This window comes from Pinus tabuliformis, chromosome 6, assembly GCF_031772625.1.
Source record: "Pinus tabuliformis cultivar Carrire ecotype Pingquan chromosome 6, CPIR1, whole genome shotgun sequence".
Classification (NCBI taxonomy): domain Eukaryota; kingdom Viridiplantae; phylum Streptophyta; class Pinopsida; order Pinales; family Pinaceae; genus Pinus; species Pinus tabuliformis.
Genome location: NC_142292.1, coordinates 1,749,180,085 through 1,749,252,173, shown reverse-complemented (window position 1 = coordinate 1,749,252,173; position 72,089 = coordinate 1,749,180,085). Strand labels below are relative to the sequence as shown.

The 72,089-nt window shown below is 39.2% G+C and overlaps 2 pseudogenes; both read left to right on the top strand.

Moving 5' to 3' along the window:
- The first annotated feature begins 41,716 nt into the window (after positions 1-41,716).
- LOC149265910 (C2 and GRAM domain-containing protein At1g03370-like) lies at positions 41,717-43,339 on the top strand (annotated as a pseudogene).
- Positions 43,340-44,636: 1,297 nt separating this feature from the next.
- LOC149265909 (magnesium-chelatase subunit ChlH, chloroplastic-like) lies at positions 44,637-54,620 on the top strand (annotated as a pseudogene).
- The last annotated feature ends 17,469 nt before the right edge of the window (positions 54,621-72,089 follow it).

The following is a 72,089-nucleotide window of genomic DNA, read 5'->3' as shown; positions in this document are numbered from 1 at the left end:
AATTTGGATGGGAAAGTCATATATCCACAATGAAAAATAAGATTCTAATTTTTTTGGATGAACCAAACCCTACTTTGTTGATGTATTATATGGATTGTTCTTGATTATCAAGACATGGCTTTCTCTGGAGAAGAAAGAAAAATAGTTGAGCAACATTGCATCTCTTCAGTGGTCAAAAGCCTAAATGAATATGAATTATGTTCATTTCATCTGAAAAAATGTTTTAGCTCCTCTTATCAAGTGTTAATTCATGATTTTTTGATTCTTTAGTTGAGTTAGAACTTACAGGGTTCAAAATAAACAATTCTTGTATGGATCTAAAGCATTAGTCTCTATCTGGCTTTTGTTATTGCAAGACATGTTTTAACAAACAAAATAGCTATGACCTAGACAAGATATATGCTACTTTTAGTATATGTGTTTACCTTTCCTAGTTATCGTATTAATGCAACCTACTTTTTTGTTATAGACATTTTTGTGCCTTACAGCATTGAGCATGAAATGTCAATAATCCAAGGGATCCAAAGTCCCTAAATAAGTTGTTCCTACCCCTAAAGGAACAAGGTCAACCAATGACAGCTTCTCCCAGAAGTTCTCCACCAAAAACCACACAGAAATGGTCAAATCAGGATCAATTCAGGAGCTCCACTAGCTGTGTGCGCTGAAATGCAAAGTCTGCACTGGCTACCTGCACTGCAACGCAGGTAGAAGCACTACCAGGGTGCGCTGAGTGGGAATTGACAAATGGAAAGTTCATTCAACGAGGTGGAAAGAGCCTGGAAGCTTCCAGAATCTTCCTCAATGACACTTGCCTCAATGAATTCGACTAATGATGAGTAAGAGGTTCTCAACCTCCAAGTGGAAGCAAGAACTAACAGTGAGAAGCCACAAGTCAAAACATGAGCTGACTCATCCTCTCTGCTCACATCTATATATGGATCTCTCACCCAGAGGTTCAAGAGGCTGGAATTTTGTATTTGCAGAGAATTGTTGTTGGTTTGAGATTGAGATTAGTACATTGGGTGATTTATGCTTTGTTGGAGGAGAGGAAGGGATTCTTTTGCTGGGAGGTAGATGCTGGATCGGGACTCACTTGGTTGTATCTCCTCTTGAACCTTGTTTATCATATCAATAAAGCTACTTGAGTTTCTCCTATATGCTTGTATTTCAATGATGTGTTGTTGTATTTGCATATTTAGTTTATATCTGATCCTAAACTAGCTATGAATGTGAATCTATATCTTTCGTGTAGTCTTCTGCTCTTGTGATCTTGCAGGAACCGTGTGAAGCTGGACCAGTGAAAGAGCAGGCAGCGGGAAGCGAACGAAAGAGAGAGATATTGGATCGACAAACTAGCGGAAGGCACTGGTTGGTTACATCCTTCTTTCTCTATTTGCATCTCATAAAGAAGAATACTCAGATAGCTTTCCTTGTTTGTTGCTAAGGCACTATCACCTCTTAGAGTGGGATAGGGGCATTCCGTATTGGATACTTTTCCCAACAACAAATTGGCGACTCCGCTGGGGACAGTATCTTGTTGGTTTACTTGTGTTTCTATTGCTATTCATTCCATAAACTCAAGAGTGCCGAATCGAACTACATTTGCTATTTACGAATGCAAAGTAGAGATCAGCTACTCTAGCCCTCTCACTGGGCCTGTTTATGATCTGAGAAGCTGATCCACAAGTGCTCTAACAGCCCTTCGTGATAGATCTTAGTCCTCCTATAAATCATCCTCCTAATTGTACCTAATTGATAGCTTTTATCTGGCCAAAAACTGAAGATTTAATTGCAAACCGTAACCCAAAACCCAGAAACAACTCTCGTTTCTGCTTCAGCGCAGACTCTGTGAAGAGGTCCTGCATTTCAATGCAGGTCCCATGAAGGCTACCTACGCTGAATGTCAAAACCTCTGTGTTGGGAGTGCGCTGATCAGTCTTTGCCTTGTGCAGCTGTGGTTCCCTGCTTCCTTTTGCTCAGTTTTATCTCTGTTTTTTGCAGCCTGTTATCAGTCAGTGTACCTATCTGAAACCCCTTTTCTTTGCCTCAATTCCGCCTCAGTTGTATAAAGAAACTGTATTTGTTCTTTGTGTATTTGTTACATCATTTGCAGTTTCCCATTACAAAAGTAAACTAGTCATACTGTCGCCCTTAGATCTAGACCTGTCGTAAGTGTCATTTTGATCTTAGGAGTGAGTTTGTTTGCTGTTCACAGTTGATTTAGCTTTTACTTTTGTCTTTTGGTTTGAATTTATGCATTTCTAGTGTCGAAACAAGTAAATCATAAAGTGTCGTAATCGTCTTTTTGATTTTGAAAAAGGAACTTGTTTATGTTTTCACTTGAAATCGAATTCAAATTTGTACAACAGCTTTCTTTTTAGGCATCAATATTAAGAAAGCGAAAAGAAATACATGCATTTGTGCATTTTCATTTTGATAGTTTGCATGTTGATTTAGGAAAAGTGCATTACAGTGTGCTATATGCTCTTTGAGAAAAGATGGTACCTTTCTTTTCCCCTTGTAGCTAGGATTTTCATTGTTGAAAAGATATAAAAGCTTGCTTATCATCTTTAGACTACATTTAGGAATTGTATCATACATCTCGTGGTGATCCAAAAAGGCAAACTTCTAAGAAAGATCAACCTAAAATAAATTGAATGAACTTAACAACGCTTTGTAACTTAACGCACAACATAGAGGTCTAGGCTAGAGACGTGTTCCGGCGTCGTAAAGCCTGGTGACTGTCGATCTCGCTGATGGTGGGTGATTCCTCCTGAGGGACGATAGCGCCAGTACGGATTGTGCTCCCACGTACCGTCGAGTATATATTGGGAGACCCCTATAGGCATAAAACCTTTATCCTTAGGAAGCCGTGTCGGCCGCCCTACTAATCGCAATGCACTGAACACAGCATTCAGGAAGATTGATCGCCCGTACCCTAAAAAGTATTCTGCGGTTTTGCGAAAAGTTTGGCACACCCTCTACCTAGAACTCCAGAGCGGTTCCTTTTGGCCTTTTTCAGACTCTATAATGGAAAAAGTCCATCTGAGCATTTGTCACTTCGGGCTCGTTAAAACATCGAAGGAGACTAGAGTCATCTTTAGCTTTTTCTCGACTCTTTAAAAGTGAAAAAGCAAGTTGTGTCTAAAGCGTCTAAAATTCATTTAATTCGGAAACACATTTTCCCCCTTTTGTATTTTGGTTGATCGAGTAATCCGCAATCGTGGAAGAAAGTCAATTGAAACCCCGTCGTTCGCGGAGGCTTACGAGTCAACCGTCTTTGTCTCCGGAATCGAAAACAGTATGGACAAAGCGAACTCGTTTAACCGGTTCGAAATCTCCTATCAAAGTTAGAACAAGTGTTCCAACGACATCTGAGATTCTGGTTACTCCAAACATTTCTGGAAACCCTGCTTCTACAGAAGAAGTTCAACAGCCACAGAGGGACAGTGATACTGATCCTAGTCTGAGAACAAACACTTGTGTTACTGAACCAGTTCCATCTGTAACCGGTTCAGAGAGTCTTGTTCCTCAAACATCTGTCGCTGTTGATTCAACACCTTCTTCGGCACCAGAAATATTTTACGGACCTGACGGTCTTCCCCTTCCACCTGGTTTGATTACGATAGAGGAAATTGTAGAAGATCCGCAAGCAATTACTCCAACACATTTTGGAGTCGGGGTCACTCTATTTCCTTCGACATCAGAAGTTAGTCTACCACCAGTGGAAGTTCCTGTAGAATCGCTAGGCAATTTATTGGATAGACTCAAAATGTCTGAACAACCGTCAACATCTAGGACTGTGTCAAATGACACAGCGACAGCAGAACTCCCTGCCGTCACTCCGACAATGTTTTCCGGCATACCATTTGTCCCGACTAGCTCACAACCGCTAGAAGGAGTCCATCCAGGGACTATTTCGACAGTGTGGTCCGTTCCTGTTTGTTCTTCCGGAGTAATATCCGGCAACTCTTATGTTGAGACTCGACAAATTGATCCATTTGGAGGTCAATTTGGGCCATCCAGTCCCCAAGGGCAAACAATCCCCTTGAGTTCCGGGTTACCACCGTATGGGGGGCAGTATACCCTTTCATTATCCCCTCTAGGAGGATATCCATACGGGAGTTCTCAACAGTATTCAGGTTATACTGGAGTTACGACAAGTGGTTGGGTACCTATGCTAGCCCAACAACCAAGAGTTGTGTATTCTATGCAACAATGTGTACCTATGTCGAACATCCCGATAACACCAGCTATTGTAACAGTGTCACAAGTTCAAACGATGCCTGTTGTATGTCAACCTCAGATTTCTCAGGTTGTAATGCAACAGCCCCTTGACCCTGTGACTCAACCACAATCGCCAACTGGTGGGGCGACACAGGTCCAAACGGGCACAATTACCCCACATCTTGGTCCAATGGTTAGTATAGCACAACAGAACATGGCTTCACAACCGTGGCTGGTGCAATACCAACAACCACAATTCCAACAAGTGTACCAAGGTTCTGAGTAGCAGATCTTTGTGAACAGTGGAAAACCGTACATTCAAAACGGTCAAAATCAACCACTTTACAGTGGTCAAGTCCACCAACCGTATCAGTGATACCAGCATCAATTACATTATGCTGGTATGCAAAGGCCAACTGCTCAGGCAATTCCATCGTACCCCGGGTATGCTTCACCTAACCTGAATCAACAGTTACCATTCATGGCAACTTTAGAGTTACCCGATTTACACCGGTTAACAAACGATCCAATTGCTTACGCCCCTTGGTGGCCAGCGATTCCTCACAAACTTCCATCGGACATTCCTAAATTTAATGGAAATCCAGGTGAAGACCCATCGAATCACATGATGACATTTCATCTATGGTGTTCATCAAACACCCTAAACGATGATTCGATAAGGCTTCGCCTTTTTCAGAGGACGTTAACGGGTCCAGCGGCAAAATGGTATATTGAATTACCTAGAGCTTCGTTCGACAATTTCAGCACCTTAGCCACGACTTTCTTAACCCATTTTCAATTACCGATAAGGTATGAAACGGGAATGGAAATCTTAACCAACTTCAAACAGACAACGGCCACTCACATATCTGATCATATACATGAGTGTCGACGTCGTCGTAGGATGGTAAAAATGTACGTTCCCGATCAGCTATTAGCTGAATGGTTTATTAAGTCGTTACTTCCTGCCATAACGGAAGATGTGGCAAAAGGTGGAGTTGTAACGGAAGAGCAAGTTATCGCTCGTGCGCAATATCTAGACTTGGTCTATACTCAGTCCGGCATGCTCTACGACAAAATACCTGACGCCCCTAGACCGGAATTCTCAATTCCTCCTCCTCCTAAATCAAATAATGACTCTCATGCCGGCGATGGCGTGATTGGCACGACAAACGCGAAATCGACAAAGGCTTCGTCAAAAGAAGCCCGTAAGACTTCAGATCAAAATGCAAAAGACGAAATTCTTGCTTCGGAAGTAAATGCCGTATCAACAGATAAGGGCAAAGAAACCAAACAACCAGGAAGCAAGAAAAAGCAAAACAAAGGGAAGAAGAAGAAACAGGGTGAGTCGTCTCCTGGAAAGCCTTCTTCAAAACCTCCTGGAAATAGGAAACCACCCCCCTTAGGGTGTCAGATATGTGATGAGAATCACTGGACGAACGAATGTCCATACAAAGCTGAGCTTAAAAGATTCTTTAAGAGTTCGCAAACCTCAGCTGTGTTAACTGATCCGTTTCCAAATCCAGGCGCAAATCTGGTTGACAGTGGAAATGCTTCCCCGTCGCAAGTGCTAATGTTGTCGATTTCCAAGCAACAAAATGATGCTTTGATTTCGACAAGGAACAAAGATTACGGGAATCCGCAGCTGTCGAACGACAAAGGTAAAGATCAACCAAGTAGTTCGACAACAACTTCGACAGAAGTTGTACCACCCATCATTCCTGAATTAACAATAAAACCACCAAAGGGAGTAGTACACAAGTCGACATTTAATCCTCGCGCCAGAGCAGTGCAGCATTATAACATAGTGGAAGATTTGGCACAATCGCCATCCGCTATGTCGACTCTTGAAGTACTACAAAATTGTCCATCCCAAAGGTAGGCTTTGTTATCGGCCATTGGTGGGGTTGATCCTAAGGATTCCAATCTTGTATCCTTCGACCACAAAGGATATGATCCTCAGTTACCAGCTCAACTAGCTTTCCTTATTCAAGTGAAAGCCCTCAACAAAACTGTTCACCGAACGATTATTGATGAGGGGGCATCTACATGTATTATGTCGATGAGTTGCTGGAAAACTTTAGGATCTCCAACCTTGTCGCGATCTTCGACGACATTAAAAGCATTCGACGGAAGGACATATACCCCATATGGTATCCTTAATAACTTGAAGGTTGAACTAGGGGGAAAAACAGTAGAAATATATGTTGAAGTCATCGATGGGAATCTTGATTACAACATCCTACTAGGAAGACCATGGATATATGCCATGGTGGCTGTTGTGTCAACCTATTTTAGAAAGATTTCATTCCCCTTTCAAGGGGGGATTATGATCGTCGACCAACAAAACTTCCTCCCTAATGGTTCACAAGTTACAGGAAGCATTCCCATGATCCATGGAAGCCCCCATTCGCTTCAGAATATCGGAGTAGGCCTACTGAAAGATCCTATATTAATGGGAACTTTCGCTCTTCCACCTCCAATTGATTTGGCGGAAGTAGCATCGATAGGTACCTGCAATATGATATCTTCCATGAAGATCTCAGAAGACGATATCAACATGGATCATGCAATGGTTTTGCCCCCAAGCCCAATAGAAATATTGTAGCAATCAATGTTTCTAGCATGGGAGGCGAACCCAAGACAATGCTCATCGAGCGTTTGGGTAGATAGGTCTAGAGAATATGGTACCCCTTTAGATCCTTGGTCGAGAGTGCATGGAACCGACGAAGGGATTCTACAATCAATATTGATTGAGGAGGCACCATGGAATGATAACCACCATCGCTCCCTTCTTCCGGATTATGAAGAAGATACTCAAGATGACCTTTATCATCCTTCAGTTTTTGAATTCATTTCAAATACTGTAAATACGGTGGATTCCGAGCGAAACTTATCCAATATTGAAGAGACTATAGCCATAAATATCTCGACTAAAACAAATGTTGTAGAGAATATTTATGTCGGCAAAGGTTGTTCTCCTTCAGAACTGGAAATATATAATGCTCTTTTTCACGAGTTCAGATATGTCTTTGCTTGGTCATATGATGAAATGCCAGGCATTGACTCGAGTATCGTTGAACACGAAATTAAGATGTATCCAGATGTCAAACCGGTATGACAACGGCTTAGGCAGGTGCACCCCAAGAAAGCTGCTGCCATTAAAGCAGAAGTTGAAAAACTTCTCCATGCTGGTTTCATCTACCCGGTTCCTCTAACCGATTGGGTATCGAATATTGTCCCTGTTATGAAAAAACAAGGGACAATTAGAGTGTGTGTCGATTATAGGGATGTAAACCAAGCTTGTCCAAAAGACAACTACCCTACACCCTTCATCGACCAGATAATTGATGAATGCGCCGGATGTGAAATCTTTTCATTCATGGATGGATTTTCCGGGTATAATCAAATAAATATCCGCCCACAGGACCAGTCAAAGACTGCATTCATTTGTCCGTGGGGCACATTCGCATATCGAAAATTACCCTTTGGTTTAAAGAACGCAGGGGCGACGTTTCAGAGGGCAATGAATTACGCCTTCCATGACATCAAGAACATCATTCAAACATACCTCGACGACCTTCTGGCTCATTCGCGAAAGCGGACTGATCATCCGCAGCATTTAAGAGCGATATTTCTACGTTGCCGACACTACAAGATAAGACTCAATCCGCACAAATGTGTGTTTTGCGTCAGTTCTGGTCGTTTACTTGGCTTTGTAGTCTCCAAGGATGGGATTCGTCTCGACCCTTGCAAGGTCCAGGCAATCATCAATTTGCCTCCGCCTTCAAATTTGCTTCAGATTCAGAAACTCCAAGGAAAAGCAAACTTTCTGAGGAGGTTCATTCCGAATTACGCAGAACTTGCTAAAGGTTATACACGTCTTTTGAAAAAGGAGGTACCCTTCATTTGGGATCAGGTTGCGCAAGCTTCCTTTGATGCTTTAAAGGATTCCTTAATAAAAGCATCATTAATGTACGCCCCCGATTATCAAAGAGATTTTAACCTGTATCTTGCTGCAGCGGATACAACCATCGCAATTGTTTTAGTTCAAGAGGTCGACGGAATTGAACACCCTATATATTATTTAAGTAGAAACTTAAATGATACAGAAAGCAAATATTCTTATGTTGAAAAACTAGCGCTTGTAGCTGTTCAAGCGATTCAAAGGTTTCGACATTATGTCCTCTTTCGAAAAACTACCATTCTGTCAGATTGCAACCCCATGACTTATATATTGTCGTGACAGTTGCTGGGGGGCAAATATTCAAAATGGATAGCAATCCTTCAAGAGTTTGATCTGGAATTTGTAAAATCCAAATCAAAGAAAGCCCTAGTTTTCGCAGAATTATTGTGCGATCTCCCATCGTCGTCCAACGATGAAACATCCAAAGAATCAATCGTGGACGAGAATTTGTTTCTGATATCTACAAGCAACGAGTGGTATGGAGATATAATAATTTATCTCCAAACCCAAAAGTTCAGGCCTAACACCTCTCACTCTGAACAGAAACGTATACGATACCAAGAAAAAGACTACATGATCATCGGTGATACGCTTTATCGTCGTGGTATCGATACAGTTCTGAGGAGGTGCCTCACCCATGAGGAGGCCAAAAAAGCCCTGAATGAGTGTCATTCAGGAGCGTGTGGGGGGCATCAACCTGGATATGCAACAGCACAAAAAATCTTACGAGCAGGATACTTCTGGCCAACCATGTTCAAAGATTGCATAACCGCAGTCAGAAGTTGCCATGCTTGTCAAATTTTTAATAGCAAAACCAGAAGACCACCCGCACCTTTACAGCCGATAGTTGCTGTTGGGCCTTTCACCAAATGGGGCATCGATTTCATGACATGTAACCCCACCTCGACCGGGGGGCATGGGTATATTATAGTCGCCGTTGACTATTTTACCAAATGGGCCGAGGCGATGCCTACATTAGATAACACTGGTGAAACAGCTGCCCTTTTCTTTTTCAATCATGTAGTCGCCAGATTCGGCGTACCACAGGCTATAGTTACGGATCATGGATCGCATTTTTGCAATCACATGATGGTTGAATTAGCTGCCAAGCTAGGGCTATCCCACGATAGCTCTACCCCGTATTATCCGCAAGCCAAAGGACAAGTTGAAGCAATCAACAAGGTCCTGAAGCGTATGTTGCAAAGGATGATCGGAGTTCACAAAAGAAGGTGGCACCTAATCCTGTACTCAGCTTTGTGGGCTTACCGAACATCGGTAAGGAATGCGACTGGGTTCACACCCTTCCAACTGGTGTATGGCCTGGAAGTAGTCTTACCAATCCAATGTGAAATCTCGTCTCTTAAACTCGCAATCGATCTCCTCCCCGGAACTTCTGAAGAAGAGGCCCGTTTCTTGGAATTAATCCAATTGGATGAAACCCGTCGTGATGCCGCTTTGGCTAACGAAGCCCATAAGAAACGAGTCAAGGCGCAGTTCGACAAAAATGTCAAACCCCGTGTCTTCTCAAAAGGTGACTTGGTCTTGCTTTACGACCAAGAATCCGATAAATTGGGAGCAGGTAAATTTAATTCTTTATGGATGGGCCCCTATATTGTTAAACGAGTGTTAGCAAAAAGAGCCTACAAGTTAATGGATTATGACGGAATTCCACTGGCGCAACCTCGCAATGGGTTGTACCTTAAGTGTTACTATGCTTAAATAGTAACCAATGTGTTTTTGTTGTATTTTGTTTTCTCTAAAGTGGTCATTCTGGTCGAGTAATCCACCCTTTTTACATTTATTGCAGATGTCGAACCTTTTGGAGACATGTGTGGGATACACCGACGGAGCAAGTCGTAGTTCACAGAACCTGTCCTCCACGGCCTGGGCCATTTTTGATCCAAGCGGCGAGTTAGTAAGTTTCAAAGGTGTATGTATTGGTCAATCAACGAATAACATCGCTGAATATAGCGCGTTGATAGAACTGCTCTCTGATGCCATCACCCATGGTATACGCCGACTAATCGTCAGGCTAGACTCATAACTCATAATACTACAACTCAATGGTATATATACCGTCCGCAACCCAGCTATTTATCGCATGTTCCTAAGGGTTAAGATTTTGGAAAGACAATTTGATTTAATTCAATACCAACATATTTCCATAAACTTAAACACATTAACCGACTCATTAGCAAACTATGTGTTAGATAGACATTTGCGACATTTATAAAAAGAAATACATCATCAATGTTGTACATATGGATCATATAACTCAACCAGAATAGAACCCCGAAAATCAAAATATATATATATAAGCTGTTTATGGTTTACATATAATGTTCTGTAACCAAGACAAAATCTGTCGGATGACCCAAAAACTCAAAAATGCTAGGGGGCACCCTAGTCTAGTGATGCTCATGATAGCATGTCACGGCCTGTGCAATCATGCGTAAGAGACGAGTCCATCGTCTAGGCACACCAGTAGTATGCCGCTGCAACTGTAAAGGTAACTCGTCGATCCTCACATCAGGAATGCCGAGAGTAAGGCTCTCAACCTGCTCCTGCACGACTGTGAGGGTCTCGACCACATCAAGGTCACGAAGAATAACCCTCCCGACAGTCTCCCCTGCTGGAGCAGCGGCTGACGCTCTCGGGCGAACTGCTGGACGAACAGGACCAACATCTGCATGCACACATGAGTTTGATTAAAGTCTTGATAGAATAAAGCACAAGGACATTATGAATAAAAACAGTAAACAGTGATATGGTCGAAGATTTTACCAATAGCACCCCACTGCTCGCCGTCCGACAGTACCAAATCCAGATCACCCCGGAAGTCCATGCCAACATATGGATACTCGGAATAGACCATCTCCTGACGCTCGAACCACCTGAAGAAGGTATCAGAGAAAGAAATCTGAGATTGACCGGCATGCATAGACATGTGATCGACCCATCTCTGCATGCGTGGTTCAGTAGGAGAAGGCAAGTCGAGTGCAATGTACTGTGGCTGCATCAGTGGTATCTTCTCCAAAGCAAAGGCGGTCAAAATAGAACCAAACCCAAAGTTCTTCAACTTCCCGTCCTTTACCTTGGTCAAACTGCCTTCATACAGCTTGACATTCAGCGCAGGTTTCGAGTGAACCAGGTGCGCTGATGGCAGAGCGACCCAATCAAACCCCAGTGGCTCAGAAAGATAGGAAAACAAGCACAGAATGCAGAAAGGGAACCATGAAATGAAAGAGCTCAAGTTTAGCTCCTACCTGGTCCAAACGGCGCCGAGAATCGTCCACAGAATCTCCCGGAATCAGCTGATGAAAATCAAGGGGGAAGAGGCACCTCCAAAGCTCCAACAAACCAAGTTCAAATGGAATGGTAAAATGGGAGGTAAAAACACTTTTAAATTGCTTTTTACGTAGTTCAAAGCGAAATATTAGGGTTTTAGTCTCATTTTCAAGCAAATGTTATCCATTTCTAACTAGTTTTATGCAGCAATTGAGGATACAGTACTATTTTTGAAAAGGGCAAAGCTAGTTATGGTAAAAAATCAAAAGTAGACCATGTTATCGAGCAGTTTTAGCACATAGTTCATGCTCGTTAAAAGACCATGTTATCGAGCAGTTTTAGCACATAGTTCATGCTCGTTAAAAAAAAAACATAAGATCGAGCAAGTGTTTCAATTTGCATTTAAGCTCGTTAAAAAATGAACTACCCGGTAAATAACCACTGCGAAAGTAAATTATCAGCCGTTAAAGCCTTGGTCGTGTTTGCACCATCACCTCCACTTTTCATTGGCCGAGCATTCACCTCCATTTGATTGTTTACCCATTTTGAGGAACAGCTGCGAAGAGTGATTTCACCTAGCCATCCTTGTGACACTGCCGTGATTGGAAAATTCCAAAGCTTACCTAGAATCAGCTGCTAACCCGTTTCATCACTCGTTCCTCAAAAGACGAGTCTTCTTTAAGCTCTTTTCATCTAACTCGTAAAATATGAAAAGATTGCCGATTTTTGGCCTTCCAGCTCGTTAAAACAACCGGAAGTGCTATCCCTCCTCTAGATTTTAATCTTTTTGGACCTGAGGGATTATTGCACAAAAAGATCGAGCGCTTGCTTTGTTCGGCTCGTTAAAACTATCGAAAATCCATCCCTTCTGTATTGTTTTATACTTTTTCAGACTTAAGGGATTAGATGACGAAAAAGGAACTTTGGAGTTATCTTTACGTACCTTTTCAGACTCTCTAAAATTGAAAAGGACCGAGTTATCTTTGTCGTTAGACTCGTTAAAAAGCATTAATAGCGACAAACTTGTCTTTAGACGAGAACGAGTTTCACTATCGCTAGGCTCGTTAAAACATAGCGATGGGTTTGCCCGAAGGGCAAATTATAGAACAAGCATATGTTATCCTCCTCAAGCTTGACAAAAATAAAGAGGTACTGGTCAGAAATGACTGGGGAAAAATTGGGAGAAACTCAAAGAACTGTTATTGGTAGCAGGTCGCTCTTGAACATGACACTTCCACTCCGTTCCTGAGTCGGGTTGGGTTGTTTCATTCACCGGTCACATCGCCATGGTCTCGCCATACCATCCATCATTGGGGTAAATGCTACCAATCCATCACACAAGTGTCACCGATATGTTCAAGAGAAGTCATCCAGAGAAGTCAACCGTGTCCCATCCACTACCATACATTATCCTTCATCCTTTCATGACCGCCACCCTGAACCATATATCATCAGATCGTTTTCACCTCCATCAAAATCATTTGCTCCGTTCCGTGTCACTGATGAGGGATACATTAAGGCCCTCCTTTGACGGATCGCTTCTTGTCGACATCAACTCATTATCCAAGAAGTTGATCAAGGAACACCCCCTTCAGTACTTTGAAGCTTGCATGCCTCAATGGCAAGTTTCTCACTTCCGGCGATAGGTATACATCAATGACCTTCGACCGAAAGATTTTGCGTGGTGTTCGACGCCAAGTCCTTTATTCACACCACGTGAATTGTACTGCAGTACCTTGAGGGTCATTATCATTATCAGTGATTCCTCTCGCGCTTGTTAATAGTTCACATCATTGACTGGTAATCAAGCGATGTCTGTTCATGTTCGACTTCAGAACATTTCTCACATGGATCAACTTGTACTTAGAGTGAAGATCGAACGAGATTGAAGACCCCGAATCTAGTTTCATCCATCCGGGCTGCGATATATATTCAGGAAAGATAAAGACATTGACATGTACATCATTGCAACAGATAATCATCCTACCAAAAAGGATGATGATTTGATCAAAATCATCAGTCTACCATCAAACGATTGTCTGTTCTATGTACAGAAAAATGAATTTATAAAGCTGAGCATGGGAATGCCCGCCTCAGCTAGATTATGAAAGCAGTATGAAAAATAATGTATTGTATTGTATCTTGTTACAGGTCTCCTCCCAGCATTAGAAGAACTTCGGATCCTCCTAATAAAGCATTTCACCCGATAAACGGCCTCATACTTTAGGGGGCAACTGTTATAGACATTTTTGTGCCTTACAGGATTGAGCATGAAATGTCAATAATCCAAGGGATCCAAAGTCCCTAAATAAGTTGTTCCTACCCCTAAAGGAACAAGGTCAACCAATGACAGCTTCTCCCAGAAGTTCTCCACCAAAAACCACTCAGAAATGGTCAAATCAGGATCAATTCAGGAGCTCCACTAGCTGTCTGCGCTAAAATGCAAAGTTTGCACTGGCTACCTGCACTGCAACGCAGGTAGAAGCACTACCAGGGTGCGCTGAGCGGGAATTGACAAATGGCAAGTTCATTCAATGAGGTGGAAAGAGCCTAGAAGCTTCCAGAATCTTCCTCAATGACACTTGCCTCAATGAATTCGACTAATGATGAGTAAGAGGTTCTCAACCTCCAAGTGGAAGCAAGAACTGACAGTGAGAAGCCACAATTCAAAACATGAGCTGACTCATCCTCTCTGCTCACATCTATATATGGATCTCTCACCCAGAGGTTCAAGAGGCTGGAATTTTGTATTTGCAGAGAATTGCTGTTGGTTTGAGATTGAGATTAGTACATTGGGTGATTTATTCTTTGTTGGAGGAGAGGAAGGGATTCTTTTGCTAGGAGGTAGATGCTGGATCGGGACTCACTTGGTTGTATCTCCTCTTGAACCTTGTTTATCATATCAATAAAGCTACTTGAGTTTCTCCTATATGCTTGTATTTCAATGATGTGTTGTTGTATTTGCATATTTAGTTTATATCTGATCCTAAACTAGCTATGAATGTGAATCTATATCTTTCGTGTAGTCTTCTACTCTTGTGATCTTGCAGGAACTGTGTGAAGCTGGACCAGTAAAAGAGCAGGCAGCGGGAAGCGAACGAAAGAGAGAGAGATTGGATCGACAAACTAGCGGAAGGCACTGGTTGGTTACATCCTTCTTTCTCTATTTGCATCTCATAAAGAAGAATACTTAGATAGCTTTCCTTGTTTGTTGCTAAGGCACTATCACCTCTTAGAGTGGGATAGGGGCATTCCGTATTGGATACTTTTCCCAACAACATTGTTAGCATTTTTCCAGAGTTATTTGTCCTCTGTTACTGTTTTTTCATATGAATTATTAGTTTGTTGAGGATGGATGAAGGCAATCTTTTTCAGCTTACTTTTTCTTTATTTGGGTAGTATGTTTTTTGGATATTGGATGCTATCTGATCAAGTGACATGGGCTGCAGGAAATATCCATATTTCCAATGCCATCTTCAGAGCATGTAGGCGAGGGCCATATCATGATACTTTAAAAAGGACCTTCCAAATTTTATCTGCCGTCTTGGCGAGAAATTTATGGGCTTTTGGGGATGACAAGATCTTGTAAATATTTTAAAATCATACTCATGTAGAGGATAAATGTTCAGTTGAATTTAATAAAAATCAAATTCGCATTTATGTATATGGTAGGTGGGGCTTCACCCAGAAAATCAAACTCTGAACACATTTAGAGAAACTAAGAGAATATCTCGATCATTATAATTCCCAGATCATGACTTTGTTGCTCAAAATCGATGTGATTCAGGTATTTCTTTTGACTTTCTTTGCCTTTAATAATGGGGCATGAAACCTTAATTATTACATGATATTTACCATTATGTTTAACTAAATAATATATGCTCTTCTTTCTGTGTAGGGTGTGAAGTCATTTGTGGGGGAGTCAAGGAAGGTTGTATACCATCTAGTGTTTTAGCTGCAAGAGACATTCGATGCCATAATTGTAGAAAAATATATGTCTATGGAGGGGGCAGGTCAGAGTCATCATGAGAATATCCCTGAAAGGAATACTCACTCCCACACTAAGCCAAAGAGTGGTACTCGTGAATTATCAAAAATGGAATCTCATAAAGAAGAGGATATGAAAAATTCAGAGTGGGAAGATAAGCGCATGATCAGTGCTGCAGATTTCGAAGAACAACAACAACATATAGGGGGTGAAAACATAGCATGAGAGCATATGGAAGGGATGGGCAGCAGTCGACAAAATGGACAATTAGACACTTGAGGTCAAGGTGGTGTTGGCAGATCTCTACAGGAAAGTTGAATCAAATGATAAATTAATCAACGATTTAAGCTTATCATTCCCTGACACTTCTCGATTATTATACTTCCCTAGTCTCATAATAAAAATTGCATAATAGAGGAAGGTTGACAGATGAATAAGAACATGGTGAGGGATGAAGAGGTCTCATAGTCTTGAACATAAAATCAGAATATCAGTACAAATGTTTTACCAAAACAACAATAGACCTAAAACATCTAGATCTGATATTCAAAACCCTGATTAACTCAAATAAAACAAAATTTTGATGTGAACGAATATTGTACTCATGATATAAACAATTGCAAAAGAAGAAACCCAGCCACCGCAAAAGAGACCTTGACATTCCTCACTCTATGTTTGTCCAGGGCCAAGTCTAGCAAAATTATCCCCACATCACCAAGCAAGAACATAAACCCTGATGATAATATATTTCTTGTTCACTTTTCCAGAGAGAAACACCACCAATTTTACATTCCCTGTGACAGGATCCTGTTCACTCCCAATGCCTAGTAGCTCGACGATGATATCATAAATGAAGCTGGAGACCAATAAGAAATAGGTGGGCAAGATGAGGAGGAGACAGTTGTGGCTGAGGGCAGGGAAAAGGATGGCATGTTCAGGGGCATGTGGGGTACTCTGAGAGCACTGTAAGGAAGCTTAAGATGAAAATCAAGAGATCGTTGAAGATGACGATGCTAAGTCTTCACTTGATGATGCCAAGCTTGGGAGGAACCTTTGTTGCCATTTTTCTAGGGACAGGATTTTGCTCAGAGATGAACTTTAGAATTACTGAATTAAGAATGAGGGTTTAGGTTTTTGGCTGAGGAAATTATCTTTTCCCTTGGTCACTTGGGTTTGCATGTGTCCTTTTAGGTTGGGTTAGCTGAAATCATGTTGCCTAAATAATGAATCCGCTATTAAAACCTACAAAGACAAAATTCATCCAATAATGTATAACTGAATTTAATTAAGTTTAATTAAAAAATATGGAAGAAGATGATGCATTTAATTAGTTTTAAATAAAAAATATGGAAGAAGATGATGCATTTTATTAACTTCATATCCAAAATAAATATTAATTCATACAAATTGAAAAAGTTTATCCTTTTCAAAGTATAACATACTTTTCATTTACTTAGTATATGACATATTTTTCATTTACTTAGTATGGTTTAAGGTTAATTTTTTATTTAATTAAGAGACTCAAAACCTCATTGAAATTTTGGTGAAAATCTTATTGGAATTTTGATAATAGCTAAACTATATCCAATGTTATGACTTCCACTAGAATTTTGAAGAAATCAATTGACACCAAGACTTTCACTTAATCTTGAGTAAACCAATATCATTTGATTTCCACTAAAATCTTTTACAAACCAATCATTGGCCATTCTTATTTTCAAATAAATGTTATTATGTACCTAAATTAGCATCTAAGTGTTTGGCTTCCATAGTCGTAGTTTAAGCTTGTATACATGTTAGCTAACCCTAATAATATTATCTTGAACAAGTTCATAAATTGATTCAATTGATCTCATTTTTATGTTAATAATTCAATCACCTAAATATTGGTGGTGAGATTGAAAATGGTTTGTTTTATAATGTTCATGAAACATCAACCTCATATGTGTTTCATGTGGCTTAATTTTAACCTTATCCTTAAGGGTTATTTGAACAAACTATTATGTCCAAAGAAAAAACCTAGGTCTCCCTTTGGTGAACCCTATGAAAGTCGATGGTAAGGCCATAGAGAGTCCTTTTTGTATGATCGTTAATGATGGGGATATACTTGTAAATAGAATATTAATATACTTGAGAGTTTGGAACTCATGGTGTTGCCATTGTAGATGAGTTAAAACCCTAAAACATGTGTTCTAGTTTTATCCCTTGGCCAAATCTACATGGGCTTGGGCAAAGTCTTTGTGTTTCAAGTTACCCTTGCCGATATTAGATGGAATGCAATCTTTTTAGAAAAACATCTTCCTTAGGCCACAGAGTTTCGTTCTTCCTAGATTTTTGTTCATGTTAAAGTGTTTTTCTTTTTGTGAAAAAAATGCAATGAAATCTTATTTTATGATAAAGAGCCTTCATAAACTTTCTCATGGTATGATAGCACATTGATTTGTATGAACCTACTCTTGCAGATTATAATGCAAGTGCAAAGGATTTAGATAAAAGGGGGGTACTTATGGAAGCTACTATAATTATAGCTTGTTTCCCCTTGCAACACGAGTAAGGAGCCCCTTGTCCCTTTCACCACCTAGACAAACTTTTCTCAATGTGGTGATAATAGGTCATGTGACATGGTTAGTGGAAATATTTGTTAAAGGAGGGGACACAAACACAACTACCCTCCTTCTTCGGTGAATAACGAAAAAATCTTGAGTATTGTGTCAGGCATTTTTTTAGGCATTGAAGACTCTCAAGACATGATCCTTTGCTTACTATTGGAGTCTAATCAAAGGGGTAAGGCACAAAATTGAGTTGGCATGTTAGTGTAAGACATACATCTAACAGCTAATGGATTAAATTGTTTTATGAATAATACAAGTAATGATTGGTAACCCCAATTATACAAGGAACAACATCATTAACATTTATAGAACTTATTATTGGACAAATAAGATATAATGTAGAGTTGTTAAACATTAAGAAATTGGTTGATATAGATATTATTAATGTAATTTATGGAGAAGGAGAATAAGAGGGTTGTTGCTTAAAATACTTCTAACTCCATTGTCAATAGTGTCAAACATTGCAAACTCTTCCTATGTACCATGGAACTCATAATCCAAAATGGATCATGATATATTTTGTTATATATCTTGATACTTTCTAGGTGGAAAAAATGGAGGAATTGGCTTATAGGGCCCACTTTAGAGTCATGTTCCACATTAGTGATTTGGGGTCTTGTAGATTCAATTGGGAGCCCATTTTTCTTGCATAGCTCCATCCCTTTGATGTTACTCGAGACACTGGAAGCTTTCCAACTGTGTGAAAATCACCCCAAATGAAGTTCGTATGTAAAAGTTGCGCCTCTCGCAAGTTGACCTACCTTATTAACCACCATGGCACTGAGTGGATGCCATGTCAACCCCCATTACTCACACATGTGGGGGTGTTCCAAAATATAAACATTATTTGAGGGTTGAAGCATGCAAAAACCCTAACATTGATGTTGAATGACTACAAGTTGTGTTGTACTAGGTTACTAGGAAAGGAAGGGACTCCATTCTTTTGGCATTATTATTATTCCATAGTTGAGCATGGCATCAAAGAATGGGATATCGAGCATAACATAGGAGGTAGAAGATTTTTGTAGTAACCTTTCATGCCCCAATGTCCATGCCCACTCTCTAGTGAGTGCCCCTTTCTTTGTAGTTATATTTCATAATTGAAATAGAGAGACTAGAGCATATGTCTCACCTTCTAGCTAGGATTTCTCTCGTATTAGGTTTCCCAAGTCTTGTATGTATCCTCCAAGCTGCACTCTATACTTTGTTAATGGTAATTCTCAGTCATCCTATATTAGCCATGACACAATGAATAAGTTATTAGTGATGTATATGTCATATGGACAGTAACACTCAGCAAAACTCATAACAGTGACTTAAATTCTGGACAATAATCTATTTTAACCTCATAAATTCTAATGTCAATGACTTTCCTAGATGAGGGTAGTAAGATATATGGAGACTAATGCAGTGATAAGAATATGTGTTGATAGTATGAATCTTGCACTTCCTACAGTGACCTGATCAACACACACACACACACATATATATATATTCACAATTCAAACTGCTTATATCAGGTGAGTCAACCTATGGAGATGTTGATTTACAGTAGGTTCATTGTGATCCCAGAAATAGACCTCAATAAATGTTTTGTCACAAGCAGTGGAAGCATTTGAATTTTGCAAAGACAATCCCCTCTCAGTTTGAGGATAATTAGTCTCCCTTGGATCTTCTATACCTAGGATCAAGTAGCAAAATAGGAATTCTATTGAAGTCGTCTCTCAAGAAGAAGTAGTTCTCCCAGAAGTTTGCAAGATTGGAATCTATCATGAAAGTAAAAAAAAATAGAATCTTGAGCAGTGATATTTCTTGGTTCCCTCACAGTTATGTGTACATGGTATTTTCTATGGATGTCACCTCAAGCTCACCACTATTTATGGTCCAACATTACGTATGACATCGGTACTGCATAATAGCAATGGTGATATGTTACAATACCTATATATTGATAAAAACATTAGAGTCTTGTTCACAATCAAAGATGTGAACAAGACAGATATGAACTCTAAAAATTTTGATTTCCATCCTTTCAAAGGTTATCTTCTATAAATAAGTTACAGGGATCTCTTAGATAATGAGTCAAAAATTGGGCTAATGAGATATTAAAGCTTCTGTCTTTGGCAAAGAACATGTGATCCTAAATTTGACATGGTATTAGAGCCAAGTTGAGGACACACCCAAGCAGCAGTGAATGTAATTATGACAAGTCTTTGCAGCCAAGTAATCATCTTGGAGATAGAGTTGTTGGCTCCCCTAAAAGACTACACTACAGTTGAAGAAACTCTATCAAGTAATCAATCTCTACGGCCTTGTTGACATAAATATTCACTTCTTCTTAAATTTCAATGAAATTCTGAAGTGGATAGGCCGAAGTGTTAATGACTGTTTTGGGTTTATTCTTTTTCTTTGGTTCTATCTAGTTTACTCAATGAGCTATTTCAGACTTCTAGACACACACTTCTATGTTCTATGTGGTATGGCTTGACCCCTTATCAAGGAAGTCTACTGTGCAATGATAGCTTAATTTCTGGAAGTTGGCCTGTATATAATGCAACACTACTTTACATACATGTATGCTAATACTGCTAACTCCAACAATTGTTTGGCATTGACACTAATTTGGAGACCTGAGTGCTAACATCCGTATTCAATCTATGTTCTAGAAATCATATACTTCTGAATGATCTTGGGCACACTAGTTATGTTCTTGTGAAGTCCTCTGTCATGACAATGTTTCGCTCAAGTGTTTTGATGCTTAACTTCTGATATAAATTTTTGAGGCCAACACTATCTAAGGATTTTTTTTGGAATTCACATACTTGACAAAGTGTTGAAAAGTGTTATGTTGAAAATAGACCTTGAGGATCTAGACACAAGCTTAGCTCTATGGCATCAAATGCAAGAAACAGTTCGGTCCAGTCTATGTATTGTGTACAAATTTATGGTGTATTCTTGAATTAATACAATAGGCCATATCCCTTATATAGAGACCTATAACACAAGTTTGGTTGACCTAAGTGTATAACTAAGTGGATATGAATCAGGCAGTTTAGTGATTATGATTGGATCTAACGATTCAGTCTCTGTATATGTTGGTGCAGAGAATCTGAAGATCATGGCTTATTTGATGTACACATTGACTGCATTCAAATCAAGTTTTGGGATAGATTTCTAGAATTACTGATGTCATAAGGATATCAGTTCTCTTGTTTTTCGAGAGTGTAAGGTCCTAATATGGTAGAGGGCTTTGAGACAGAAGATGCATAAAATTTATTTGCTTGCAGGAATGAGTGCGCTTACTGCCCAGAACATGTGATGAATGGTCAACATTTTGAGGTCATGACTCCTAAGTACTGACCGAGCATGTTTCTACTTTTTGAAGCTTAAGGAGCCACGAGTAAATAGTCCCATGGATGCTAACTTATAAAGCAATGATCCAACTTCCTTGACAAGAAAATTCATGCATTTCCATGGGAGATGGTAACAACCACCATGTTTCCCTTGCAAAGGATCCTTATTTATGTTTCATATCATTGTAGCAGTGACAAGGACGTTGCCTTGTTTGTAACAAGTAGAATTTCTCACTGACGATACATTGACAATGATTTTTTACCTCAGATATGTCCTCTTGCAGGCATGGCACATTATATAAATAATCTTCTAGCAGGAAAGGATCACAAGAAACCTTGATGACAAGGTTCTTCAATATATGAAGAATCTTGGAAAGAGTATATTCCACTAGAATTTTGTGGATGCAGTGTCGTATATTATGAAAGCAAGCATCAAAGAAGTTTACTAGTTTAGTTGCAGCATGAAGGCATAATTGAAGTATTTTATCATGTTGAGAAAGGAGCCTCATCATAGACATTTTCTTCAAAGAAAGAGGCAGTTCATGAAAGAAGTTGACTAGATGACAAAATGAAGGAAAGAGGTATGCACATATTTAGATAAGATATCTTCTTTAGAAAGTAGAATTCTTGTATTCAGATATATGGTAGGAAGACTTAGATGCGGAAATATATTTGGAATCATGTGCATGGTATGTCTTGGTTAAATACTAGATGAAATAAGAACTTTTCCATATGGGTACTCATTGTAGAGAAGCATGACGGTTGTGCATAAAACCTAGTGACATTAATCAACATCCGATATGGTCTCTGTTAGGGTCCTATGTTCCATAGTAATCAAGATTTGTTAATCTTTCAAGTCAATCAAGGTCAAAAGTCAAATTTTGGTCTATACTAGCAAAATTTGCCAAGTTATAAAGCAAAGAGTATGAGTCACTGTATAGGTGTCATTGCTACTCCCAATCCAAAAATGAATATCATTTCATCATGGTAGGTCATCTCCATATTTCATGAGTCTTTTGATTAATCATGGTCAGTTAAACCCTACCAATCATACTTGCACCTTCTTTCCTCAGAGATTGAGTCAAAATTCTGCTACTAGGGTTTTTGTTGTGCTTTCCCTTTTCCATGGTTCATAGATTCATTCAGAAGTCAAAGGCATTCATTTTAAGCTTATAGCTCCTTCATCATCCTTCACTTACCATTCTCCATCATTCCCCTCATCAAAATCTTTTCATTTCCTTATTTTACCAAAAACCCTAGAAATTTGTTGCGCTTTTACCCTAGGTCTATGTTTTGACCCTTTCCCCCCTTTTTCTCACTATTTTTGAGAAATTCCACTTCTAGTATTTTCCTAACACCCACACCTATCCCCCATATTTTTCCCATAATTTTTCCTACCTCCCTTCCCTCTCATTCCCTTCCCCTAAGTTGTTGCTCTTTTGTGCTATGCTTTTACCTAGTCACCATGTTCTCGTCATATATCTGAAACATCACACCATTTTTCCATGCAATTGTTACAGGAGATGCATGGGGATGAAATGAAAATACCCACTCAATTTCAGCTCAAAATGATGCATGGTTTTCGAGAAAAGAGTCATTGTCATCTACAACCATTTTGGGATTTTCTCAATATTGGTGACTCTAATTGGGATGAAATTGTTTTCTGAGGTTCATTATGCTAATATTAAATTTATGTAAAACTTTCAACCCATTTTTGTTTACTGTTTGGGATGTGTTCCCAAAATACAATTGTTACAAGAGAGTTGTTGCTCTTTTGACTCTGTTTTTATCATCATTTTCAAAAGATATTTATGACCAAATGGAGATAAATTTTTGGAAAAAAAAGGAGGTTTTAGTTATTCATGGAGCTAAGAACAATAAAATCTTTCATTTTTTGCACAGGTGTTATGGTTAAAGAGATATGAGTCTGTCTTCCTTACTTCTCTTTTCATTGCGTTTCTGGACAGTCAATTTTGGAATCATGTTTGAAGAGGCTAAAAATATGTTTTTGCATGGTTTAAAGGCTCCAAGGTGTATTGGACATCTCCACGTTTCTCCATGGGTCTTCAACAACACTGAAAACCTCATTCAAGTCATCAAAATTGCAAGTCAACTATTTTGCCAAGATTTGTTCTGTTTCTGTGTAAGCAACTTCAAGCTTGGATTCTGAACAAATGGGAAAGTATTTTTAATAACAGGAGGATGTTTTTGTTAATAACATACCCGAAAACAAAATCCTCTCTCATTGTTTACACATAATTTACTGTCTTGGACTTACAGGTGGCACTGTGAGACCCATTTTTCACAATTTCGACAAGCCAGAATTGCTGACAGGGTTCTAGAACTTTTTGAAATTCAACTTGGTGGACATCCAACTTGGCATGGTTGACCTAAAATCTATTTTGATAATGAATTTTTAGGATTTTTCTATCATATCCCATGATTAGATCTTCAATTATCACATTTTTAGTTAGTCAAAAACCAAACCCTATATAGTAGGATATGGGCACATTTTGCGAATATTGTATCCATGCATGTTAGGGAGCGTGAGGGCCAAGTGTGAGGGAAACACAAGGGAGCACTCATTTCAAATGCATTGAAACTAATTGTCAGCAAGTTCCAGGGGTTCTAAGGATGGAGTGAAAAGGTATACTAGCCAGTGGCAAGGAGTGTCAGCAAATTCCAGGTGTCCCAAGGACGAAGTGTGTTACGATAGGATTGAATAGTACTTGAAGGAGCCAAGCCTATGGTTGTGATAACGTGTCTACAAAATAGTTTCATACAAAGGGAGAATTTGGGTTGGGCACAACATTATTTTGTCAATGACTTGGTTGGTTTCCCAAGTCACAAAAAAAGTAAGGTTATCTACGAGGGCATGACAACTAGGGGGTGGCAAGGTGTTCCAGGGAATGATAAAAAGTAATAGCACATGCTAGATAGTTCCAAGGCATCTTAGGCATGCTAAGACTTGCCAAGTGCTAAGGCATGCCAAGAAGTTACAGGCGCTAGGGTGTGGTGCCAACACATGCTAGGGAGCATTAGGCCCAAGTTCTAGGGAAGCACAAGGGAGCAGTAGTTTCAAATGCATGGAAATGAATGAATAAGAGTGTGACATAGAGTGTTTGATAGTGAGTACGAGGTGTGCTATGTGTCAAGGAGCGCTAGGGAGTGCCAAAGCATGCTAAGAAATGCAAGGGATCCTAACACATGCTACATAGTTCCAAGGGATTATTTGGCGTGCGAGATGTTATAGCATGTCAAGATGTAAAATGTGTTTCTTAGTTGCTTAATTTTACAACCACGGTTGGATGTGAGCCTTCTCTTCATAACTTTTAAGTTGGATAAGTTGAAATTATACATGAGCAGCCTAAGATGAGTTATAGGAAGTTCTTAGGTGAAGAAGGCATAGTCTAGTTGTAGTAATTGTAACTTGGTCAATCTATTGTTATAGTTAAGTTGTTATAATTGAGGCAGGATTTTTTTGGGTTCCCATTTTGCAAAAAATGTAAGGGTAGTTGTGAGGGCATGATAGCTAAGGAGTGTCAGGACATGCTAAGGAATGAAAAGGTGTGCTAACACATGCTAGATAGTTTTGTGGTCTGATGGTTTGATTTAATTTTATGGTGTTATTTTTATTGTTCGCTTTGGATATCACTATTTTTCCTATTTTGGAACATTACAATCAACAAGTTCCAGGTGTGCTAAGGAGGGACTGACAGGTATGCTATGCATTACTGCCAAGGCATGCTAGAGTACTAGGGAAGCATACCAAGATGTGCCAAGCACCAAGGTGTGCCAATGCATGCTAAGGAGTGTTAGGGAGTTCCAGAGAAACATAAGGGATCACTATGTCTAAATGCATGGAAATGAATGATTAAGAGTGTGTGATAGGGAGTGTCAGCGAGTTCCAAGTGTGATAAGGAGAGTGACATGGTATTGTAGGTTGCGCTAAGTCATGCTATATTGCTAGGGTGGCATGCAGCCAAGATGTGCCAAGTGCCATGGTGTGTCAACATGTGCTAGGACATGTTAGGGAGTGCCAGGGAAACACAAGCGAGCACTAGGTCAAATTAGTGCATGTAAATGAACAAATAAGAGTTTGTGACAGGACGTTTTAGTGAGATATAGGTGTGTTGAGGGAGTAACAAGGTATGGTAGGTAGTGCTAAGGCATGTTACATGTGCCAGGTGTTAGGGTGTGCCAATGCATGCCAGGGAGTGTTATGGAGTGCCAAGGAAACAAGAGAGATCACTAGTTTCAAATACATGGAAATGAATGAATAAGAGTGTGTGACAGGGAGTGTTAGTGAGTTCTACGTGTGGTAAGGAGGGAGTGACAAGATATGTTAGGTAGTGCCAAGGAATGATAGAGTCCCAAGGCCACATACTAAGATGTGCCATGTTCTAGGGTGTGTCAATGCATGCCATCGAATGTTAGGGAGTGCCACAGAAACATAAGGGAGAACTTGTTCAAAATGCATGTAAATGAAGAGATAAGAGTGTGTGATAGGGAGTGTTAATGAGTTCCAAGTGTTCTATGGAGGGAGGGACAAGGTTATATGCTAGGAAGTGCCAAGGCATGCTAGAGTGGCATGTGAGAGAGTGCCAGGGTGTGCTAGGGAGTGCAAAGCATGCCAATAAATGTAGGGGATGCTAACATAGGCCACATAGGGCTAAGGGATTGTTATATGTGCCAAGTGTTATGGCATGTCAAGATGTAAATTGTGTTCCTTAGTTGTCTTATGGCCATGGTTGGATGTGAGCCTTGAATTGGTAACTTGTTAAGTGGGATGAGTTGAGATTGGACATTAGTAGCCTAATATGTGTTATAGGTAGTTCTTAGGTGAACAATAAATAGTCTAGTTGTAGTAGCTATAACTTGGTTAAGTTGTTGTAGTCGGGGTAGGACTTGGTTGGGTTTCGACCAAGTCTAAAAAAAGGTAAGGGTAGTTGTGAGGGCATGATAGCTAAGGAGTTCCAAGGCATGCCAAGGAATGAAAAGGTGTGCTAACACATGGAAGAAAATGTCAATGGATGGTGAGGAGTGTTAGGGAGAGTTAGGGGAACACAAGGGAGAACTAGGTCAAAATTCTTGGAAATGAACAAATAAGAGTGTGTGCCAAGGAGTGTCAGTGAATTCTAGGTGTCCCAAGGATGAAGTGTTTTATGAGATGTTTAGAATAGGACTTGCAAGAGGTAATCCTATGTTTGTGATAAGGCATGAACAAAGCAATTTCAGAGTAAGGGAGACTTTGGGTTGGGTACAATATTGTTTTTCTAATGAATTGGTTTGGTTCCCAAGTCGCAAAAAATGTAAGGTTATTTGTGAGGGTGTTAATGTCAGTCAGTTCATCCTGTCACCAGTGATCAAATATTTTCTTAGAAGGTGTTGTTAGGGTGGAAAGTCAAATTATTTTCATTTTTGTGAGTCTTCAAATAGAAATTTGGTCATTGGCTAGTGTGTCTAGGGCTATTTCCACTCTCTCAAGAATTTCGTATGCCAGTAACTTTCATCACTCACTTGAGTCTACCATCATGAAAACATCATTATATCACTTCAATAACATCATCATGGTCTCCATTCAGCTCAGTGTCACCATTAGGTCATTAGGTTTAAGGTCACAAAATCAATCATTTCATGTATAAATCCGACAAATGAGGAGTAGCAATAGGTAAATTTCTTCAATAACACTTTACTTCAAATCTAATTTATGTTTTAGATGTAATAATGTTCCTAAGGTTCTAAAGTTACAAGAAGAGGTCTTAAGGCTACAAAACTCAAAAAGAAAGAAAATTGGTGAGGTGGGCCATCCTACCTCATTAATCACTTAGACACTAAAAGAAAATTATAAAAGCACATGGAGGAGCTCATTCACACTCATTTGAACTTGTCTACCATCCTAGCATCGAGCTCCCCCCTCTGCTTTGCAAAAAATTGTGATTCCATAGCCCTCACTGGAAAAAATTGACTCTCGCTGCACATAGAGAGCCTTCATTGCACACCTGGATAGCACGCTGCACACAGGAAGCCTTCGCTACACACGGGGCTGAGTTGTCCAAAATTGTTGTTTGACCACCAAAATTAATTTTTCAAAGCTTCTCTTAAGACATTTCATCCTCTAAGCTCTATAACAGGTAAGCTTAATCATTTTCATGCCCTACACCTATGTTTGTAGCTAATACACCATTTCCATCCATCACAAAGCCTTATCCCCTCATTTTCTATCAATTTCCTCTAAACCCTAATCTAGCCTATCTCTTTCTAGGATAGGCTGGTGTTTTGGCCTTTTCCACCTCATCTCCTCACTCATTTCCCAAAATTCCTTTTTCCCCTACTCACTGACATCATCCCCTACCCTCCTAAATCTCCTTACAAATTTAGGCAACTTCTAAGTCCATCATACCACCTCATTCCCTCACAACAACAAATTTCACTGTTTTTTCTTGTCGTTCACCTAGAGTTTGAAGTATGGAGGTTGACTCATCACCATCAAAAAAGAGGAAGTACAACAAGGGAGGAAAGATAGTGAGGTTTGAGCCCTCTAATTGCAACGAAATCACCTCCTCCCCATTTGTCATGAAATGCTTTGAAGATGTAAATTGTTTAGGGTTTTGTCAAATAGTGTAGGAAGTAGGTTACAATGAGGATCTCACAGGTATATTTTCCCTCATCTTGAAGGAAGATAATATCACCATTGTAGGGACTGATTTCATGTTTTTAGTGGATGCCATCTCTCAAGCTACAGGCATACCAAACCATGGTGAAAATTGGTTCAAAGGCATGAACCTATACCTAGAAGAGTACAAACCCTACTTGAAATCACAATAAAAAGGAGCTCACTCACATGTTTTCCATTCAGATACTTGTTGGAGAGATATGCACCATTGATCAAAGTTTTCACGAAGTTCTTCACATGTGAGGGCAGATTTTCCAGGCTATATCAATAACAAATAAGATTGTTCATGCACTTTACAGCTTCCAAGTCTCTAAATTTATCCAACTACTTGTATAGGAGCCTAAAAAGAATGTATGAAAGGGTGTAATTGAATAAAGGTTATAGTACTCCATCAGTTTACAGAGAAGAACATGACATGGGACACCTTCATTGAGGCAACCTTGAAAACACATATAACCACTTCACCAAGCCAGCACCAAACCATGTCAATACATCCCATGGAGGTGGGGTCATCCAGAAAACATGATGAGCTTTCCCAGGCACCTAGGCCTGAGGTGACCAAGACATATCAAAGAGGTAGAAGGATTGTGTTTGCTCCTCAAATTGAGGAAGGGGCCAAGCCTACTACATCAGCAAAACAAGGATCACCATCACATCATGAGGCTTCTTTACATGATGAGGAGCCCTTTGAGTATGACTTTGACCTAGTTGACTTGGAGGCACATTATGAGAATCAAAACCTGCAACAAGTCATCAAAGAGAAGGATTCTCAGATCATGGAGCTCAAGGACAATTTGGAAAGGGCCAAATTCATCATTTCATTCCTTGAGCAAGAAAACAGTGAAATTAAGGCAAAACAACTAGTCATGGAGAAAGAGAAATTCAAAGCCAAGAAACAAGAGATGAAAGTCAAGGAAGTGGTGGACCATGAGTAAACTAAGAAGCATGAAGGACATGTGGCAAGGAAGAGACCAAGGACAATGGGTCTTAGGAAGGCACTTTAAATGGAAAGAGAATGAAAGTCACCAATGGAAGAATTGACCTTTGAAGATAGGATTGCCATGGAAATAAATGAGGACAGGGATTTTTGGCATGAAAAAATAAATTTCCACCTTGAGAGGCTCCCTAACAAGGCCAACAGGGATAACAAGTTGCAAAAGAAAATGGCCATCCATTATTACAAAAGGAATCAGGTTTCCAAGGTCAAAATCAAGCAGTTGAAGGAAAAACTCAAGGAAACCCTAATCAGCCAAGAGAAGGGTAAGTTATATTTGCTTGCTAATGAATCCATAATTACATAACATACCTCATCAAGCATATTTGGACAAATTTTTGGAGGATTTGGATAAAATTTTGTGTTTTGGTGCAGAATGGTGCAGACTTGCAATTTTTTGGCAATTTTTTGTATAAGACTGCAGTGTGCACATGCTGCGCTTCTTCCTCAGGGCTCCAAATTATGAAAAATAAGCATTTTTGGAAAGATTATGACCCCCTCTCAAAACCCATTTGCCCACTTTCCTGGTCTGGGGCTCAGGTTTTGAAAAATTTACAAAAAAGAGGCTAAAAATCACCTCTCTGCCCCTCTTTTTCCATTTCGCTATGCACCTAGAGACACGTCGGGCGGATGGCCATATATCAGCCAAAAATGGGTAATTTTGAGTGAAAAAAATACTCTAAATACATCTAAGCTCTCCCAAATTTCTAGAACAGGCTTCATATCAGGATTTGGACTTCAGATTGGCACTCAGATATGGCCTCCAATAGCTCATTGCGCACCTGGAAATTTCTGAGATTTTTGTAAAATTTTCACTCTGTAATCTTTTGTAATTCCTAGTTTGACTTTGGTAAAAGTCAAAAGGGTGAAGTAGATGAATGTGAGGGGTAAAAGTAAATGCAAATAATGGGTGGTTAGTCTTTGTAAGTTGTTTTGATGTGAATTTGACCTCATTTATGAGATAGGTTGGAGTCAAAGTTAATTGTAGAAGTTGTTTTTAACTTCCGGCCTAGACATTAGGGTTTGGTTAGAACACCTCATGGAACAGTTCCTAGAGTCATGGATTTGACCCCTGAGAGTGGAGATATGTTGTTTTGGTATTTATGTATTAGTTTATCAGTGATAGAACAGGTTGGATTTCAGAGGAGAGAACTATTGTACCTTGTACTTGGACATTTTCTCGAAATCAAAGGACACAGTTTGCAGCGATTATCTAGGAATTCATGTGTAGGAAGTTTGTGATGTTGTTATTTTTCTATTATAGCTTTATATGAAAGATATTCATCTTTTCTTTCCATTCATCAATTCATCAATGGTTTTCCTTACAGTTTATAAACAGAATTCTTTGCATAAAGCTCTGTTTTGATGGAAAAATCATTATGTGTTACTTTATTTCTTACTTAATGAGTTCAAGTTTCATGCTCATTAAGACCTTTTTCTTCTTCTAAACACTACACTACACCGACAAACCCTAATATCCATCACAAAAGTAATTCTACCTTGATCCTTTATATCTTTGTTGCTATAACCCTTTGATCCTCTAACCTAGCTACCTGCCTTTTCTCCCTTATCCAACAACAAAACCATAAGTTTTCCAGAAACCCACCTAAGCCTAGGTATCTAGCCTAAAATAATTTACATTCCAGTCATTTCCTAGGTGTGATTTCATAGATAGAGCCCTCTCTAATTTGGTAAGGCTAGATACCAAACTAAAATATTGGTCTGTGGTTACTTTTGTCAATATCCTCATCAACTTGGGACATTCTGGAGGATAACAAAGGGCATGACAACTAGGGCGTGCCAAGGTATTCTAGTGAATGTAAGGTTCCCAAGTCATGGAAAAATGTAATTCTAGTTGTGAGGTCATGACTTCGAAGGTGTGTTAGGGAATGCTAGGCCATGCTAACATGTGCTAGATAGTATGAAGACATGTCAAACAAGCTAAGATGTGCCAAGTGCTAAGGCATGCCAAGATGTATAAGGGTGTGACAATGCATGCAAGGCATTATCAAGGCAAAAAAAGGGAGGAACAAGTTAAACTACAAGGAAATGGGCACATAATAGTGTTAATAAGTCATGAATTTACCTTTTCCACGAGGGGAATTCTAGGCACACCAACACTAGATGCAAATAGGTGCCAAGTGCTAAGTCATTCTAAGTGCCAAATCTTCCTCTGTTTCTTCTCATCTAGTTTCCAATAATTGATCTCAGATAAATTTAATATTAAACCGTGCCAAAGCATACCAAGTCATCTCAATGCATGTCAAACATGCTAAGACTTGCCAAGTGCCAATGTGTGTCAGGGTGTGTGATGCATGTTATGAAGTGCTAGAGCATATCGAAGAGTGCTAAGGTGTGCTAGAGAGTGCCAATGCATGTTGAGGAGTGTTAGGGAGTACTAGGAAAACACAAGGGAGCACTAGGTCAATGTTCATGGAAGTGAATGAATATAAGGGTGTGTTGGGGAGTGTCAATGAGTGCTAGCTGTCATGCCAAGGAGGGAGTGACAAGGTATGCTAAGCACTGGTAAGGCATGCTAGGGGATATCAAGGCATGTCAAGAAGTGCTAGAGTGTGCTAGGTAGTTCTGGGGTGTGCTAACATGTGCCAAATAGTGCCAAGGCATGCCAGGTGCTAAGACATGCTAGGATGTGCAAGGTGCCAAAGTATGCCAATATGCGTCAAGGAGTTTCAAGGCAACAAAAGGATTAAGCAATCTAAAATGTAAGGAAATGAACACATAAGAGGGTTAATAAGTCGGGACATTATTTTTTCAAAAGGGGCATGCTAGGCACACTAATAACATGTTCCAATACATGCCAAGTGCCAATGCGTGCCAAGTGTTAATGTTTGTCAATGCAATATTATGCAAAGGTGTTCCAAGGCATGCTAGGGACTACAAGGAATGCCAACACATGATAGGGGAGTGCTATGCTATGCTAGGGCATGCCAACATGTGCTTGGGCGTCCTACTCATGGCAAGATGTTCTAGGTACAAAGATGTTCCAAGTACAAATATGTTCCAAGACATGCGAGGTGACAAGGAATGTTAGTGTACTGTTCCAAAGCATGTTAAGGTGTGCCATGAGTCTTGAGGAGTTCTAGGTCTCTCTCATTAATATAATTAACAGAGCATGATTATGTATTAAATAATATAGTTCCTACACACACTAGTGGAACTTTATTTAATCATGTGCTGACTCATAGGAAAACTATATTCTTATGACTTGAGTGAAATGATACACACTAATTACTTCTAAACAAATTTACTGACTATAACCACTATGACCTTGGACACATGAAAAAGACTCCACAAAAATGGTATTAAATCATTATATTTTGACAAAAAATATAGCAACAGGTACATAGCGTCATCAAAAACTCATTTGAATGATCAACGATGATGAAAATTTTTTGACCATCACCAAAAGTAACCAATAAGAGCATTGGTGAGGGTCCATAAAATATCGTCACTAGAAGTGTCACCAAAGAGAGAATTAGTGATGGGCCTTTAACGACCCTCACCAAAGGTGTCACCAAAGAGAGAATTAGTGATGGGCCTTTAACGACACTAACCAAAAGTGTCATTGAAAATGGCTTTGGTGACAAACCTTAAAGGACCATCTCTATATACACTTACAACAATGTTTTTTTAAAGACTGTCACCATATGTGACATTGGTGACGAACCTTAAAGATATGTCACAGGCATGACTCTCACCAATGACCTTTTTTCTTGTAGTGAAATAGGGAATTATTTGAATAAGAAAAACATAAATTATATATCTAACAGGAGCATCCAACTACTTATAGACTCTTATCGACAGTCAACTACAAGGCTAGAAAATTGCACAAGGTAGTTATCCAACCTAAAGTAGAAAAGTCGAGTAGAGAGGTAAAGCTCGAAGATTTTGAAACTACTTAGTTTATTGTGGATTTAGAAAATCTACCTCCCCAATAAGAAATGATTGGAATAGGCATATAGCTGATCCAATATCTATAGATTTGATTCAAGCTTCTATCAATGTAACCAAACTTAGAATACAAATATAGAGAACTGAATAAAAGTTATGTATAGAAAAGGCTAGTTATAGAACTAACATAATTACCATTCATGATTTGCAGAAGAATATTTCTATGAGTCAAGCACCCATATAGGCCTAAGCATCCATTATAGATGTGCTCAGGGAGAAAGATAATGAAATTTCCATGATTAAAGGGAAGTTAAACATGTCTATCAGTAAACACATCCAAAGTAATGAGATAACAAAGACCGAGAAGGATAAAATCTAGCTTAAAAACCAAGTCAAAAATCTTGTTGAAGCTAAATCCAAATAAGAGCTGAGCATTAAAATATTAGAATATGTTGTTATTTTAACCTTAGTAGAAAGATTACATAAACATAAATTAATCCATAAGATAGATATCATATAAGAAAGGTCTGGACAGGAACAATTACATAGGCTAAATGCAAACTTATATTGTCTCCAAGAGGAAAAGAAAGCTACAGAGTTTGAGCTTTCTGATTTGCAAAAATTGTTAGATGAAAGGAATGAGCATATATATTTGGACATTCTAACATGGCTCAAAAATATAAATTGATTTCAGATCTTAAGTTGGCATATGAAGAGATGAATAGGATCCTTAGTCATAAAATGGATGCCAAGAAATTACTCTCAGGTTCGAAGAATTGTATTAGGGATTGGATCATGTCTACAATGAACTTGTTCAAAGATCATTTCATAATCTTGATCATCATAGAGACATTAGAAAATAATTTGATTCTTAAGATAAAAAGATGTTTGGGATCTGTTGGGAAACAAAGTAGAAGTGGCAGATGATATCAAGTTCATCAATAGCCAACCTTCCAATAAACAAATGCTCATTAAAATTTTTGATAGGACTACTTGTTGGAAATAATACTGAGAGGGGGGGTGAATCAGTATTATCAAGCAATTTACCAAATCTTCCTTATTTGATCTTTTGAATTATTCTTGCATATCAGTACCATAAAATAATGAGCATGAATAAAGAAAATAGACAGTCACACCAAAGAACACAAGATGTAAGGTGGAAACCCAATGCGGGAGAAAACCACCTGCTGCAATATGTCTCTATCTTCTTTCAAGAAATTCTTTTTACAATGATTTTGTACTGGTGCAGTCCTTTACCAGCACGCAGGCTGCAACCTGCAGAGAGCTACAACTCTCTCTCGTTTTCCAGTCTCTCCTGGAAGGGAGCTACAACCCCCTACTTCTTTTCATGAAGAATCAAATGATCAATAAGTATACAACAGATACAGTCCACTACAGATATCAGATCAGTAATTACAGAAATAACCCAGAACACCTTATGAACAGAAAAATACAGTCAACAGATCATCTTAAGACAGGGACGCATATTTTCTTTCTGTGACCTGCGACTGGACGCAGTCTACCTTCCACTGTTCTGCGTGCCGACGCACTGTTCCTCTATGCTTTGCTGCGACCGGCGCACCCAGAAACACTATCGCGCCGCGTCTTTTACTTCAGAGACGCACCCAATAACACAGTCGCGCCGCGTCCTTTGCCTCAGAGACGCACCTGATCCTTTACTGTACTGCGTCCCGGCGCACTTTCCCTTCACTGAACCTGCGTCCCTTCAGATATAAAAGATATGAGGACTTCAGAACCAACCCAAACACTCAGATCCACAGATCTGATCATGCGCCATAGAGATCACAGTCCATTAGAAGATTCGCCTTCATAGATCTGGACTAGATCTCACCAAAAGATATTCAACCAAGATGATGATAATCCAAATGAACTCCTTTGCTTTATATAGGCAAGCTTCTCCCCAAAACATGGAACAAAACCACGAGCCGACACCATAGAAACACAAAACCGTCGGCTAGATACCACACAAGAAACCCCCACGTGCTTTTCTCTGCCTTGAAATGTGTGCACTGGGCGGACGCACCTCCTGAACGGCTGGCCTGCGTCCCTGGACGCGGGTTCTGTATGGTATACCTGCGGGGACGCACTTGCTGAACATATTTCCTGCGTCCTTCTTGATTTATCACCTGAATGGGTTTGCCATCAAGGACAACACCTGAATCATAATGCCAACAATCTCCCCCTTTGGACTTGATGGCAACCACATAATCTTCAGCTTCATTCTCCCCCTTTGACATCAAGGGCAAAGGGTATGCTCCCCCTATGCTCATGCATCTCCAGATCTGTAACCAGAAATCCATCATGAAGGAGATAGAGACATATTGCAGCTATTTCCAAGATCTCCTTTTCCATAATGCCAACAATGCATTATGTGCTCCCCCTGAGCCTATACCACCAATAGGAAGATGATCAACAGTAAGATGATGCATCAACAACCCCCAGCTTTTGCCTGAGGTATTCAAAAGTGTCCCTGGGCAACGGTTTGGTGAAAATATCAGCAACTTGTTCCTTAGAAGGAACATACTCCAACTTGACCTTCTGTTCAAGTACTTGTTCCCGGAGAAAATGGTACTTGATTGGTATGTGCTTGGTTTTTGAATGCATAACCGGATTCTTTGAGATGCTGATTGCACTTGTGTTGTCACATAAGATAGGAATAGGAGGTGTACAAGTGATTTGATAATCCTGCAAAGTCTGCATCATCCAAAGAAGTTGGGTGCAACAAGATGCAGCAGCAACATATTCCGCTTCAGCTGTAGACAAGGCAATTGAACTCTGTTTCTTGCTGAACCAAGAGACCAGTCTGGGACCCATAAAGAACGCACCACCACTTGTGCTTTTCCTGTCATCCACGCTTCCGGCCCAATCTGCATCTGTATAGGCATGAAGAGTAAGATCTGTATCTCTAGGATACCATAAGCCATAATTTTGAGTCCCTTGAAGATATTTGAAAATTCTCTTTACTGCTTGAAGATGAGTCTCCTTCGGATTTGCCTGAAATCTTCCAACTATTCCAACTGCATGCATGATGTCTGGTCGGGTACCTGTCAAATATAGTAAACTTCCAATCATAGATCTGTAGGTTGGTTGATGTACTGCTGCAGATTCATCATTTGCACTGAGACTACATCCTGTGACCATGGGTGTACATACTGGTTTTGCATCTTCCATGCCATATTTCTTCAAAATCTGCTTGAGATACTTGGTTTGAGATAAAAAGATTCCTCCTTCCTTCTGTTGGATTTGCAAACCAAGGAAATATGTCAGTTCTCCTAGCAAGGACATTTCAAATTCTTTCTGCATGACTGAGGCAAAGCTTTGACTCATAGCTTCTTCATTGCTGCCAAAAATAATGTCATCTACATACACAACAAGTATTAGCAATTTGTCATTTTCAACTTTTATATACAGATTGCTATCTGCTGAACCTTTTAAGAAACCTTGTTGATGAAGATATTTGTCCAACCGGTAGTACCAAGCCCTTGGAGCTTGTTTGAGACCATAGAGAGCCTTTTTCAATCGGCATACAAGATTTGGATCATTTCCAAGAATGAACCCATCTGGCTGTTCAATGTACACTTCTTCTTCCAAGTCTCCATTCAAAAAGGCTGATTTCACATCCATTTGAAATACTTTGAAGTTCTGAAAACTTGAGAGAGCAAGGAACATTCGGATGGCCTCAAGTCTTGCAACAGGAGCAAAAGTTTCTTCAAAGTCTATTCCTTCTTGCTGCGCATACCCTTTACAAACGAGTCTGGCTTTGTTTCTAATTACTTCTCCATTTTCATTCAATTTATTTTTGAAGACCCATTTTGTTCCAATAACATTCTTATCTTTTGGTCTAGGAACCAGCTCCCAAGTGTTGTTCTTTTCGATTTGCTCAAGTTCTTCATCCATTGCTTTCACCCAACATTCATCTTTGCATGCCTCTTTCACATTTTGTGGTTCGGTGGAGGAAAGTAATGCCAAATAGCTTGAAGCTTCTGCAACTGTTCTTCTAGTTTGTATACCTGCTTCTTTTTGTCCCATGATCTGAGATTCTGGATGGTTCTTCTGAACATATCTGGATGGAGTCTTTTCTTCTATTCTTGTCCGTTCTTCTGCTTCTTCGTGAGGTTCTTCTTGAGATTCTTCTTGAGGTTCTTCTTCTTCATCATTCTGTCTTTGAGGGTAGCTCTCATCTTCTTCGATGTCTTCACGATGTATTTGCCTAGGAATATATCCCTTTTCATCAACCACTACATCAATGCTGTCAACAATTCTGCCAAGTCTTTTATTGTAGCATTTGTATGCTTTGCTATGTGGAGAATAGCCAAGAAGAATGCCTTCATCTGCTCTAGGATCAAGTTTGCCAAGCTGCTCCTCAGTATTCTTGATATAGCATTTGCTCCCAAATATTTTGAAGTGCTTTACCGAAGGAGTTTTACCACTCCAGAGCTCATGAGGGGTTTGAGTGCTGTTCACCCGGACATTTGTCTTGTTGAGAATAATAACCGCAGTATGTGCAGCCTCACCCCAGAAGGTTGCGGGGGTTCCTGATTCATCAAGCATAGCACGAGCCATTTGTTGGATTGTTCTGTTCATTCTTTCAACAACTCCATTTTGCTGAGGCGTTCTAGCTGTAGAGAATTCTCTCCTTATCCCATGTTCATCACAGAAATCGAAAAATTCATTTGAAGTAAATTCCCCACCTCTGTCAGATCTGAGGCACTTAATTTTGTGACCTGATTCATTTTCAGCCAAGGCTTTGAAGGTTTTGAATTTTTCGAATGCTTCATCTTTGTGCTTCATAAGTCCTAACCAAACAAACCTGGAGAAATCGTCAATAAATAATATCAAGTATTCCTCTCCTCTAGGTGTTCTTTTTCTGAATGGTCCACATACATCTGTATGTACTAGCTCAAGAGGCATGCTGGCTGATCCTTCTTTCTCTGGAAAGTTAGTTCTGGTTTGTTTTCCAAACTGACATGATCTGCATATGGTGTTGTCAGGAATTTTGATATCTGGAAGATCGCGAACTGCCTGATATTTGCAAGCTTTCCTTATTTGTGAGAAGCTTAGATGTCCCAACCTTCGATGCCATAACCAGTGCTCTTCATTCTTGCTTAGATAGCATTGTTGTTGTCCTTCATCAAATATGTATAGATTATTTGGAGTTCTCTTTCCTTTGAGAACTGTTTTACCTGTATCAAGATCACGAACAAGGCATCCATTTGATCTGAATATAACCTCGGTTCTTTGATCACACATCTGGCTGACACTTAGTAGATTATGCTTCAATCCATCAACAAACAAAACATTTCCAGCCTTAACATCTTCTTTTAAAGGAGCAATACCTTTTCCTTTTATAGTTGCAGGAGTATCATTTCCAAAAGAGACTTTCTTTCCCTTTTCTAAATTAGAATAAGACTCAAGTTTTTCTTTATCACCTGTCATATGCTTCGAACATCCACTGTCAATGTACCATAGATTTTCTTGTCCTTCTGCATAAAATGCTATCCCACATCTTTCTGTTTGAGGTTCCTTTATTCTCCATGTTTTGGCGCCTGAGGCTTGTTCCTTTTTCTGCTCTTGTACCTTTCTTTCCGGAAACCTGCTTCTGCATTCAAAGTCTTTATGTCCAAAATTATTGCAAATAGAACATTCAACTTCATTTTCAAGAGCTGAAAAGTTGTTATAGGTCCTTTTTGTAATCCCTGTCATACTTCTTTGTTTTTGAGCTTCCCTAGTCATGATTGTTTTATACGCAACACATTGAGCTGCTTTGTGACCAAAGTTATGGCAAGAAAAGCATTGTCCATTGAAGAAGCTTCTGTGATTATTGGATCTACCAGCCAACTGATTGTAATTTCTATTTTCATCTATTCTTGAACCAAATTGAGAAGATTTTACCTGTGGCTGGTTGTGGCTTTTGTTCACCCTTAAGCTGGATTGCCCCTGATAGTTTCTGCTTGACATTTGTCCCTGCTTTACCTGATGATCTTCCTTGTGCTCTTGCTCATTTCTTCTTGCTGCATCAAGATAACTTTTTGAAGTGGATGCTTGAGAAGTTTCTCCATTATAGCCCAAACCTGTCTTATTTAGTGGAGACCGCTGCACACTGATAATCTCATCCAAAGTTTCAGATCCTTTGACAAACTTGAGATTAATAGTTTTTGTTTTCTCAATTTCTTTTCTAAGACCAACAATTTCACCTTCTAATTTTTCAAGATGTTTTTCCTTTTCATCAATTTGGAATTGTAGAGTATCAATAATCATGTTCTTTTCTTCTATGCATCTCTTGAGTCTAGTAATTTCATCATAAAGGTTATCCACATCTACAGCATCCTCATAATCATCATCTTCAAATGCCATTAACAACCTATATTTATTACCTTGTTCATCTTCATCACTGTTTGATAAGCCATCACTATCTTCATGGGTGTAGTAGCTTTTCTTATTTGCGCTTTGTTTCTTGTTCCATCTAACTGGTTCCTTTCCTTTATCCTTATAAGAGCATTTTGCAGCATAATGACCTACTCTTCCACAAGCAAAGCATTTGAAAGGTAGCTTACCTCTGAACCTTCCAGAACCTCTTTGAAGATTTCTGACAAAATTTGATTCTTCTTCCTCTTCTTCTGGATCATGGCTTGCTTCATAGTAATCTTCTTTGCCTGATGCTTTAAAAGCAGCCTCCCTTCTGTCTGATGGTCCTCCCTTTCTCATTTCATAAGCAGTTAGAATTCCATGTAGCTGAGACATAGTAAGAACACGGAGATTTTCTTTTTCTTCTATTGCAGATACTTTGGATTCAAACTTGGGGGATAATGATCTTAGAATCTTTTGAACTACTAGAGACTCCTTTACTTCTTCACCCAAATTTTTCATACAATTTACAATCTCATCTACCCGAAGAAAATAATTAGCCACACTTTCATCATTATACATCTTGAGAGTCTCATATTGAATTCTGAGAGTTTGAAGTTTGGCTTGTTTTACCTGTTCATCTCCTTCATAGCTTGTGATCATTTTGTCCCATATTTCTTTTGCTGATTTGAAGTGCATTACCTTCATGAATTCTGTTTGGGATATACTTCCTAATAGAGTACTGACTGCTTTTGCATTTGTTTCATACTTCTTTTTCTCAGCTGGATCTGTAGGAGTAGCTGAAGGAAAAGCATAGCCTGCTTCTACAATGTCCCAAACTTCAGTACCAAGAGATTGAAGATATGCAGTAACTCTTACCTTCCAATAATTGAAGTTTGTCCCATCAAAAACTGGTGGCCTGATTGATGCTTCTCTCTCGTAGTTGCTCATGATGAACGATCTACCTTCAAGCGATCAAGCTTTTCTGAAGGACCTGCTCTGATACCAATTGTTGGAAATAATACTGAGAGGGGGGGTGAATCAGTATTATCAATCAATTTACCAAATCTTCCTTATTTGATCTTTTGAATTATTCTTGCATATCAGTACCATAAAATAATGAGCATGAATAAAGAAAATAGACAGTCACACCAAAGAACACAAGATGTAAGGTGGAAACCCAATGCGGGAGAAAACCACCTGCTGCAATATGTCTCTATCTTCTTTCAAGAAATTCTTTTTACAATGATTTTGTACTGGTGCAGTCCTTTACCAGCACGCAGGCTGCAACCTGCAGAGAGCTACAACTCTCTCTCGTTTTCCAGTCTCTCCTGGAAGGGAGCTACAACCCCCTACTTCTTTTCATGAAGAATCAAATGATCAATAAGTATACAACAGATACAGTCCACTACAGATATCAGATCAGTAATTACAGAAATAACCCAGAACACCTTATGAACAGAAAAATACAGTCAACAGATCATCTTAAGACAGGGACGCATATTTTCTTTCTGTGACCTGCGACTGGACGCAGTCTACCTTCCACTGTTCTGCGTGCCGACGCACTGTTCCTCTATGCTTTGCTGCGACCGGCGCACCCAGAAACACTATCGCGCCGCGTCTTTTACTTCAGAGCCGCACCCAATAACACAGTCGCGCCGCGTCCTTTGCCTCAGAGATGCACCTGATCCTTTACTGTACTGCGTCCCGGCGCACTTTCCCTTCACTGAACCTGCGTCCCTTCAGATATAAAAGATATGGGGACTTCAGAACCAACCCAAACACTCAGATCCACAGATCTGATCATGCGCCATAGAGATCACAGTCCATTAGAAGATTCGCCTTAATAGATCTGGACTAGATCTCACCAAAAGATATTCAACCAAGATGATGATAATCCAAATGAACTCCTTTGCTTTATATAGGCAAGCTTCTCCCCAAAACATGGAACAAAACCACGAGCCGACACCATAGAAACACAAAACCGTCGGCTAGATACCACACAAGAAACCCCCACGTGCTTTTCTCTGCCTTGAAATGTGTGCACTGGGCGGACGCACCTCCTGAACGGCTGGCCTGCGCCCCTGGACGCGGGTTCTGTATGGTATACCTGCGGGGACGCACTTGCTGAACATATTTCCTGCGTCCTTCTTGATTTATCACCTGAATGGGTTTGCCATCAAGGACAACACCTGAATCATAATGCCAACACTACTTTCATCATGGATATCATGTCCATAAAGGCCAAAAGTAGTTTGATTATAGTAGCACACCAGAAGTGCAAGGAAGTTCAAAGCTTCGGGTGGAAAATCAAAGCCCATTTTCAAAGGAAGATGGATCCCCAATCAGAATGGAATCTTATTGTTAGTTACATTGGGGTTTTTACCTTAGTATCTACATTATTTTCTTTGGAATGTGTCCTTTTTCACATCTTCCTAGCCAATCCCAGTGTGATGGATGGCTTGGAATTTAGTGGGTTATATTTACCTGATCCTTTGGGAGAAGTTATTACATGTGGGTTACTTGTTCTCCATGTGGACTGTATTTTCGAGATGATTTCACATTTCATGCATGCACAATTCCAAAAGGGTAAGACAATATGTCATTCATGCTCTGAGTCATTTCAGTTCCTAGAGCTCTTATTTAGATAAAAGTAAGATTGGCAATTGTTAAAAAACATTTTGGTTTCTCAAACTTATTCATGCCTTGATTATAGCTGGTGATCATGGAATTAAAGCACAAGGAGATGGATGGTTACTAACAGTCACCCTAATTGAAGGAAAGAATTTATCTATTGTAGATGCTACTAGTTATTCAGATCCATATGTGGTATTTACTTGTAATGGGAAACCATAAACAAGTTCAAGGAAACTGTAGACACTGGATCTTGAATGGCATGGTAAAATGTCATAAAACTATAATGATATCTTGTGCTTAGTATTCTATGCTTTTGTTCATGATTTCTATTCTAACTTTCATTATCCGAATAATTATGTAGAAATATTCTAATATGATGCGATAGAAGAGCCTCCTTCTATGATGATTGTAAAAGTCTTTGACTTTTAAGGGCCTTTTGTTGAGGCTACATCTCTAGGGTATGTTGAGATCAATTTTCTCAAATTTACTTCATAGTAACTGGTTGATTTGTGGATCCCACTTCAAGGAAGACGAGCACGAGCTTTCCAATCGAAGTTGCAAATTAGGATATTTCTGACAAAATAAAAACTGTCCTGATGTGGTTACTTTATACATAACAAAGATGGAAACAAAAGTTGGAAAAAAGGTATTCATCTTTCAATATTAAATCTCAAGTAGATACTTGTCCTTTCCTTGGCATACGTATAGTTCAATGCATTTATCTATTTGTTTGGACATAATGAGAATCAGAAAGAATTCTATGCAGATTTCCTGGTGCTCACCTCAGACAAATTCAACATTCCAGAAGTTATTTTCACTTCTAAGTGAGGAGTTTTTGATTAATGATTTTTCTTACTACTTGAAATGTAAAAGACCTCTTCAGGTTTATATGCCCCACTTAGATACATTTGCATGAGTTGTTTCAAATAATAGACTAGAACATGGGTCTCAAGTGAATTTATGTTTTGCAGGGTCGCTTATTCTTATCTACAAGGATGCTAGGTTTCTATGCAAATCTCTTTGGACATAAAACCAAATGTTCCTTCCCGTGGGAAGATATAGAGGAAATAGTGGAGTTGCCTCCTTCCTTAGCATCAATGGGTAGTCCATCTCTGGTCATATTCCTTCGCAGAGGTAGAGGCCTTGATGCTAGCCATGGTGCAAAGTACAAAGATGAAAAAGGAAGATGCAAGTTCCATTTTCAGTCCTTTGTTCCCTACAATGTTTCAATCATGTATATATTGAGTTCTTTTCTCATCATAGCAACCATACATTTTCCTCTGTCACTTGTAAAAATGGCAGAAATAATATTGGATTAACCAAAGAGGATTGATTTGCATGAATTCCAATAAAGAAAATTGAAAATAAAGAGTGGATGTGCATGCATTTGAGACAAGCTAATTTTTTTATTTTGAACAAAGCTTGAAATATATTTCTTGTATGATTCTTGAGAAACTACAATTTATATGTCAAATAGGAAAATCACAACACTATTGAGGAATAGGGCATTGAACCAGAAGATGCAAATAGTAGAGGATGAAGAACCGATAGATTCAGGGGATCTCCAAAATGAAGATTCTAAATATTTTTTTGGTGTTGAGGAACCGAGCATGACTAAGGTCCATTCACAAAAATTACCATTCAGCGTAAGTATCTCAATTCATGAGGCATTACCCTATTATACATTCCTATGAATTAATCTTTCTGATATTTAGGTTTTGCTGGAAAAGTTTAAACTTTTGTGTTGATGGTTTGTTTTGGTAATATCATGCTACCTCATTGATATAATAAACAATGAAACTCAACAACGTGCGAAAAGTGGCTCTTACTAATTCAATATTACTTGTTGCTCAGAAAGACATCCATACTAATATTGTTTTTGCAATTCCTAATGACAGGTTGAGTCACTCATGGATTTATATGATAGGGGTCACTTACACAAAGAGATAATGGAGAAATCTGGTTGTTTGAACTACAAAACCATAACATGGGAAATTTACAAACAAAAGGTATATCAAAGATAGATTTGGTACAAGTTCAATAGAAATGTTTTTGGGTTTGGTGTAGAGATCACAAGTATCTAGCAAAAGTCAAAGCTTGATAATGGAAATGGTTGGATTATTGACAAAGTTCTTACCCTTCATGGTGTGCCTTTTGGAGACCATTTTCAGGTGCTTCCTCATCTCTTTGATTGCACCCATTCCAAGATCCTTCAAGACAATAATCATTACTAGGTAAATAATTGGATTTGAAAGCCTCTGCCTGCAAGTCTTGCCAATTATCATTTGATTTTCTACTAGAGCACTTGAATGAATCAAGGGACCTAGAAGATAGTTCAGCCTTACAATCGGGAAAAATTTTTCCTGAGATATCACATACATTCTTAGTGCCCATAGTATGAGAGGACGTAGCCTCTTCATCACCAGTAGGATGGCTATCTTGAGAGTCATTGTTGAATTTCAATGTACCTTCTTTTTGGTGAAGATCTCTAGAGATATCTCTCTTTGCAAAGGTGTCACTAGCTGAAGTGTGATCACAGTCAGTCAAGGCCATTTTCTATCTTTGAGGATCCAAAATAGTAATCATGCCTTCTAAGGCATCAGATACCTGGTAACCATGCTCAGTATGTATCAGTTGGGCCAATCCAAAAGTCCTTTATTTCAAATGTTTAAAAGAAATAAGAAGTCATCGAGCTTTGAGTAAAGCATGCTTAAGCTTGTTAGGACCCTACCCAAAGTCCTCAAGTATTTTCCAAGAAACAAGGCTCAAGATGCTAGAGCCTATATCATGAGTTTGCAGTTTTGGTTAGGTGGATCCCTAGAGAATATTGAAAACTTCTTTAAGATGATTTTTGGGTTGTATGTGCCTGCTCTCAATAAAACACAATTGGAGTTTGCTGATCTAGTCGTCTATTTAGACACAGGAATATTGTACCCTTTGGATCCTTGCATGTATGATGATGTTAAAGAGTATTTGAATTGGTATGACACTAGAAAGGATGCAAATGAGAAACTAAAAAACCTAAATGCACCAGTCATTGGTATCACCTTGCAATGAAGCCACATTATTATTGGTGACGATAATCACTATGTGGTTGTTGTGATGGAATTGGAAGCTAGAGGTGCAAAGGTTGTGCCAATATTTTTAGGTGGATTAGATTTTTCCACCCATGTGGAGTGTTTCTTTTATGATCCAATAACAAAGAAATCTATTGTAGATGTTTTGGTTTCCTTGACTGTGTTTACACTTGTGGGTGGACCTGCTAGATAGGATCATCCTCGTGCTATACAAGCTTTGTCCAAGCTTGATGTTCCCTACACTGTGGCCTTGCCACTAGTGTTCCAGACTACATAGGAATGGCTTATCAACACGTTGGGATTGCATCCAATTCAGGTTGCATGGAAGGTTTCTTTTCCTGAGCTTGATGGTGGTTTGGAGCTAATTGTTTTCTCAAGCTATGATGAAAGATGGGTAGGTTTCATTTCTTTTCTTAACAATGTTTCAACAAGTTGATCAATTAGATAATCCATTAATAGTATAACCTGTATAAAATTGTTAACCTTGTTGTGAAACTCAAATTATGATTACATCGATGTCAAAATATGAAAATAGGGGTCATGGTACCATACATATGTAGGATAAAAAATTCTCTTGATCCATTGCAGGGTTCTTTTGAAGTGGTCGTAAAAAAATATTTCTAACTTCTTTATATTGATGTGTAGGCAAGTCCCATGCACTTCATAATTGTTTTGAACAACTTTGTACAAGGGACATCAAGTGGGCTCAGCTAAAGAAAATAACGAGCGTTGTCATGTCAAAATGTCATTTCAATTTATTTTGCATGTTACAACCTAATTGAGATAATTGAAGTTAGGTATAACAAAAGTTTTCATTGATGTAATATATTATTACTTGCATGTTTGCAGGAGGACAAGAAAATGAATGTATATGTATTTAACTTTTCACTTGACAAAGCCAATGTTGGCACTACAACCTACCTCAATGTATTCTCTTCAATTTGCAGTGTATTACATGAACTAAAGACAGATGGATATAATGTAGAAGGTTTTCCAAATACTTCTGAAGCACTAATTATGTTGGGCTTGGAATTCCCCCAAGGCATGTTTTGGGGCTCAAAGCCTAGGTTTTGATCGAATCTTGTTGTAAAGCTCCATAAATTGCGGGCGTGAGGTGCGAAAGTATGATAGAGTCATAAGGTTGTCCGCCATAGTTTATTAATGTAATGTCAGCTGGATAGACCTACCCATGGTTTGCGGACCATGGGATTGTATAAATAGAGTGAGGCTCTAAGTGTAAAAAGAGAGAAGGAAGAAGTAGGAAAATGTCTAAGGGATTAATTCGCAAGTTGAGGTGTGTCTTTGGGTCGTAGGGTAGGAGAAGGCTCTGCAGCTGAGTGCGCAGAGGCCTAGTAGTCTGTAACTGAGTGTGTGGACCCTTGTAGCTGAGTGCATAGGACGAAGTCGAGTCTATAACCAAAGAAGGAATTAATAAATAGAAGTTTTGTTATGATTCTTTGTATCTATTCTTGGGTTAATGAATGATTGATATAATTTGCAAATATTCTGTTTATTTACTGTGCGCACCTGTATGAATGGTTTATGTTGTTAAGTATAACTTAAAGCATGGTAGTAGGCTAATATAATCAAATAACATTGGAATACCAATAAGATCTTGGGTAATAATGCAAAGCACGGCGTTCACCCCCTAAGTAGGGTTGCGCGAAGGCAGTATATCAGGCTGCGAGGAACGGGAAAGTGCGCAAAGCAACCTATGCGCAGGATCAAACCGTGGACCACTTGAACTCATCAGACATCTCCAGGGTGCAGAAAATTGGTTTTAGCACCCTCCCATAATACTTTGGGTGAGACCTCAGTCCACGCTCCGCGGACTATTTCCGAAACGGCTAGTAGTACCAGGATTTGTTTGGCTAACTTAGGTCTAAACCTAGGTCAAGCCCCAATAAGCAAACAAATGGTTCTGTTGCTGAGACCATGATCTGCATAGAGATTTCTGATGTCATATCACTGGAATCGAACAAAGAAAGGAATTGAAGAGTGGTTGCACCGAAAGATTCACGAGTTCGCGGCACAGGAAAATTGGAATCTGCGATTATCGAAGGAAGAGTGGTTAGATTGCTACTTATATATGAAAATCCATGAAATTTTCTTTGCATCCTTTCCCTCTGAGTTGTACGAGTGGATCGCGAAGCTAGCAGATAGTCAAGGAAGGTGTAGGCTCAAAAACCTATTGTGTGGACTCCAGAATTGGTGCGCAGACTGGAAGCATCGAAATATAAGATCGCACATGCTATGGATCACTAGCTCGATCGAATTATAGGAGGATTTATCATTACGTTCGCGGTAGATACTTCAGTCAGCTATAGCGTGGCAGAACGACACTTCCTCAAAGGACCACAAGGTAAGTCTATATCACTGGAATTGAACAAAGAAAGGATATCTAAGCTGTGCAAAACAAGGAATTTAGCAAGCCAAAATTAGAGACACATTCGATCATTGGATATAAGGAAATTGCGATGCTTCTAGGCGAAACCCCCTGGGAGTTGTATCAGAGACTGAAGTGTACAATTCATGAAGCCAATATGACCTTGATGGATGGGAAACACCACCCATGGTTTGTAGCATCGCTAACGCCACATCTATGGAACGCGTTGTCACAGCAAAAGCTAACCACTCAGGCCGAGGCCTTGGAGATCACAATAAGACTACACGAGACCCTGATACAAGATCCTAACCTGGGAGTTCAACAGATCCAAGCGTAGTTGAAAAACTTGTGCCTTGAGATGCAGAGTTTGAAACAAGACAGGACAGCTCACCCATAAGCACTCGAGGATGTATGGTGCATAAAGTGCAAAGGCCAGGGACATGACAAGGACCATTGTCCAGTCTTCACGAACTACTTGGCGAGAGGAGGACCAATGCCATTAATACTAGAGGCACAAGTAGGACCGAGAACAGCACCTACGTTGTGGTGCGTGAATTGTCAAATAGGAGGGAAGCATGCTACAAATAACTACCATCTATTACAGAAGTATACGCAGAATCCCCAGTAGTTGTTTTGTAATTTCTGTAAGTCAGTAGGCCACAATGAGTCCACCTGTAGAAGTTATGAACTGACGATGGATCGGACTCCTACCTAGAGAGTTCAAACCTAAACATGGGCCCTTGATCAAAATGTAGGTATGGCACGCACTGGATTTTAGGGATGTAGATGAGGTCGAGGTGGAATGGGACTATAAAGAGGTCACGGCCAGTTGATATGTTACAATTGCCGAGGGCCAGGGCATTATGCCCGTGATTGTACAAATCCGACGAGACCATCATGCTTATATTGTACCCAATTTGATCATGAGACAGAGGACTATCCGATGGTGATAGTGAGGTTGCGCGATAAAGGAGAACTCCAACCTCCCCCGACTCAGAACCTGTAAATGATGAGGTCTGAGCCGCATGAGGAAGACCCGAATGTAAATATCGTGCTACAAAGTGGTATCACAACAGGAGATGACAAAGGAAAGCAGCCCGAAGAGAGTGCCTGGGTTTGTAAGGCTCCAACAAAGGAACCAGAATTTGATTTAGAATGCACTAAGGAGACATTCATGGAAGCTAAGAAGAGCTTCATGGATGCCTCCACTTCAGGAAGTAAAGATAAACTGGAACTGGAAATGGACCCATCAATGCTCATTACATTTTTGGAGACATGCATGAAGCTACTTCGTGATAGCAAAGCTGTGAAGGGGCTACAAGAACTCATCATTAAATGTGCTAGAACCACGCCAGGAGAACTGTGCGTAGCCCGGAAGCTCAGGAAGCACACAACATGAACATGAAGAGAGATGAGATTGCCCACATAGATCGGGGAATATGAAATGGATCAAGTGATTTCGGATCTAGGATCAAATGCGAACATCATGCCAAAGCAGACGTGGGAGTACATGGGCATGCCTGTGCTGCAATGATCTCCTATTCAATTGCGAATGGTGAACCAGCAAAATATCCTACCTATGGGAAGATTGCAAGGAATAATGGTAGATATCAAAGGTACGAGCACGCTAGCAAATTTTGAAGTGATAGATATTGTTGATGATAGAAATCCCTATCATGTGTCACTAGGAATAGATTGGCCCACTAACATGAATGGAGTGATAAATCTAAAGAAGCGCAAGATGATTTTTGAGAAAAAGTCACTACGCGTAGTGGTACCTTTAGACCCCACGGAAGGATCATGCTACACAGAGCCAATGCACGACTATGATAGTGACGATGATCTAGACTATATCTAAAAGATAACCATGCAGGAGTAAGACTAGATAAATCCAACAACTGATGGCAGCCTCTCGTGGGAGTGCAAAATCTCCTGCACCTTAGATTTGGACGAGGAAATAGAATGATGGCAGAACTGGTTACACAAGGTAACCACACTCAATTGTAACATGATGACAAGGTCGTTGTGCTGCATGGCAGTAAAGGTAAGAGATCTGCCTACATATGACAGGTTGAGTGAGGTGGATGATTTCATGAACAAATTTGAATGAGAAGTACCGAAACAACAACATTTTGAAGCTCTGAAATGCGTATTGCGAGCTATGCCCGCCAGATGGTGTGGTGCGCATCAAAGAAGTTTTTAGGACTGCCACGAATGCAGAAGGATGATGTGCATGTGAATTGGAAAGCCTCAGATGCGGATGAAAGCCGAGTATGACAGGCGAAACAACCCATGCACCCACCTTTCCAAATGGGTACAGGCATATGGTGCACAACCTGCATGAATGCATACCGTCCCTGCGATAGGAAACATGACCGACAAGCAGGAGCAGGCAAGATAGGAGCACAAACAATGACCAGGAAGTATGGTAAGACCAAGCACACAGAAGCATATTCACGCATAAGCTTTTAACAAAGTACGCGAAGCACTGAACACAATCCACCATGTGAAACGAACTGACTGGGACCTGTGCGTACCAGCGGTTCTCTGGGCTTATAGGACCATGTGAAAAACCATAACCGCGTGGGCACTTCTGAAGCTGAAGTATGAAGCGAATGTTGTAATCCCTATGGAGCATGCAAAGCCTTGTCCGTACATAGTAGCACCAACAGATACGAGGGTTCACGAAGCCTAGAAAGAAGGGATCACACAGCCGCAAGAAACAAAATGCATGGGACTTGAGGAAGAAATTAAACAGGGAAACCTTAAAGAAATATTTTCTCAGAAAAAAGCCTAGAATGGTAAGGCAGGGTGTGTGCGATCATGATGACAAGGTTAAGGTATATTGCCATGAATTGATGAGTCTGATGCCTTGGGTTGAACTACATATTGCTAAGAATAATGACCAGGGTATCGCATTGCAAGTAATAAAGTACGAGATGCTGACCATAATAGTAAATGGTAGAGATTCTGTAGGCAACATGATGAATGATCGGATGAAACTTTTCATGGGTGATGCGACCACCTGACTAGCCTAGTGAAGGACAACCTTAGCACTCCAGGTAGTTGGAAGGGAGTGTGGGACTATAAACTATTCTTCCTGGGAGCTGCACGATATTGGAGATGTGCACAGAAGAAAAGAGTCACAAGGTCCGCAATCGTGCACGAGGGGCTGCGCTGCTATGTGGGTTGGCCAGAAACTGATCGTTGAAGTAATTATTCATGATGGGATGCTCGACTTGAGGCCAAATGGAGCGAGCAGCAGACATTTAAGATGCAATTTATGAGAAAAATCTAGGAAAATATTCCGCCAAGGGAGCATTAATGAACCGAATTTGGGGGGAACGGTCAAATTCAAATTCCAAAAGTGCTATAAAATACAAAGGGTTGCCCAGCAAACAACACTTGGTCATTTGCAAATTGAGCGGTCGAACAGAACCCTGATTGTTGTGAGCCGAGTGTTGATTAAGCCCCTGAATTCATGAGTGATAGATTGCTGCACATATACAATGGAAACAACTAAGGATGGTATGGAGATAGTAGAAGTGACTGCCGAGGATGTGCTAGAAGGTGTTGGGATTGTGGAAAAAATCATGAAATCACCACACATGCCAAGACCCAAGAAGGACAAATAAGCAACAGCTCCTGTATGTGTGTCCCCGTGGAACCCGCTGTATAACAAATTGTCGATGGAGGAAATGGGGAAAGCTGTCACTATAGAAATAGACAAAGAAGAAGAAGATCTGCAGGATCTTATCATTGCAGAAGAAGATGATGTAGGCATGGAGGTGGATACTCAACCTACAAACTCTGCAATAAAACCACCCGCCTATGTCCCCCCATGAAAAGGGAAGGCCAAAGTGCCCAAGGACCTAGACGAGACCAAGAGCTCACTCCAAACCCTGCTCCTCCTAGATGGAATTATGTTTGAAGGCAAGCACCTGGGCCACATGCCGAGCCTGAAATTCAAATATTGGGACCACACTGACCATGAGAAGTTCCCTCACCTTGAGATCGGAAACCTCATGAAGCAGAACACCGTGGGGTGGTGACAGCATTAGATCCGCTGAAGTGGTTGCACGGAGTGGAAAAGGCTAGGTTGTTGAACCTACTTTGGGTGCCGCATTTCCACCGCACCCCGTAATCGCATGCCCTAGACATTGAAGAAATCGAGAAGTTGACAACACAAAATAAGAAAGATGATGCCAAGATGCACATCACACAGTTGGCTAAAAAATGAAGGAAGGAAACAACAATAGAAAAAGTGCGGGCAGTGCGGGATGCAGCACAGAAAGTAGCTAAGTAGGAAAAGGCTGCAGCAGCAGCAGTAGCATAGGTAGCAGTAGTGAAGGTGGGCAAGGGCCAAACAATGCCTTTGTAGGAGTAGGAAGCATAGGAAGCAGAAACAAAAGAAGGAGGTGTGGACCCACGAGCCGTGTCAACATAGCTGAAGCACCAGCACCTAATAGAGTGGGTAGGGTCATGGAAGAAGGTCAAGGCCTTGAAATTGTCCATTGACCCTATCACGCTAATCGAGACTGATCTGCATGACATCACTGAGACGGTGCGTGATGTGACCAGTGAGGCTCTCCAAGATTTCATGCAAGAGAACCAGATTGTGTTGGGGTCCCTCAGAGTGTAGTTGCAGGAATTACATGTGCACCTCCCTCAGGTTGGTACCCTTTTGACCAGCCTTGCAATCGAATCCATGGCAGCAGAGCAGATGTTGTGCGCATGGATGTCAAACACAATAGTGCTACCAGAAGGGGCAATGGTGACATCAAATGAGGTTGACAGGCCTTCAGTTAGTGCGTTGAAAGGTCTTGGTGTTAATCTAGCTACCTCTCCGCGTGAGACATTATATGTGTTACAGGATGGGATAACTATAAAGCTGGGAGATAGGGAGAGCCGCGTGCTCCAAGTCCTCAGTGAGAAAAAAATAAATATGGAACAACTAAGCCTGTAGTGCAATGAATTGGTGTCGCAAAATCAACAGATGGTACAGGTGATAGACAATGATTTCCAAATCATCCCGGAGCTAGCCATCCCAGCAGATATACCAGCGGAGGTGTGGATCCACAGGTTAGCAACAGGGGTCCGCAAGGCCAGGGAGGAAATGACAAAGGTTTAGCTTGAGTTGAATATTTAGATTATCGAGTTGTAGTTAAAGTTGAAACCATCCACTCACTTGGAAGTCAAAGAATAGCACATTAGCGCTATCACAGCAGGATTGGAGGAAATCGGAGGTGTAATGCGAGACTGCACTAGCTTGTTGGAAGAATCACTTGAGGTCCTCACAACTCTGTAGGAGGACCCCAACATCTAGCGCTTAGAGACAAAGGCGTGAGAACTCCAACAGTAGTATAACAGTGTCCAAGGAGCTGTGTAGATGGTGGTCCTCACCCAAAGGCTTGCGCGGATGCAGCAGGCTAAAGCATTGAAAGAGTAGGTCGACGTGGCACGACATAAGGAAGCAGTCCTAAAAGCATGTGTCTAGCCTTGGATTGATGAGGCCTTCACCATAACAGCAAACATCGAAGGAAAACTCGCTTGCATGCAAGGGATGCACACATTGACGGAGAGAAGCACTCCCGACATAGAGGTCTTAGAATAGCATATGCAGCAAATCCAACAAGTAGCAGCTTAGTGCGCTGCTGACCTCCACGTAGTTTGAGAACAATTGGAGGGACTCCGCGCAAATATCGTCGCACTGACAAAGTGACTTGAGGGCATGTCACGATGTTTGTGTTGGGGGCCTCTTGGGCATGGAATCCCCCCAAGGCATGTTTTTGGGCTCAAAGCCCAAGTTTTGACCGAATCTTGTTGTAAAGCTCCGTGAATTGTGAGTGTGGGGCACGAAAGTATGATAGAGTCACAAGGTTGTCTGCCCTATTTTTGTAATGTAATGTCGGCTTGATAGACCTACCCATGGTCCATGAACCATGGGATTGTATAAATAGAGCGAGGCTCTAAGTGTAAAAAGAGAGAAGGAATAAGTAGGAAAAAGTCTAAGGGATTAAGTCGCAACTTGAAGTGTGTCTTTGGGTCGTAGGGTAGGAGAAGGCTCTGTAGCTAAGTGCACAGAGGCCTAGTAATCCGCAGCTGAGTACGCAAACCCCTACAGCTGAGTGCGTAGCATGAAATCGAGTCTGTAACCAAAGAAAGAATTAATAAAGAGAAGTTTTGTTATAATTATGTCTATCTAGTCTTGGGTTAATGAATGATTGATATAATTTGCAAATATACTATTTATTTACTGCGTGCACCTATATGAATGGTTTATGTTGTTAAGAATAATTTAAAGCATGCAAGTAGTCTAAGATAATCAACTAACATTAGAATACCACTAAGGTCTTGGGTAATAATGCAGAGCACAGCGTTCAGCCCCTGGGTAGTGCTGCGCGAAGGTAGTATATCAAGATGCGAGGTAAGGGAAAGTGTGTGAAGCAACCTGCACGCAAGATCAAACCGCGGACCGCTTGAACTCATCAGACATCTCCATGGTGTGGAAACCTGGTTCTAACACCCTCCCATAGTACTTCGGGTGAGACCTCAGTCTGCGGTCTGTGGACTGTTACCGAAAGGGCCAGTAGTACTAGGATTTCTTTAGGTAACTTAACTCCGAATCTAGGTCAAGCCCCAATAAGCCAACAAATTGAAAACAAAATTCATGGAAAAGAAGTTAAGTTCAAAAACCCAAATCTTAATAGTGCTTACAAAATGAAAGTGAGACGGTACCAACAGCTCACACCTTATGCTAAGGCTTTGGAAGAAAACTAGGGCAAACCTCTGGGGAACCTTAATTATGATGGGGAGAACTTGCTTGTATATGGAAAAAAATTTGGAAATGTTTTCATTGGAGTGCAACTAACTTTTAGATATGAAGGTGTTCCAATGATGCTTATATTTGCAAAATCAGAAAGTCCACACCATGGATTTGCAGCTTATTACTTATTTTTGGATAAACTATTTAAGGTTGATAATGTCTTTCATTTTGAAACTCATGGATCCCTAGAATTTATGTCTGGAAAGCAAGTGGTTATGAGTGATGTATGTTACGTAAACAATTTTCTTACCTATATGGATCTGAAGAGAGTTCTTTGCCAATTTTTCTTGTGCACAATATTCAGAAGATAAACGGACTTTGGTGGTGGGGTATTTTCACTTTCAACTATAGTCATGAGTGATATTATTAACAAAGATCTGACTTTTTATTTTGTTCTAGATGTTGTTGGTCTGCCTAATACTTTTTTGGATGCCATCATGGTTGATGTCCTCCCTTCTGAGTAGCTTGTATACCACAATGTTTGGATGCTTTGTGCCTTAATAAAATTGGTCTTCAATCTAATAATGATTATTGTTCTCTAAGATTTTTTGTGAATCTTTTTACATTAAAAACCTACTTACTGGATTTGGTAGATGACACTCCTACATCCTTATAATCATCTTCCTTGGATGAGCTTATGCGACATTCTACTTCTTTGAGGGGTCTTGGGGTGGATGTATTGATTGAAATCTTAAATAATATTGCAAGGATTGGATCTGGCGATAAAGTGTCTTCCTTTCTGCAAGAATATGCCAACTCTTCTACGCCTGTTCCCATGGAAACTGATTTAGAACAAAAAATAGTTAGTTGAAACATTTGAGCTAGGGGGTTGATACTTCTGCTGAAAATTTGTCTTCAAATATATAATCCTTTTTCTAGATTGTATAAGCAATGCTACACGTCTCTTAGAGAATAATTTGCATAACATAGATACATATGGGGGTTTTTTCTAAGAAAAATGGTATAGAGGTCGTGCTGAAACTATTTGGTTTACCCCTCTTACCATTATCATTTGTAAGTGGCCAACATGTTGTTGCATATAAGAATTTTTCACCATACCACTCATCTCCTCTCGTAAGGGTTTTGTACTACTATGAGAGAACACATGAAACCTGGAATTGAATTCATGGATTTGTTCGTTGGAACAAAGTTGACATATATTGAGGTAGCACAACAAATGAGAATTTTGAGATGCCTTTCAAGTCTATATGGTGTTTATCCTTTTCAACACATCTACTGAAAAGCAAAACAACAATGATGCCTAAAATTGGTTTTGGGGATGCAAATATTGAAGGATGTAGGGAGGTGTACAAAGAAATAGTTTTGTAGATATCTCTTGTTAATGGTTCAAAAGTAGATGCAAAGAAAGTGGTTGAAAAAGCACCTGCAACTAGAAATTTGGCACCAAATGTAGTAGGTATAGAAGCTGGCAATGACACTAACATAGTTTCAGTTGTTCGGTAAATGAACCTAGTGTCTATGAGGAATGGACCTGCTTCTCATTAGTCCACTGAACCTGAATATTTTTCTATTATACAAACAAAACTTCATTGCCATAGAAGAAGTGACCATGGTATCAAAGGGATTTCAAGAATGTGTCTTGGTTGGCTTTGGAAACATGTAGATGCATCAGATATTGGCATCTCAAGTCCAAAAAATTAAAAGGAAGTCACCTGATTTCCTAGACTTTGAGACTATGAATAAGGTTAAGTCTGCAATGCAATCATTCTATGTGAATCTTGTGAAGGTTTTGGTAGTACCCAATCGACATCGTGATGATAGAGGATTTCTTAGTGCAGTAGCCAAGAGTGTGGTGGTTTTTCTTGCCAAAATGTTTCATGATAGTCTTGATGTGGATGAGAACTATAGCTCGTCTAAGTTTGAGTCATCACTTTCTTCAAAGTGTCTCTACTCGGGGAAGGTTGTGGATGACATGAAAACAGTTATATATGACAATTGAAAGGAAATGTGCAATATAGCAATGGTGAATTGTTTCTATGCTCATGGTACAATTAAAAGTATTTTGACTACTTTTGAAGCAACAGGTCATTTACCATGGACAGTACCATTATGTCACAACGAGGAGTGGAAACAGGAAATGACTAAGGTATTGAAAATGACAAGATACAACATGCACCTTTGTTGTTAGAGACATTATGAAGTTTTTGCAGGATTTTGGAGTACCTTGTGAATTCTTCTTTGCTATTAATTATGCCCTCCACATCGCAACTGTTATTGCAACCAATTGTTGGAGGCTTTATCATTGTTCCAAGGGATCTAGAGATTTTTTTCTGCACCCTATAGGTTCAAGTTCTCAATGTTGTTCTATCTATCTAGAGCAATCCAATGTTTTGTCACTATAGTCCATGTTTAATTACCTATGTTGCTTCCATTATTACCCATGAATACACTGTCATAGGTGATGTTAAGGGAAGCCAAAATGGTATTCCTATAAGCATAGGTCAACATTTTAGAGGTCATCCACTTGATGAGGTTGCCATTTCTATGATGGTTGACATGGGATTTCCAGGTTCTAGGGTAGAGGATAATTAGTTACTAAAAAACAACTAAAATTTGAATATAGTTGTCTTGTCTTGCATTCCTGAAATATTTGCTTGCTCAAAATAACCAAGAGGTCAAAGAATCATTGTACTTTTTACCTTACCGAAAAATGTGACTTGAAATGGGCATTGGGATCAGGTTTCATAATCTACTGCCAACCATTGACATACTGTTCAAATATACAACTATCACCCCCTAGCGAAAGAAGCTTGTCCCAATGACTAGATTGCCAAATACTCAAGGGATTCCAAAGATCTTTTCCCAACTCCACTCTTCTGGCTTAGGATATTTAACTATAGGCTTGCTCAGAAATTCCATTGGAAGTTGTAAGGGTATTTCTTATGCTTAAATATGATCACTTATATCCCTTTATGTGGATAGCATGGTTCAACATAAAATTACACGTCATATTAAATGAAGAAAATTTCTAAGATTAATGACAAACATGTTAGGGAAGTGGAAAGTAAGCAAAATAAATTTCCATAGATTAGTTTCTCTTTAAAGTGAATGGAAACATTGAAATGATTTGCAAATAACAGATTATGAGTGCTTATATTAGGTTGATTTGTGTACAGGAAATATATACATTATATAAGAATGAGGTCATAAAGAAGCTACCTTGTTGCATTATAATTACAAGAATTATTTGTAGTATTTTTGCATTTGGCATCCCACACATGTTGGATTTGAAGTTGTGGCTTGGTGTTTCAACACTCTGTAGTCTCACCTAATTATGAAGATGTTTCTCTCTCCACTACCTTGCAATGATGTTATTTTTCTGAATTATACTTGAATTTCACTAATAATAATCTGGATTTATATATTTCTTTTAACATCAAATTGACATCACAGTAAACAAATGAATATCCCATTAACTATGACCTAAAGATTATTAAAAAAATCTCACCTCTGGCCTAAGCACATGGCAGAGTAATTTATGAGGTGTGAAATTTTATTATAGACATTGTTTGTTTGTTTTGGTTAGAAAATGGTTTTCTCTTGGTTTTATGTGACTTTCAATTTATCATATGTAGCATGTTGAGAAATGGGAAAGAATAATGTGTGACATTTATCTTGCAGAAATTGATGTTGAATGAAAGGATATAGAGTTTAACCAAGCTGTTGTCTGCTTTGGTAAAGACAAAGGAACATATTAAAAATATGCCTAAGAATACACCATATATAGAGTTTGAACATAAGTAATATATGGTTTTTCCTTCCCCAAATATGTTCTTTTTTCTACACAAGATATCATAAGAAGAAAAATATTGATATTGTAGAAATTATTTGAGGACCTCATTGAGGTCGATTTTTCTAATGTCCTACTTGATTGATACCTTCTCATTACAAGAAGGCTTTAAATATGAATTAATATTTTCCTGAAACAGATCAAATTCAAAGTTTATAGATATAAAAGATAAAACAAATGTCAATGTCTTCATTTGGTTGTTACTTGACTCTGGTGTGGGTAGGTGTTGCAGATCCATTTGGGCATTTCAATTCCAAACATCCAGATTATTGTTTTAGGGCTCATCGAACCCTAATTTTAGTTGCTTCATGCCCTAAACAAGTCACCCCTTTGAATGCCTCCTTCCTAGACAGTTTCATGACTTGAAGACATCCAGAAGTAGCCTCTAGAGGGATCAGCGCAGGCAAGCCCTTGTAAAGGTGTGCTGCAGAGAAGTTGAGTCCGCTACCAGGGTGCTCTGCAGAGCACTTAGGCTTCCTTTCACCTATGCTCAACAAGAATTCACATAGGGTTTGGGGAATATTCTTATCTTTTGGAGTCATCTAGAAGGTTCCCTCTCTTATCAACTCCTATGAGCTCGAAAATGGATGAGAAATGAGTTAAGGTGCATCCTATCATCTCATCCCTTCCTCCATGGAACTAATTCTAAGTATGGAAGGCCATTCAATTCCACCATTTATGACAAAACCTCCTTCATCTTCCTATAAATTGAACACTCATCTAAGTGATCGGGGGGCTCGATTATGTTGAATTTTAAGGAGATAATGCTGCTATGAGTTTTGGCTTTGAATCAAGTATTGTAATGCTACAAGTTTGTCATGCTTTTGATGTGATGTGGATGGGATCCAAGCTATAGGAATGGCTTTGAATCATACACCAATGGTTGTAATTCCTTCTTCTATCTAATAAAGTGTTTGAACCCTTTTCCCATATGTTTGTATTGTTTCATAATGCTTATATGTGTGAATTTCATTTGATTCCTTTCAATTATATTCAATAGATCATGTGCTTTGATCAATTCTTTGTTTTCTATTGTGTTTACAGGGTACTTCTCAAGTGTATTAAGTATGGGAAGGAGTGATAGGATCGATACAAGGGAGATGAGAGGAAAGTGGAACTCCAAGTAGGTCTTCTTATCTTCTCATCTTATCTATTGCTTATAGGAAAAGTCTAAAACACTTTAAACTGTTGTTCTAGACACAACTACTTATCTACGGAATTAGTATTCATCCATAGATACCAAATTATCCAGAACAAATTAGTGACTTCACTGCAGAAAATCATCCTTCCTAGTAGCTTATCCACCTCCTAGGACATTCTTGTAGACCCTACTTGTGTTCATTGATAGTATTTCAACTCTTTTGCATTGAATTTTGGTCAAAAATTGAGGTTAGATGACTCTTGAGTGGCCTCTCGGGAATCAAAACAGGCTTGGTCAAGGGACAATGCTCTATAGAGCACCCTTGACTGAGAGAAAGTGCTCTGCAGTGTAGTTAGGCCCTCTTTGACTTGGGATGATCCACCTTAGGGGGCATGCACCTAGTGGTAACGTTAAGTTTCCCTGTAGGTTATGTGAAGGGAATCACCCCATTCACCTTTATCCCTATCTCGACGAAGCCAAAAAGGTGTTGGATAACCATCCTGCTTCACCACAGCGACTTCCATCTGGTTACCAGAGACTCTCCCTTTCATCATGTTAGGGGCATGTAAACCAATCTCAAGCATAGTTCTTCATTTCAAGCTTGTGTTAAAATGAAATTAAATTCAAGCATAGTTATTCATTTTAATCTTGTGTAAAAATAAAACTGAATCCAAGCATAGTTCTTCATTTTAAGCTTGTGTAAAAATAAAACTAAATCCAACCATAGTTCTTTGTTTTAAGCTTGTGTAAAAATAAAATTGAATCCAAGCATAGTTCTTCATTTCTAGCTTGTGTAAAAAAGAAACTGAAACCGAGCATAGTTTTTTGTTTCAAGCTTGTGTAAACATGAAACTGAACCCAAGCACAGTTCCATATGGTTCAATCTTGTGTAAAAATTAACACATTTTCCATTTGTAACCCTTGTGATTCCCATTATATCAACCTATTTAGTCAGTTGAGCCTTGGTCATTTTCATCCCATCCCCACCATCCCTTTGGCCGATCATATGCTTTCACTTGGTTGTTTTACCCTTTTTGAGGAATAGTTGCAATAAGTGGTCTTATTAGCCAACCTCTTCACATAAATCAACATGTTTTGAGAAGTTCCAACATCATTGGAACTAGTTGCTACCCTAGACCCCACTAGTTCCTCAAAGTGGAGTCCTCCTTAAGCTATTTTTAGACTCTTTAAACATGAAAAGATTGTCGAGTGCGTGTCCTTTCCATCTCGTTAACGAATTGGAAACGATATATATCTTGTATTATTTTACGCTTTTTTTGGCTTGAGAGATTAATTTACGAAAAAGAACTTGTGGATTTTTCTTTTTGTCCCTTTTCAAACTCTCTAAACATGAAAAGGACTGAGTTATCTTTGTCGTTAAACTCATTAAAACATCAAATAGCGACAAACTTGTCCATCTAGACAAGACTGAGTTTCACCCTCGCTAGACTCATTAAAACATCAAATTGTGATGGATTCACCCAAAGGGTGGAATTATACAACAAGCATATGTTATCCTCCTCAGGCTTGATAAAAATAAAGAGGTACTAGTCAGCAATGACTAGGGAAAATGGAAAAAGGGGAAAACCACTTTATGGTAGTAGGTCGATCTTGAACATGACACTTTCACCTCATCTCCATGACTATTTTGGTTGGGTTATTTGCATGATAGTTATCATACCTATGGTCTATCACACAATCCATTACTTTTGGTTTTGGGTCAATGCTGCGAATTCATTCAGACTATTTGGGTTGGGTTATCTACTTGATGGTTACATTACCTATGGTCTATCACACCATCCATTACTTTGGTTTTGGGTCAATGCTACCAATTCATTCAGTGTCGCCGATATGTTCAAGAGAAGTCATTTAGTTAAAACTCGTCCTTTACAATACCATAAACCTTCATTTTCATGACTGCCATTCCTAAACCTTGTGTCGTCAGTCAAATTCTGTCTCCAAAATAATTACACTCGTTTCATGTCGTTGATGTGGGATACATCAAATCCCTCCTACGATGAGTCACTTCTTGTCGACATCAACTCATTATCCAAGAAGTTGACTTAGAAACATCCTTCCAGTCCCTTGAGGCTTGCATACATAAATGGAAATTTTCTTGCTTCTGGCGATAGGTTGACATCATTGGCCTTCGACCGAAACACTTTGTCTGGTGTTTGAAATCAAATCATCCATTCACAACATGCAGAATGTACTGCAATACCTTGAGTATTGTTATCATTATCGGTGATTTCTCTCGCATCTATTAACTACTTACATCATTGGCTAGTAATCAGATGGTGTCTTCCCATGTTCGACTTCAGATCACATATTCACATGGTTAGACTTGTACTTGAGCAAATGATTGAACAAGATAGAAGACCCTATATCTAGTTTCATCCATCATGAATGCGATTTTAGGAGTACTAAATCATATGTACAATGGCTTTACATTGATGGTCATTCCAATCATGGGTCTATATATGTAGAAGACTATTTATGTACATGTAATGAAAGTTTTTAAGCTAAGCATGGGTATGCCTTCCCTCAGCAATTCGTGTAAAATCAAATAACATGATATATGTATGATAATTGATGCAGGTCACCTTCCACTTGGATACCTCCTAATCTCATCGTAAAGCATTTCATTCGACATTGGCATTTTTTGACTTCATGCTTTAGGGGGCAGCTATTGCAGATCCATTTGGCCACATCAATTCCCAACATCCAAATCAGTGTTTTAGGGCTCATCAAACCCTAATTTCAGTTGCTTCATGCCCTAAAAAAGTCACCCCTTTGAATGCATCCTTCCCAGATAGTTTCATGACATGAAGACATCTAGAAATAGCCTCTAGAGGGACCAATGCAGGTAAGCCCTTGTAAAGGTGCACTGTAGAGCAGTTGAGTCCACTGCCAAGGTGCTCTATAAAGCACTTAGACTTCCTTTCACCTACGTTGGGTGATAATTCACATAAGGTTTGGGAATATTCTTATCTTTTGGAGTCATCTAGAAGGTTCCCTCACTTATTAACTCCTATGAGCTGGAAAATGGATGAGGAATGAGTTAAGGTACATCCTGTCCTCTAATCCCTTCCTCCATGGAACTAATTCTAAATATGGAAGGCCATTCAATGCCACCATTTATGACAAAACCTCCTTCATCATCCTATAAATTGACCACTCGTCTAAGTGATCAGGGAGTTGGATTATGTTGAATTGTAAGGAGATAATGCTGTTATGAGTTTTGGCTTCGAAGCAAGTATTGTAATGCTACAAGTTTGTCATGCTTTTGATGTGATGTGAATGGGATCCAAGTTGGAGGAATGGATTTGAATCAGACACCAATGGTTGTAATTCCTTATTCTATCTAATAAAGTGTTTGAACCTTTTTCCCATATGTTTGTATTGTTTCATAATGCTTATATGTGTGAATTTTATCTGATTCCTTTCACTTATATTCAATAGATCATGTTCTTTGATCAATTCTTTGTTTTCTGTTTTGTTTACAGGGTACTTCTCAAGTGTATTAAGTACGGGAAGGAGAGACATGATTGATACAAGGGAGACGAGAGGAAAGTGGAACTCCAAGTAGGTCTTCTTATCTTCTCATCTTATCTATGGCTTATAGGAAAAGTATAAAACAATTTAAACTATTGTTCTAGATACAACTACTTATCTAGGGAATTAGTATTTATCCATAGATACTGTTATCACGTAGATTTTCCTTGAAGTTGTCAGAAGAAGGAAAGGGATCCGAGTTAACCACAAACCAACTTTTAAGTATAGAATCTAGCCAATCTGTACTCAGAGAGGGCTCTCTCTTTATGATTTGGCTTTGTTTAATAAGGTATTAGGCTAGTTATGAAAGCTTGAAGGTTTTGATTTTGATTGGTGGTGGAATTCATGAGCAGATGGGTAAAACAGAGTATTTCAGGCCATTGGGCTATGGAGTCAGCTGAAGATGGCTTAACTGGATTGGGTTGATTCAACAAAGGAGGGCTTCACAAGGCAAGATAGCTAAACAAAGAGACAAATAGTAACTTGGAAGGGTGGAATGGTCTCGAAAGGGAGGAAGGGCAGTTAAGAATCCTTCAACATATTTCAAGGGGAGGGAAAGTGAGTGATCATTAATAAGAAGCAGTTAAGAATTTTTTACTAAATGACCACAGTGATAAACTAAGAAACAAGGAGCAACTAAGAATTCCCTGTCTATGATAGTTTAGATGAAAATATTAAGAACATAAATGATTTTAAAAACATAATGCAGTAAAGCAATTTCTGAATTATACTTTTTCGTTTATAGTTTAGATATGAAACACATGTGAAATATTAAACTAGAAAAAATTAAAACATGGGATATAGAATACTTATTTGTCCAGTGTTTGACACATGAATCCTATGAAAGTCCTTTGATTTATTACTGCTTCCAGCCAGCCATACAAGAGTTGTCCAATCAGCACTTCTTTTCCAAAATAATAAGTTTACAAAAATGTCTAAGAATCCACCCTAAGTACTCCGAATGAGGAAGTACTTATACAAAAATTTACAACAAAATATCTCTTAACTGAGAGAGATATATTCTAGGAAAGCTAAATATATTTTACATAAAAGTAGAGACAGATGGTCTCGAAGATAGAAACTGAAAGTGAACTGCTAACTTGTTGTCCCTATTTTTGTGAATGAGCTGGAGGCAGGCCAATTTAGAAACTTGGAGTTTCATCTCCTCCATGGACTTAATTAATTCTTCAGTGCTCTGAACTGAAGTTCCTACCTGTACTGTACCTATATATGTACCTATAATAGTTTTTGTTGTGACTAGAGGGACATTAGTTGCAAGAGCTATTGCAAGTGTAGTGTTAGCGTTCAAATCTGCCTCAGGCTAAGGAAGGCAGAACTCAAGGCCACATCAAACCAAGCTCAGCCTCGTAGCTAGCCCTACGAGGACAGGAGAGGGCTCTCTCCGGGTCTATCTCAGCAAAAGGTCTTCAAAAGGGCTTAGATGACTCAAAATTAATATGGATTTTAGGCTAGTAAAGAGATAGGAAAGTTTGATTTAGATTTTTTTGGGTTTTTGTTGGAGAGACGGGAAAAAACAATTTTGGATCTGGGGATAAGGCCAGATCTTTGCAGAATTCAAGTTGGGGCGAGGTAGGTAGTAGTCTTGATGTGTTTGATTAGGTGTATGGATGGATCAGAATGACAAGGAGCTGAAGAGGGCAAGGGAGAACATGGATCCTCTCCAAACTGGCGAAAACATGTAAAACTAAACAAATTTAAAGGCAGAGCACTGTAAACAATGGATTCAACCTCATTTACTCATTCATTTAGTTTCAGAAGCATAAGAAGGGAATGGCATGCATTAAACATGAATGAACTTACAATAAACTGAGAGATAACACCATCAAGAACTAAAAGCCACAGTAATCCCAACAGGTGCTGCAAAACCTCTGATCTTTCCTTAGCCAAAATATGAAAAATATGTACAATAGTGTGCCAAAATCTTCCCAAGAGTCCAACCATCTACCAAAATCCAACCCCTACACTATGAAATTCATAGAATATATACATTTTCTCATCCTTGTACTAAGGGATTGAGCTCAACCATTTTCTTCAAAATAGAATTAGTTACATTAAACTTGGGCCGAATTTCTGAAAATAGGTGCTGAAGATGAACTTGTATCTTCTAAACCATAACACCTATTGAAAAAATGAAAGAGGTTTTCGTAGATAAGGTAGTTCTGGAGAAAAATATCTCTCCAATTTGGGAAATTCGTTTCCAATAGCTCACAATCTGTTCCACAAAATCATCTCTAAAACAGAAAATCATTAAAAAAATTAATTCTGTGACAATGAGCTGTAAAGATCTAGTCACACATCCCAATCCATGACACCTGTGAATAAACGGAAAGAGGTTTTTGTTATATGGCTCGTGCTTAATAAAAACCTCCTTGGGTTTTGAAAAATTACTTTCCATATGCTGTACAATGGTCCCGCACTAAAATGACTAAAACAGTAAAAAATATGAAAAAATTGCTTTGTTTTAATATAAGCTCCAAATATTACTATATATCTCCCACATAGTAGCACCTGTGCATAAACTGAAGGAGGTTTTTGTTATTTGGTATGTGATGAACAAAAACCTCTTTCACATTTAAAAAATTCCTTACCATTCTTTTAGAAACTGATTTTGAACTAAACTTGTCATTGTGTGCAACAACTGACCTCAAAACATGCATAACCAAGAATCACTCATTCATTTCTTCTAATCCAGGAACCGGTTATGGGAGTGTGATATGCCATTGGAAAGATTTTTCTGAGATCCTTCTGATAGAAACACTTGTGACATGTTTTGTGTTGAACATCATGTGCAAAACATATAACAAAACCAGACATAGTAAGAGCTCATGTTGATCCCTGGTGACAGGCTGCGAAGACTGGAACTAACATGTAGAACGGATTACCGTGGAGACCACTGGTACTACATTTTGAGGCTGAGAGGTTGACTAACTCTGCATATTTTTTAGTGTTTTCTCTAGTTCTTGCTCTGTCTCCCTTAATTTCTCATTTAGCTTGAGGACTAAGTCCATTAGCTCTTCCTCATTCTTCTTTTCAACTACTTCTGCAGTCTATGGATGCATAAGTGGTGGCAACTTTAACTACTTTCTCAAGGCAGCTATGTCTTCATTTTTCTTCTTTATCAGGGCCTCTGCAGCTTTAACATCCTTTGGGTTATGACCCAATCCAATAATCAAATCCTCCAGTGATTTGATTATGTTGTCTTTTGCCTATGAGGAGGCTCTTTCCAACTGTAATTGAGCAGTGGTATTGCTCAGTGAGTTCTCCAATTTGTGTGCCATCATGGCCTTACTTGTCAATGTTGAATAGACCATTTCCCCTATCTGTTTATGCAATTCTATTTGATCTATGGGGTGAATGTCCTTGGCCAAGACCTCAAAATTAGTTTTGAGGTAGTCTGCAATTGTTTGAGGCTGCTATACTTTAGGCTTAAAAAAGCTCATTTGCATCTTGCCTTCCTTGATGTCATAAGCTGACATCAACCTAGTTTGATTGGTAGGAACCATCTTCAAATATTGGGTGTAAGTTTGGGCCTTTAACTGTTCATTTTTGGCCTTTATTTCCTTGAATTTTTCTTTGATGTCTAAGGACTTGTTAGATGAAGGCCTGAATGATGAAACTTCAGTACTTTGCTATCTTTCCAGCTCCTGTCTTTGTGAACTAGAAGGTGTCCCACCTACTGGGAATGTATGTTGGCTGTCTCCACCTTCTTTCCTCAAACTCCCCGTGGTTTCTTCAACAAATTCTTCTTCTGAATGAGGATTTAGCCTGTGCCTCTTAGCACCAGGCTGGTCTGAAGGACCACTAGTAGGGGTAGCTACTTCCCTGTCTCTTTTTAAGCTCTTTTCCTCATTCAGAGGAGTTTGCAAAACTGGGGGGTTTTCCATATTAACTTGAGCTAGATTGGTTTGTGGTTGGGCTTGTTCTTCTGAGATTTCAGGTTGCTTTGACATTTTTTATTGCCCTGATACTGGAGTACCGGTTCCTTTTTCTTTTCCCTGTGATGGTTCTGCAAGGGGTTCACTAGTTTCCTATGAGTGCCTTTGAGAAGTATCTGTTGTGGAGGCACTAGTCCCTGGTGTTGGCTTCTGAGAAGTCCCAACTGGTACCTGTTCAAAAGAGTCTAGGTCAAGTCTCTTTTCTAGGTCTTTCATTACATTATCTACATTGACCTTATCATTATCCATCTCAACAAGAGTTCCTTCCCTCCATTCATCCATATTTCCATATTGCTCAATTTCAATGATTCTGTGGTGAAATTATGGTGATAGCCTATTTTTCATTCTTCTCTCACAAGTGAAGCTATGTGGGTTATATCTCCAACCAAAAAATTGATTTAATCTCATGTGTTCTCTTTCTTCTGTTGCTTTGCCTACTTCTCTATTGTTGCAGGCAAATAGGCCTAGGTGATTCTTGATTCTCAATTGTGATTTCTTCTTGGCCTTGGTAAAGTGAATTTGATCTGAGTTTATCATTTGTCTATAATACTCTAATGCAAACAACCTCATTGGAACATATTTTGGTAGTTTGAATGGAGGAAGCTCACAACCATATATCCTGATTTCAGTGTGATTTTGGTACAAGTACTAGTCACCTACCTTGCACTGCTTGAATAGCTGAATGATCCTTTTGATTTCATCACTCATCCTAGGAGGAGGATTTCCTATCAGCATTGTGGTCACAGGGTGGACAAACTGGTGAATGAATTCATTATATGAATAAGGACAAGCAAAGGAATGGTGGAAGATAGAAGTCCAAAATATGACTGATCTTGGATTTCCCTTTGTATCAAGTTTATTCACAGAAAATGGGAACTTGTCAAATTGATAATAGAGGATGAGGTGATAGATGAATGTGGAGTATTTGAACACTTTTTCATTTTCCAACCTCATGAACTGGTCATGAATTTTGTCAGCAATAAATGCAGCATGGTTGTACTTGATAACAGGAGGCTAACCGGGGGTAAAGATGGACATCAAAGCTAGGGTCAATTCATCAGCATATTCATTGGTATTAAATCCCATGACTATAGTTATCATATCAATTATAGTTTTACCTATCTCTATAAAGAAAACTGCTAAATATGGAGGGGGATTTTTGGGTTGATGTTGTTTATCCATGAAGGTCTGGAAAATGTGACTGAGTTTAGATTGGGATAGTTTGGATGATTTCTCTAGCAGATCTCCAAGGGAAATGGGGGTGAGGGCTTGGCCATGCTGAAACTGAAGCATCTCATTGATTGAGTCTGCAGTAATTGTGAAGAGGACAGTTTGATTTGGGGACATTACTGCTCTGAGGTTGGGATCATAGTTGGCATGACACTGATGGATAATGTTAGGAAAAATGTGTACAGAGGGGAGAAAATACATTGGGAGATTTGATTCCCAAAGTCCTATGGCATCATAGCCATTCATGAAATTATCCCAGCATTGGCAAAATACTTTCAGGTGGTCTTTGTCAGTATTCAAGTCTTTTATTTGAAAATCTTTATCTGCTAGGGGCAGATAGTCCAAATCATGGTGGGGGGTAGTAATAGGTGCTACATTTAGGGCCACGGGGGCTTCCATTCTGGTTCTTGTGGATTCAGATAGGAAACTGGGTTTATTATGTGAAATTGGTGAAAACAGAGGGTCTAGGGAACTTGAATTCTAAATGTAGCAGCTGAATTATGATAAAATTTGGGTTTTTTAGCTTCAATTACAGAGGAAAACAGATATTCATAGGGTTTCTAGATGGAAATTGGTAAATACCTATTTATGGAGTCAGGCAATGGATTGCAGGTACACTGGGTGTGAATGGCAGACTCAAAGTGACGTCGGATTGCAATTTTGGAGGGTGGTTGATGGTTGGGTGTGTGAGTTGGTTGACCTTAACGTTTAGTTTGCATGCATGTATTTGTAGAATAGGACAAAAACTGTTTAACTTTGTTTTTTATACAAAGTCAAAACTTTGGTAGGTTTGGGATTTGGACGGGTGGCATCAACGGGAGAATGATTTGACATTTTGTCGGTAGCAGGAAGTGGTAAGTGGTTTTCATCGCACTGCTAATGGAGGGGAGGTGGTATTTGGGCTAGACCGAGCAATTCCATACAATGAGCGATGCGTGGCGATGGCATTGTTTGCAAAACCATTGGCGATCATGTTCTAATGTTCGGTGGCAGACGGCCGTGCGATATGCACGACAACCGTCAGATCTGAGGGGCTTGATCGGATGGCTATTAGGGAGGTGAAGTGGTGGAAGTTTAATGGAGGGTGGGCTCGACATAATTTTAGGTTTTTAATTACATCGGGGGTGATGTGATTGGTCGTTGAGTTATTAATTAATCCTGATGATTAATTAATCCTCTTTTAACGTGGCGGAGTTGGGGTTCTTAATTAGTTACAGATTAACTAATTAATCCCAATTAAGAGTGTATTATGGTTATATTTTAACCGAGGGGCGGGATATATAAGAATTTGGGATTTTGCATAGTTATAATAATATGGGAGCAGGTAACCTTTATAGGGAAACTATACATTAACATAAATTAGTAGTTAATATGATCAAATGAAATGGAAAAAGCGCTAAGTCAAAACATTTTCATGTGTATATTTAAAACTTAGGCTAAGTGCAGATGAGGGTTTTTATGTAAAATGGTGTATTTTCCCTAAGTAAAATAGGATTTTACTTAAGAAAAGATTTATTAGGACATGAATGATTTTATGAAGGGGTGAATATTGATGAAGGGGTTTAAGTACTTAGGCATTATAAATTATTGGGCCGAGGGTCTGGTCCCTCAAAAAGTCAGAGAAATGCTTTGAGCCCCTCTAACTTTGATAGATACTTTGACACTTAGGGGAAATTAGTGAAAAATTAGGCAAAATGAAAAGAGAAGTTAATTATTTTTTGACTTTTCTTGCTTGATATGTTTTCCAAGTGATACATGCCTAGTGATGAAAGTAAAATATTTACACATTTAGACTCATCATTCACCACATATTATTCTGCAACCATCATCTACTTACCCTACCTACTTTAACCTATCATTTTCACTTCTTTATTGGGGTGCACTTAGACTAGCAAACCCTTATCAAACTTTCTTTTCTTTTACATATAGATATCTATCTAAGTCTACACTTATTACATCCAAGGGTTCATATTAAACTGTTGAGCTCCTTTTTCACTCTACCTATCTACTTATCTGCCAAGATTAAACAGTTTGGTTAGATTTTATTCTCTATCTCTATAAACATGAAATTGAAATATGAACTAGCCAAGCTTAAACTGTTTGACTATTCATGAATTGTGGCATAAGTGACAAACTGCACACAATTTTTATTATACAAAAGTAAAAAAGTAGTGGCATTTAGACTTGCACACTTTCCTGGTCTTTCTTTTTGTTGGGGTTCATTTTATTTCATTTTTTTGACCATCCTTTTATTCTTTTTACCCTTTGATTTTTCTTTTAGGGTATACCCTCTTTAAATTTTTTAAATTTTTTGATTTTTTACAAATATGGAAAACCTTTGCAACAAGTAAAGGTATGAACATATTACAAAGCTAAACCAAGTCAATCATGAAATATGACACCTATTGGTATAGGGGCATAACAGATACCAAATTCTCCAAAACAAATTGGTGACTCCAATGGGGAAGATCATCCTTCCTAGTAGCTTATCCACCTCCTAGTACATTCTTGTAGACCCTACTTGTGTTCATTGACTGTATTTTAGCTATTTTGCATTGAATTTTGGTCAAAAATTGAGGTTAGATGACTGATGAGTGGCTTCTCAAGAATCAGCGCAGACTTGGTCAGGGGACAGTGCTCTACAAAGCACCCTTGAGTGAGAGACAATGCTCTGTAGCACAGTTAGGCTCTCTTTGACCTGCGCTGATCCACCTTGTGGGGACATGCACCTAGTGGTAAAGTTAAGTTTCCCTGTGGGTTATGTGAAGGGAATCACCCCATTCACCTTTGTACATATCTCGATGAAGCCAAAAATGTGTTGGATAACCATCCTGCTTCACCACAACGACTTCCATCTAGTTACAAGAGACTCTCCCTTTCATCATGTTGGGGGAATGTAAACCAATCTCAAGCATAGTTCTTCATTTCAATATTGTGTAAAAATGAAACTGAATTCAAGCATAGTTCTTCATTTTAATCTTGTGTAAAAATAAAATTGAATCCAAGCATTGTTCTTCATTTTAAGCTTGTGTAAAAATAAAACTAAATGCAATCATAGTTCTTCATTTTAAGCTTGTGTAAAATAAAACTGAATCCAAGCATAGTTTTTCGTTTCGTGCTTGTGTAAAAATGAAAGTGAATCCAAGCATAGATTTTCAAGCTTGTGTAAACATGAAACTGAACCCAAGCATAGTTTCCTATGGTTCAAGCTTGTGTAAAAATGAACCCAGTTTCCATTTGTAACCCTCTTGATTGCCATTCTATCAACCTCTTTACTCAATTGAGCCTTGGTTTTTTTCATCCCATCACCACCATCCCTCGATCATATGCTTTCACTTAGTTGTTTTGAGAAGTTCCAACATCACCAGAGCCAATTGCTTCCCTAGACACCACTCGTTCCTCAAAGTGGAGTCCTCTTTAAGCTCTTTTCAGACTCTTTAAACATGAAAATATTGTCGAGTGCTTGTCCTTTCCAGCTCGTTAACAGATTGGAAACGATATCTCTCTTGTATTATTTTACACTTTTTTAGGCTTGAGAAATTAATTTACAAAAGGAACTTGTGGAGTTTTCTTTTTGTCCCTTTTCAAACTCTCTAAACATGAAAAAGACCGAGTTATCTTTGTCGTTAAACTCGTTAAAACATCAAATAGTGACAAACTTGTCCATCTAGACAAGACCAAGTTTCGCCTTCGCTAGACTCGTTAAAACATCAAATAGTGATGGATTCACCCGAAGGGTGGAATTATACAATGATCATATGTTATCCTCATCAAGCTTGATAAAAATAAAGAGGCACTAGTTAGCAATCACTGGGGAAAATGGAAAAAGGGGAAAACCACTTTATGGTAGCAAGTCGCTCTTGAACATGACACTTTCACTTCATCTCTGTGACTATTTGGGTTGGGTTATTTGCTTGACGGTTATCATACCTATGGTCTATCACACCATCCATTACTTTGGTTTTGGGTCAATGATTCCAATTCATTCAAACTATTTGAGTTGGGTTATCTACTTGATGGTTATCATACCTATGGTCTATCACACCATCCATTACTTTGGTTTTGGGTCAATGCTGCCAATTCATTC